Source organism: Trachemys scripta, chromosome 8 (genome assembly GCF_013100865.1).
Source record: "Trachemys scripta elegans isolate TJP31775 chromosome 8, CAS_Tse_1.0, whole genome shotgun sequence".
Classification (NCBI taxonomy): domain Eukaryota; kingdom Metazoa; phylum Chordata; order Testudines; family Emydidae; genus Trachemys; species Trachemys scripta.
In genome coordinates, this window is record NC_048305.1 from 12,388,269 (window position 1) to 12,460,357 (window position 72,089).

The following is a 72,089-nucleotide window of genomic DNA, read 5'->3' on the forward strand; positions in this document are numbered from 1 at the left end:
CTGAAGTTGATGTCTGTGAGCAAACTAGCTTGTTGATTTGCATGACATGTCACACTTGGAGCTGCACAAGACTTCGCCACTATGGACAAGATCTTGTGGTGGTTGTTTAGAGACCTTAAAGGGGTTTAGATTTGTTTTCACGCTTTGCTGTTCTCCTCAAGCTGTTAAGGTTACACTCTCAGGTCACTGTTTGGATAGTTGGGAATGGTATTTTTGCTTTCTGTTGTTTGTTGTATCCTCGATGAAGCCTGAAATATTTTATCCTCTCTCACAATTTGCACTCTGTCACCGAGTTTGTTTTTCTCATTTGTATAACATTGACTGATTGACCTTCCTATGTTTGGAATCGAACAAAAATTAACATGGGTGATTTTACTTAACAGTCCATTTTATGTGACATTATATTGGGCTGAAAGGACCTGAGAATTCCAAGGTGGTAAATTTGTTGCTTTTTCAAATGAAAAGAGACAAAAGCCATAAGGAAAGAAAAACTGCTTTGTAGGGATCAGCTGCTGGATCTTAAACTCCAGGTCGGTTATCCTTCACTTTCAGGAGGCTGGAGGGATTCTTTGTGACCCAAACCTATATTTTTATCTCATGACTGGCCCCCCTCTGAATCCAATCATTTCTGAGCTTTGGAGGATACAAAATCTTAGTCTGGGTCCAAACTTTGCAGGTCTGCTATTTTAAAGTTTGAGGAGTGAGCACAGAAAACAGAGAATGCAAAACAGTAATTTGTGTACAGATAGTAATTGAGTGTCTCCGTAGATCAAAACAGGCTCTATAGTTGTTCTATACCCATAACTGCATATTTCTTATTTGAGGTGGTACATAGTGTTACCCATCGGCCCCTGATCAGGACCTAGGCTCCTTCACTTTTAATCTGAAAACTCCATGCCTGATTTTCAGAGGTTCTGATCACCTGCAGCTTGTGTTAACTTGAAGTGAGAGCTGAATTGTAATGCACTCTTCTTGGCATTTTGTTTGCCACCTACATCATGAACGGTTGCAAGAAGTGCACTGCCCTTCAGTTTTCTGTTAAACTGAAACTAAGCACCAAAGCGGATTGCTGTAATATCCACAGGTTATCTAGTTCGTTTTCAAGCTTTGTGAAATGTACTAAATATTTCCAGCTCGTTTGTTAGTCATTTCCTATTCTTCCATATAAACGGTCAAAGAAAAGTGAAAAAAGCTGCTAAGCAAACCTCATCACTGCCCTCGCCAAATTTACCCAGCATTTAAGAGCAGCACAAAGTTAGGTGCATTTTGTATAGAAATATATATTATTATTATTATTATATTTTGCTCTTTCCACCTACAGGTATCAAAAGCCATTTTTATGTTGTATATGTATATTACAGTACAAAGGGAGATAAATATAATTAGCTCCCTTTTCCAGATAAGAAAACTGAGGCACATAGCGGGAAGGGCTAGATGCACAAACCTTGGTTGTTAGAAGAAGAACAGGAGTACTTGTGGCTCTTTAGAGACTAACAAATTTATTAGAGCATAAGCTTTCGTGGACTACAGCCCACTTCTGCATATATATGCATTCGAAGAAGTGGGCTGTAGTCCACGAAAGCTTATGCTCTAATAAATTTGTTAGTCTCTAAGGTGCCACAAGTACTCCTGTTCTTCTTTTTGCGGATACAAACTAACACGGCTGCTACTCTGAAACCTTGGTTGTTAGGGCACTCACCTGGGAGTGGGGACAGTGAGGTACCAGTCCCTGCTCCAATGAATATTTAATTGTATCTCTATCTATAGATGCACACATACAATGGGAGAGATTGAGAGAGATCTGTCTTAGAATAACCCAGTGCTCTAGGCTCTAAAGAGGAGGCGGCATACCTGATTCAAGGCCCTGCTCTAAATTAGGCAGAGCAGAGAGACTTGAGCCTGGGTCTCCCATGTGGCAGGTGAGTGCCCTGACCACTTGGTTATTGGGTATAACAGAGGCAGCACCTCCTCAGCTGTGTTTTGTGATTGAGCTCTGCGGATGAGAATACGTCTAGTTTGAAAGTCCCACTGGGGCTGAGGTATGAGCTAGGCAGCATCAGGACAGATGGCTTTGCACATTTTGGCCATGGAGAACTTTACAGGTGGAAACTTAGGTACCGGCTGAGCAGGAGGTTTTGAGGATCTCAGTGGCATTGAAATGTTGGATTTAAACACCTACATCCCTTAGTGGATCCAGCCCTCAGTGACTTGCTTAGGGTTAGACAGCAGTAGCTCTGTGAATAGAACTCAGGTCTCCTGTCTAGTGGCCTGTCCACTGAGCCATGTCAGTTCACATAAGAAGTAAGCCTTTTCTCTGGGATCATGATCTTCTGGGATTTTATAACTGTTCTTGAATTATAAATGATTTCTACCTACAGTTCCCCTGCATAAAATGCCAGTACTTTTCAGCCTAGTGGTGAAATAGCAGTTATGTACAATGTTGTCAGGTGAAAACAAACAAGTTTTTTTCTCAATTCCATCAAACACTAAGTCCGGGATAAACTGAATATTATTGTTATAAGGAATCCCCATCAATGAGTCCTTATCTGTTTCCTCTCCCTAGGCCCCACCACTGCATCTGCAATAGAGCATGGAGGAGGAATAGAAAGGTATTTGCTTTAGTTACTTAAGCTGTGGTTGCAGACCTTCATACTAGAGATGGAACCAAACCAAATGCCCAGTTACAAACACCTCTGCTGGACTTTGATGAATTTTGGATCCATACTAGGTATGTACCACCCCCTCCACACCATCTCTCCAATGGGCTGAACCAGAACTTGGGCTCTGAAAAACCCAGAGGTTTGGGGAATTTCTGATCTGAATCCAAACTGTGTGGTTTGGATCCATTTCCACTACTTCAAACTACATCTGTGCTGTGATATCTTGAAAGGTATGGTTTTCATTCCTACTTATCTGTTTCTAATATGAAATGGAGTCTGTAGCTGATAGTAAGTAGTAGCTCATGCTGAAAAATCAAAGAAAAATGGTAATAATAATATTCTACAGTGATCTACTCCTTTCACCTACAGATCTCAAAGCACTTGACAAAAATAAATAATTGTCACTGTCCCCATATAGAATGGGTTGTCCAAGATTATACAGCAAGTCAGTGGTGGAACCAGGAATAGCATCCACATCTCTTGGACCTAGCCCCTTTGACCTAAATATTGGACAATGCTGCCTCTTTCCATGTTGCCATTTTTGAAAAAGATATAGTTTCAAATTACATTCTATTGTGACAATAATGCTCAACAGTGCTAATATACCTTCCATCCAAGGGTCTCGATGTTCCTTAGAGAGATAAGTTAAATCCCATGCGCCGTCCTAAGGTATTAAAAGAAATGTGAATCTCCTAACAATGTAATTTTGAACCATGACTCATTAAAACAATGTTATTGCAAAATCAATAACATACGTTGCATATATGCAGGGCCCTACCAAATTCATGGTCCATTTTGGTCAATTTCATGGTCATAGGATTTTAAAAATCATAAATTTAATCATTTCTGCTATTTAAATCTGAAATTTCACAATGTTGTAATTGTTGGAGTCCTGACCCAAAAACGAGTTGCAGGGTGGGGAGTCACAAGGTGATTGTTGGGGGGTTGTGCTATTGCTACCCTTACTTCTGCGCTGCTGCTGGTGGCAGATATCACAGTCAGAGCTGGGCAGCTGGAGTGCGGCGGCTGCTGGCCAGAAGCCCAGTTCTGAAGGCAGAGCCGCCGCCAGCAGCAGCGCAGAAGTAAGGGTGGTATGGTATGGTATGGTATGGCCACCCTTACTTCTGCAATGCTGTTGGCGGGGCACTGCCTTCAGAACTGGGCACCTGACCAATAACCGCTACTCTCAGGCTCCCCAGCTCTGAAGGCAGTGCAGAAGTAAAAGTGGTTATATCGTGAGCCCCCTTAAAATAACCTTGTGACACCCCTCCCCCCTGCAACTCTGTTTTGGGTCAGGATCCCTAATTTGAGAAACGCTCCCCCCCCCCGCCATGAAATCTGTATTGTATAGGGTAAAAGCACACAAGACCAGATTTCACGGTCTTTTCATGGCCATGAATTTGGTAGGGCCCTACATATATGTATCCCTTTTCCAGGGATCTCAGAATAATTGATGAGCACTAACTAAATAAGCCTTTATTGGCCTGGCAGTCCAGGTGAAATAGCTGTTGCTATGCCCATTTAACATCTGGGCAAGCTGTAGCAAGGAGAGGTTACATAACTTGCCTAAAAGGGCATAATTCATTGTAGAGCCAGGATTAGAACCCAGGAGTTCTGCATCTTAATCCTGTGCTCTAACAGCTAGGTCTTACATCGCTTCTAGCAGTGACGGGGGGAAAAAAGAACAAAATGGAGAAAAAATAATTAAAGCAACCCAGACTTGCTACAAAGCCTGGCAGTTATTAGAAATTTACCAGTCTGTTAAATGCAGAAGGGTTATGTTTATTAGATGCTGAGTGCAAGAGGGTATTTTAACTGAAGGACAATTAAACCATGATAGAATACAAACCAATATAAATCAAATTAAAAAGAAAGATAAAACACTTCTCAAATTGACTTTTCTTGTCACACAGCAGTTATACAGGGTTTATAGTCTGTACATAACCATGTGACATGTCAGCTGTTTTAAAGATGTAATGGCCTCTGGCCAGAGGCACAGGGCTGTGCAGTAGAGAAGCAGGGACTTCTTGGGAACTGTTCGGCAGGTAGGACATTCCTTGTGTTGAAAATCACAGCTTCCAAAGTAAGGTGAAGATACTTTGCTTTTGCACCCCCTGGTGGTGGCTGGTTACAGAATGGGTCTGACCGTCTTTCTTCCGGCTGAGTAAGGACTTGATCTTCCAAACCCTTATCGCAGGAGTAGTTCTTACACAATTTTGGGTTGCTGCAGACCCTGGAGTGACTTAGCTAGATTGTAGGGTTGCCTAAATTATGGCAACCTGTCCCCAGCCGCCTATGGGTGGCAGCACCCCTTGGAATGCCTAGTCCTATATATTATGGCCCTGCCCTTTGCCATTGCTGATATATCCCTCCTGGCCCCACCAGTCTGTCGTGGACCTCGGAGGGCAGCATAAGCCTCTGCCAGGAGAAATCTCTCCTGGCTGGATCTGGGTCTCTGATGTCCCCTTTATGCTGCCACAGCGGCATAAAAAAACTGTAGTAGAGGGAAAAGGCCTTCCCTAAGGGTGAAACTCACCTCTATGCAGAGGGTTAAATCTCATGTGAAGTGGTGCATAATCCTTGTACTGGCCCTCTGCACAGGGTTGAATTTCACCCTCAAGTAGAGTCCTATTGAAGTGGGAAAGACAGGAGGTCAGATTAAAAGATCTGGTGATCCCTTTTGGCCTTTAACTCTGACTCTCTAACTACTCCATCTGAGTAGGGACTGTGCTGGTGAGCACGCGTTCACAGACGCGGTCCCAAAGGGTCTGCTCCTGCAAGGTGCTGTGAATCTCGAAAGGGGTGCTCAGTGCCTGGGCTGCCATCCCCATGCAGGATTGGGCCCTACGTGAGGCACACTGGTGTGATAGGAAAAAGAGAATGGAATTATACAAAGGAGGGGGAAAGAGCAGTGCAAAATGAAGCGTGGGGGCCACTACAACAGCACGTACAAAACAAAGATTTATAAGTTTCTTACCTGCAATTGTTGTCCTATTAGTAATATGGTAAGAATTCCAAGTGGTCCACCTTGCCAAAAGGAGGAGGCTAGGAACATGTAAAAACATAGCAGTTGTGGCATGGGGACTTACCTGGGTGTTCAGATCTTGGAAAAGTGAATTCCTGTATTAATATATGACTTTAGCAGCGATATGCAGCAGTGGAAATAGTATTACTTTGCTATGAGAGCTTTCTGCCTCATGGCAGATGATTTAATCAGGGGATTTTTTTTTCCTGAAAATGAGAAAGTAAAATAGAGACAAATAGGTAATTAAATATAGGCTCTCATATTTTTGGTTTTAGTGTAAATGTACTTTTAGTTGTAAACCTCCTGTCATTTGTAAAGAGATATGTATAAAAAGTCATATGCATGAAATTGTTCATAGTCTTGTGCCTTTGTGTGGGAGAAATGCACTGTCAAAGGGTGCCACAGTAGTCGACAGTAATAGTACAAACTACCACATCCAGTTTGGAGCAATTGCTGTGGTTATTTTTACATGGGCATATTTTCAACCCCATTTCCAGCATTTTATTTACCTGGAGATAAGGTGGCTAAAGCAGCACATTTTGAATTGAGAATATACCTTTTGGCCAGGGCCTAGTCAAAAGCACAGGCCAACAGAATGGCTTTGCATTGCTCTGTGGTCTAACACAAGCTTTGCAACCCACAGGCTGTGCCTAACTGACAACTCATGGCTTACGAACCTTATGCTGCTCTGGGCAACCTGAGCCTGAATTTGCTTCAGCTACTGCAAACCATAAGGCCACCTCTGCCCTTTGTTTGTTATCTTGACTTAAGCTACACAAAGTATATTTTTAGATCCTGCTTCCATTAAGTCAATGGGAGTTTTGCCATGTCCTTCAATGGGAGGATGATCAGGCTGCTTGTGATTTTATCTAAAGCATTTGGCCCCAGGCAGACAGACAGGATCTTTGAAAATGACAAATTGTAGGTTTTGGAGAGATCATTAACATATTTGTCATAGGGAGAGAAGATAAATAAGCAACTTTAAAAGAAAGATATTAATTATGCTTTAGACAACGTTGCTGTTTACTGATGACATACTGTAGCTCTGCAGACAACTATAATTTGCAAAGTGAACCCAAACAGCATACAAGCTGAGCAATTAGTTCTTTGTGAGTTGCAAGAGTGACATCATGTGTGCAAAACATGCCTCAGTCTTCAGCTTACAACACACACATTCATTTATTCTTCTTATGGAGTCCCTCTGTGCTGCTAAGGCAGAAAATCATACTTGTGATGGACTTTTTATCACTCAGAATTCTGTGACTAAGGAACCTAAAGTGCAGATATATACCTACCTATCTCATAGAACTGGAAGGGACCCTGAAAGGTCATCGAGTCCAGCTCCCTGCCTTCACTAGCAGGACCAACTACTGATTTTTGCCCCAGATCCCTAAGTGGCTCCCTCAAGGATTGAACTCATAACCCTGAGTTTAGCAGGCCAGTGCTCAAACTACTGAGAGCTTCATCCCAAAGCACTGGTTTAAAATTTTAACATAGACAGACAGAAACAAACCAATTCAAATTCAGATTTCTGATGGGTACCCAGAATCCTTATTTCTTTTAAAGAACTAAATGTGTTCTTATGAAAATCTTAAACTGGAAGGAGCCCCGCTGTTTGCACCAGCTGAGGAACTAGCCCTATAAAATCAAAATATTATTATTCCGATGCAATTGTTGGGCAAGCCTAGCTGTTGGTTTTACAAGACCTTATTTAGACATTAATAATACACATATAGGAAATATAATACAGCAGTGTGAAATAATCAAACAATGAGATCTATTAAAGATTTGAGAATGACCCACTGTAGACTAGATGGTAAGGAACCATCTGATACAGACAGAGGGATGAACTAAAGCCTGGATCCATCAAGACACTTAAGCTCACGCTTAATGTTAAGCAGGTATGTAGTCCCATTTAATTCAACTACTACTCATCTGCTTAAAGATAAGCATGTGCTTAAGTGATTTGCAGAATCAGGAGTTAATTGACTTCAATGGGATTTTTCAGCTCTTTTGTCTATGCTATTAAAGGCCCCATATAAAATTGTTTTATTACGGGTACTGACATTTTTATTGGGCTGTTGTTTTTTTTCCAAGTGGGGGAGCATTGGTAGGCTTGATTTCATAAGTGTGTTTTCAATATGTGAAAAAAATTTGTCTGTCCGTTCTTTCATACCACGCTTTTGTACAGGTGAAGTTAATTTGGAACCACTGCTGTTTGTATTTTTGATCCTATAGTGGCGCAGAACAAAATAGGAATGGGCATAATGAGTTTTGGGTTCAGAAGGAATGCAGGATTGGGACCTAACAAACTAGCACCATGGTAGTGAATTAGAGAGACCTGAATCACACCTAAGTAGGTATCTACTACTGCAACAAAATACCTTTTCTGTGTTGCATTATACGTTTCCATGGACAAGTGTAAATATATACCCAAATCTCCTTTCCTTTTTGTTCTCCTAATCCTGTGAGGTGCTCAGTGCTCCTAACTCTGTGTGTGTGTGTGTGTGTGTGTGTGTGTGTGTGTGTGTGTATCACACTCAGTATCTTGTAGGACTAGATGTTGTATTAGGATCCCACTGATGTCAGCGGAAGACTCATTAATTTCAGTGGGGGTTGGATCACACCCATAAAGATTTTCCTGTTGAAATTGTATCTACTTTTCATTTCAGTATGAATTTCTCCCTATAGCAGGATACTTTGACCCTATCATCTACATCACATGCTCTTTTCAAATGACTCAGTCATAACTCTGGTCCATATTTTTTCATCTGGAGGCCATATTTACATTGCCCCTGGGGGATTTAAAATCAGAACCTTCTGAAAAAGCATAAATTATTCTCTGACGCCAGCAGTGCAAAATAGCCAAATAAAGGCTCAAGTCCAATCTTGGGAAACAATGAGCAGATACCATCAGAACATAAGAACGGCCATACTGGGTCAGACCAATGGTCCATCTAGCACAGTATCCTGTCTTCCAACTGTAGCCAATGCCAGGCACTTCAGAGGGAATGAACAGAACAGGGTAATTATCAAGTCATCCATTCCCTGCTGTCCAAATCCCGCTTGTGGTAGTTGGAGCTTTAGGGCCACCTGGAGCATCGGGTTGCATCCCTGACATCTTGGTTAATAGCCATTGTTGGATCTATACTCTATGAACTTATTTAATTCTTTTTTGAACCCTGTAATAGTTTTGGCCTTCACAACATCCCCTGGCAACAAGTCCCACAGGTTGACTGTGTGTTGTGTGAAGAAGTACTTCTTTTTGTTTGTTTTAAACCTGCTGCCTATTACACCTCTACCCCAATATAATGCTGTCCTTGGGAGCCAAAAAATCTTACCGCATTATAGGTGAAACCACATATCAAACTTGCTTTGATCCACCGGAGTGCGCAGTCCCGCCCCCCTGGAGCGCTGCTTTACCGCATTATAGCCGAATTTGTGTTATATCGGACCGCGTTATATCGGGGTAGAAGTGTACTTTCATTGGGTGACCCCAGAATCCTCGTGTTATTTACTCCTTCACACACCATTTACTTATTCACTTTCTCCACACCATTCACTATTTTATAGACCTCTGTCAGATCCCCTTAGTCGTCTCTTTCCAAGCTAAAAAAGTCTTTTTAATCTTTCCTCATATGGAAGCTCTTCCATACCCTTAATCATTTTTGTTGCCCTTCTCTGTACCTTTTCCAGTTCTAATAGATCTTTTTTGAGATGGCGTGACCAGAACTGCTTGCAGTGTTCAAGGTGTGGGCATACCATGGATTTATATAGTGGCATTATATTTTCTGTCTTATCTATCCCTTTCTTAATGGTTCCTAACATTCTGTTAGCGTTTTTGACTGTTTGTGCACGTTGAGCAGATGTTGTCAGAAAACTAGCCACGATCAACTAATTTAGATCCCATCGTTTTGTATGTATTATTGGGTTTACGTTTTCCAATGTGCATTAGACATTTTGTTGTCCAGTCAACTAAAGTTGAACATCACCGGTCCCAGAACAGATCCGTGAGGAACACCACGATTTATGTCTCTCCATTCTGAAAACTGACCATTTAGTCCTACCCTTTATTTCCTGTCTTTTAACCATGAGAGGACCTTCCCTCTTATCCCATGACAGCTTACTTTGCTTAAGTGTCTTTGGTGAGGGACGTTGTCAAAGGCTTTCTGAAAGTCCAAGTACACTATATCCACTGGATCGCTCTTGTGCATAGTTTAGTAAAGTGGTTGCTGTAGCTCTGCTCTAGTTTTGCATGTTGTGACCTGTCTTGTGCCCTTAAAAAAAAATTGTGTGGCAACATAACACCACCTAAGAGGTGAAAGTCAACCCGGAAGAACTTTAAGAGGGCCAGGGTCAGAGTTTGACCCTAGTTTACTTGTCTGTTGCTGAGGATGTTTTATACTGGCTACTCATACATGAAACCATGTTGCCTTCTATTGGGTGAATATGTTAGAGAGGTGAATTTTCAGAACAGAAGTTCTTGAGGTTGATTTCTGCTCATGACCGAGTCCTTGTGGCCGTTAAAAAGTTATCCTACTATTGGTAGAGAGAAAATGACAAATGGCGTCTAGCGTTGTCTATAGTGCTCCTCCTGGCCGATCGCAGGACTGGAAGAGGGTAAGTCAGCCATACTGTAGCTCTAAAGGATCCATGCAAGGCCCAAAGCTTTGGTGCGAGAGGAAAAAAATGCTGTCCCACTTTAAAAGATGTTAGTCTTGTTCCCCATGCTCGAACGCAGGCAATTTCCTTTTAACTGAAAAACTGGGGGCTCTTCATATAAAGCTGGTAAGTCAATTCCCTTATCTGTAGCTGCCAGTATGGCCACGGATGTGATGTGGGAAACCATTGATTGTGGTGTTGTGGTCTAGGGGAAGAGAAGAGCGCATTTGCATGAGCTCTCCTCAGCTAACTGCGCTCTGTGGTGCTTACACAGCAAGGCTGAAGGAGTCAACCTCCCACAGAGCCAGAATGTGCTTGCTTCACAGACCATTGGGTTGAATTACTCCTCTGGCAATGTACCCCCTAAGTTAAAGCTTAACAATGTAAAGCAGGCGGAGGGCTGGCTGAACTTATATAAAGCATGGGTTTGATTAATTTCCTACCTTTTTAAGGGCAAGAATGTGTGAAACGTGGTCTTTGCTGGACCGTTCACCTCTGTCCGCATGCTCGCCACCCCTTTCCAGCATATGCCTCTTTCTGGCCTATGTGGCATGCTTCTCCATATTTTGGAAGAGAGAGTTTGGACACTGCATACTTGAAATCATGGCATCCGTCCTATTATTTATTCAAAATCACCCCCAAAAAGATGAGCTACGTGGACTTAAGTGTGAACACAAAAGAGCTTTTCATGTACCCGAGAATCATCAGGTAAGCTGAAAACAAAAGTGTCATTATCAACCCATCAGACAACACACACACGCTTCCTTGCTATACACTGACATACAGTATGTGAAGGACCTAAAAGAAGTTTGTCTCTTTCTCACACATGCATGCTCACGCATGCACACACCCCCAAACACCCCTCCACCCACCCACACACCCCTCCCACAAAGCATATAAGAAAGAATCCCCTTGGTGGTTTTTAATGAAAATGCTGTTTCATAGCTCTAATGGCCAACAGCTGGAAAAATGCATGCCTTCCTTCTTCATCATCTCTAGACTTATTTGAAGATTGGTGTTTTGTGGCTTTACTGGGTGACTTTCCTGATGATTTGATTTAAAAAGTCATTTAATTTCTTCTAAGACCACTGTGGTTACCATAGAAATATATTAGCTGCAAGACAAGGAATAATTAGCTTACCTTTGTTCCTTTGTTTCTCCTAATTTCTTCCATTCAGAATTTTATACATGTAATTAAAGAGATTACTCATCTTTGTGATTTCCCCCCCTCCTATAAATTCATTTAAAGACCAAACTCTGATGTCTGCAAAGCATAAATAATGATTATATTTGGTAATTAGTCCAACCTGTTTGTCCATAGAGCAGAAAATAGTGTGTTTTCTATTGAGACACAGGAATTTAAACTAGTGGGAACTCTTAGTTTTCACCAATTGCAGCTCTGTGAGTTATCACTTACTTTATTATTGTAACTAATTAGCCTCAGCTAGGCATCATTTGATAGCTACATATTATCAATGTGAAGTGAAAGGGTTAGGAATTGTTCTGAATATGTTGCGTGGTTATGACTGCAAAGCTAGCTAAATTGCTAATTGTGTCCAAGGTACCAATGCCAGAACTGTTTATCTATAGAGGGCAGGATTTCCAAAAGCATTAAGGGCCTGTTCCTATTCCCATTGAAGCCAGAGGTTTAACTTGAACCCTGTTGACTTTCAGACAGACTTGTGCTCCTACATCACTCAAGAACTTTTGAAAATCCCCCTTATTTTTTGTATGGAATGTATGTAAACAATAGGCCTACACAAGAAATATTACAGCTTATAGAATGTCTTTGCTACATTACATTGGTGGTTAGCACGGAAACATTTTATAAATAATATATTTTAGGGAAAAAAATCTATTTGCATGAATATCATCTCAACTGGACCTGAATATTAGGCAGAATTCAGCTCTAGTTACACAGGAAAAACTCCCAGTAAAATGGTGTATGTAACAGATGGGAGAATTTGGCCCAGCATTTTTTGAATTTGTTCCAAATTCAAATAAAGAAAAAGTTCAAGTGACAGGGTCCACTAATTTTTTTTATTGCTTTTCCTATTAAATTCTATGATTCCTTCCAAAAGTGATCTAGCGTATCATATAGTTAACTTACAGATCACCTACAAAGAAATTTCAACTGGCCAATATTTAGCTCATAATTTTGAGCAGAGAGTTTAACTTAAATACAGATATTAACAAGAATCCCTAATGGTTATAAGTAACGGTTCTAAACAGGAGAATAGTCTATAAAGATTATGGCTGGGGTTTTCAAAAGGGCTTTAGTTTGAAAAATCTTGTTGATGGGAGTTGGGCAGATTTGAAATTCCAGCTTGCAAGGCCACCCTTTAAACATGGGCACCTAAATTAAAGTTACCCAGGCTGTAATCTGTATGTCAGTGTTTAGGGATAAGGCCCCAGATTTTTAAAGTTATGTAGGCATTGCTGTGCTCAATGTTGCAATGCCTGACTGATTTAGGGGCCTCATTAATTTTCAAACGGGATTGAGGCATTTAGGAGCCTAAATCCCATTGACTGACTAAATGTCATTGCCTTAACTGTAGGCAGCCAGTTTTGAAAATGTTGGCCATAGGTGCCTAAAATGCATACTTGCCTAGTTCCCAATTTGAACATCAACACAGTGGGGAATAGAAATGAGCCTCCATGAACTTGGTACCCTAGTATTATAGTTGGTCATTCAGTCAGATTTTCCACCCTCTACTTTCCAGTTAACTGCTTTTTCAGTTCTTGTACATAGATCTGTGGTAGCTTTAGATCATGAAGATTATGTTAATCCCATCTGTCAGATTCTAGATTAGAACCATCATCGCATCCATGACCTCACGCCAAATTCAGGCTATCAAATTAAAGATGTTTGACAAGTCTCCTATAAATCATCACTCCACACTATGGCAGGTAAAATTCAGGTCAGACTTTCCCTTTGAAGCTTTTAAAGGCCAGCCTAGTTTTGTGATGGTCACTCGCTGATGTTTAAAGACTCAGCTGTCCCTGAAGGTGCAGTGCATAGCTTTGTGTGTCTGACCAAGGCTCCCTCTAGTGGCTGACCTCTAGAATTATAAAATCCTGCTAATAATTGACAGCTAATGGACTTGCTTCTTGGGCTCAAGTGGTAGGGGCTGGGGCTTAATACATTGGATTTGCTCTGCTCTGATGATCGTGGTATTTAGATAGATGCGCTCATGGCTTGTTACAAGATAGCACCCTATATGGGACTCGAATTCCATTGAACCTCAGATGTTCTGGACGAGCTTGTCTAATGGCAGGAATATGTAGCACACTACCCAAGTGTGTGTGAATGTGACTTCCCCTACTGATGGTTCTAGCATCTGTAACAGCCTTCTTTTAACAGCTAGAAATAACCAATTTAGCTTAAGCAATAAGGGTGCGTTCTTCTGGTGTGGAAGATCCTGGGTTCAAATTCTGCTCATGACTATGGTGTTTGTATGTATGCAGCGGTGGTTCACTACATTATGGAACTCTCATTGACAGGAACAGGAGCTGTGAACAGAGATCATGAGCACTACATGGCTATACATTTTCAAAGCCTAAACCTCTAGTTCTTCCTGACTACAGCTTCATAGAGTACTGGCCTCATACAAATCTCATTTGCATAAAGATTTCCAGTCAGACATACTGGACCATATTTTCAAATTGTTCTATTGTTTACCGAGTGGTCACCTTTGCACATGCTCACTGACTTTTGCCCATGCACACAGGGAAATTGCACCCTTAATGACTCAGTTTATGCTTGCCCATTTGGGGCTTTTGCACACAGGAGGACATTAATAGAGGCTGTTCAAAAATATGTCTCCCTGTGTCTCTTTCTACCTCTTATAGGATGACAGGTAAAATAAAACAAATTTCTTTACATCAACATGATTTTTCTTATAGCTCATTTGCAACAGTGTGAAATATCACTTTCCAGGAAATTCTAAGATTGGGCATTGAGATCTACGCTAGAGCACACTGCTGAATGCTGTTCTGCACAGGTATGCATCATCTGCATTAAATACTACCAAGAGAAGTACTAAGAAAGTATAGAAAATCCATTGGGCTTGTCTACACTGGTACTTTACAGTGCTGAAACTTTCTCGCTCAGGGGTGTGAAAAAACACCACCCCAAGCACTGCTGCAAAGTGTCAGTGTAGACAGTGCACCAGCGCTAGGAGCTACTCCCCTCGTGGAGGTGGGGTTTTTTTTTTTAGAGCACTGGGAGAGCCCAACTGTCTGCAGTTGTTTTAGGGAAGTCCTGAGAACTCTGATCTTTATCATAGTGTAGGTCAAGTCAAGACCATTCTGTTTATCTCACAGAGGTAACACTATAGTTTAACCAAGGCTAATGCTATAGCACATCAATATAAAGGAAATGTACAAGTCTGAACTTCATCTGAACCCTTTAAACGGTACTTGGCAACAGACAAGCGGCCAGCAATGGTGTGTATTATTCAGGGATCTGGTTATTTTTTTCAGAGTATAGAATCTAGCAATTATCTCATAAATATGGTCTGTTCTTTTTGCTGTCTTTGATGTGGCAACTTTTGATTCTCTGAACGTTGCTGCCTACATTTACTTTGCTGCTGATGTCACTATGTACCCTGGGCAAATGTCATGAGGCCCTCTCTAGATCTGTATAGGTCAAGATAAGGAAAATAATGTTCAACATCCAAACCATTATCCTGTGGTAGAAGATGCACTTTGCCCATGGTCCTTAGTGATCCTTGCCAAAACTCCACTGGAGTTCAGGGGGTCTCAGCAGGGATCAGTTTTGCCATATTACACTGGAGTTCCAAAAAGAAGTCTCCCAAAAGCTTTAAATTGACAGTGTGACCCTATGTTGCATTGTGTCCCATGCTATAGTAAGATATAAATAGAATTAGAGATATTGGAACTGGAAAAGATTTAGTAGGTCACGTAGACCATCCGCCAGCACCACAAAGGGTTCTCCCTACCAAATATCAGTGCTTTATTCTATATTCTAATTTTCTGCTGTAATTCTCTTTTTCTCAGGTTCAGTTTAAATTTATCTTTATGGAATGTCATATAATTGCTCCTAGTTATCCACCCAATCCCACCCTGAACAGTTCCTTTCCCCCAGGAATGTTGATACCTTTCAGATATTCGTGGGCTGTTTCCTTTTGTCAAAGACAAATATATTCAGTTCTTCTAATCTTCCCTCTTCCATCGATTACCGCTAAGCCCTTCATTATCTAGATATCCCCGCTTGAACTGCGTCTCATTTATCAATAGCATTTTTAATAAGATCTCCCAAACAGCACGTTATTCTCTGGGCCTTACTCTGTCCTCAGTACACATGTATAAGTCCCATTATATTGGTAGGAGTCATGCACGTGGATCAAGTTGGTATGTTGCCCTATCTGTTGGTATATTTGTGGAAGAGCCAGAGATGAACTAAAAGAGAATATCGCCTCCTCTAACTTGTAATGACATTTTGTACCACAAATGGGTAGTAGAGTTTGTCCCATGGTTACTGGCCATAATTAAATGTTTGTCGGAGAGAAATACTAGAGGAAGGAATGCATGCATGATTGATATAGGAAAAGAGGCTGCGTTTGCCTACCATTTTAGAGATTTTATTTAAAGAAGCTTCTGATGCCAGTGAGATATCTGCACTATAGGAGCCGATAGCAGGAGTTAAAGCTGCCCATACACATCTTTTTAAAATCGTTATATATTTTGCCTTCAAGAATTGATATTGTTTGCTTATTCAAGGTTAGCTCCTCCCCTTTCAGAATGTCCACCTCACCTGGTTTGAGGCGTCTGCTTTTATGACCGGTGGGTTTCTATGTGTTTCTTAGGTCAAGTTGTGAATTTGATGTGCTCCTTTTGTGTGTGTGTGTGTGTGCGCGCACACCTTGCAGTGTTGTGTGGAAAAAGAAGTATTTAGGGAGATCCTGCAAGGAAAATACTTTTAGAGTAAGTAAATTTTGGCCCTAAAACTTTGCTCAGTGTCTGTTTAATATAACTTTACGGTTTCATGCTGTGATGGGCCAGGAAGATTGCAGAAATATATGTTTAGGAGTCTTTTTATAGCAAACAATTTATGCTAATACACAGAACAGAAAACAACTTGTAAAACCACTAAGTACTAGCAATAAAATATAGTGACCACTGACTATTTCATTTCTGAAAATAAACCACCATAGAATTACATTTCAAATGCTTTGCGGGCTGAACACACTTCTAAATGTTAGCAGACTTTGAAAGAAAAAAAAGAAAGAGTTGAACAATAAATCCTTATGAAAAATTATCTATAAGTAAACAACATGTAGTTAAGAGAGGAAAACTGATCACTCCTTATGCATGCAGCAAAATTTTAACAATAATAATAGGGGGTAAACTATGGCTGAAATGGATGGCCAGGTCCTTTGCTGGTGTAAATAGATATCGCTCATTGACTTCAATGTCAATTTACACCAGCTAAGGATTTGGCTCAGGGCATGTAATTTCCTACTCTTGCTCTTGGGTGCACTGCCTTGTAGGAAGCTGGTTTGGACTTTTTCCTTCTTGCAGATTAATTGTGAGAAGAATCAGATGGATATGTCCTAAGAGGAGGAACGATTGAAATGATTTTCCCTTAAAAAAGGAACTAATATTACAGAATTGCCCAAAGAGGATTTAATGCCTGGGTGCCAGAAATGGGGTAGAGGGCAAAGGGTCATTACCTTCCCCTTTCCCCCAGTTTTGCGAACCTGAACTCAGCAGGGTCCCACCCCCCCCATGGCCCCTGACTGGAACTGGGCAGCCTATTGGCAGAGCCCCTTCCCTGCTGGCCGGATGGAGGGGCAGCTGGACCAAATCCCAGAGAGAAGGAGGGGCAAAAATGTCATTGACTTCAATGGGATTTTTGCCTGAATAGAGATTGAATAAAAGGTGTGAGCCTAAATGTGCCATGGAAATCCATGTAAAGAGGAGACTCTTTGTCAATGGATCTTTTCCGCCTCCCACCCCCAGTTTCCATATTGCCAAGCCCTGTGAAAGGTGCTCTGTGACGATCCATACATCAGGGCTCAAATGCACCCCTCTTGCATGCTTTTCCCGCAAATCTACTTCTGCACAGTGGAGTTGCACCAGTTTCACTGCCAGAGGATCTTCCACAGCTTTGAGGGCAAGATTAGCTGCTAAATGAACTTAAATAAAGGGAGTTTACAAATATGCAGAAAATTGTACCATTAAAGCATTTCAAAATCCTGCAGTTGCCTTGGGTTTGGTTTAGTGCTCACCTTGACATGTTCAGAGACCCTGAACTATACCCAGTTGTACTAGGGGTGGCTGAATGTAGCACACCTAATTGTAAAGCTTCTCAAACTTTCGGAGGTTGAAAACTGGGCTATGGACTCCAGCCTCTCCAGGCTTGTGTTCTGCCTTGGCCTGATCAAATTGGAGGTTATTTTCTGGCTGATAAATGAATTGTGTTTACTCCCAGTTCAGAATGGGACTTACTGTAACCCCTGGGGCCAAAAGACACTTCCTCCTTCATGAACTGGAAATAACCTGAGAGCTGCTGTCTCATGCGATTTCCAGCCCATAGAGACTGGCTTCTGTGTGTGGGTGGGAGCCATTGTGGGGAAGGGATCTGGAGGTGAGAAGGGGCAGCAAACTTTTGAGTTGAGAGTGTGCTCAGAAGCCCTTGAAGGCAATGGAAAATCTTCCATTGTTTTGAATGTGCTGTGGCTCAGGCCCATGAAGATGAGCTCTGTTTAAAAACATCAGACGAGGAGGAAAATACATGATTTAAACAAAGGGGGTTGATAAAAGAGGAGAGGGCAGGAAAATGCTTTTCTGGCAAGGGCTGTGGGAAAATATCGGTTACAATAATGTGTGGGTCTGTTAGAGAACTCCTCCAATTAAAAACAACAAAAAAAAGGGACAGGGGCTATGAGAACACGGGCAAGAAGGGACAGCGCAGAAGAATTAAAGGGGAAAAAAAGCCTTTGGAAATCCAGTGCAGCATAGGGCCACCCTTTCCGCCACCATAAGGTTTTTGTTGAGTGAGTTTTCTTTCTTCTCTGAATAAGGGAGATATTCTCTGTGCCAGTGGTTGTGGCTGGCCAGCCATCTTGAATACTGCAGCAGCAATGGCTGTGAAAGTCCAATCAAAAAACTGAGATATAGGGCACCCACATGTGTTGGTGACTCTGAATGTCTTTGGAAAGTGTCATACAGTTTTAGTGTATGGGAGATCACAAACTAGCTATCCCACACTTGAGGTGTTCCTTCCTCAAGGCAAACAATATTCATGCTATGCCCCTTTTTTCTGTCCCGCTAATTGCTGCTCTTCAGTTGTCCATTTGCTCTTATTCGATAAAGGCACCCATTTGTGCCATTGCTGATTGTGATGGGGTAGGTACAGTTCCCTCTGTGTGTCCGACAGACAGACATGATGTGCCTCCTGTTGATCTGTCTTGAGAATTGCTGATCAGAGGCTATTCTTTTGTGGCACTGCTCTTTGTGTGTGTGTGTGTGTGTGTGTGTGTGTGTGTGTGTGTGTCTGTTCTAGATTTATGGGAACACATGCCCTGATTGTAAGCATTTTCTGCACATGTTTTCACATGGCACTATATCAGTAGTAAGATAGGTCATATGAGGACAGCACCTTCTGTGTCAGTGTCCTGGGTTGTTGTTTAGTATCTAATAGCTGTATGTTGATTGCTTGTTTCAATAGCGAGGAGTGTAAGTAACTTAGAACACCACAACACCTGCAGTTCCACTTTCCATTATTGGCATCAAAGGGTTTAGGAGAGTTTGTATTNCCCCCCCCCGGGGAGCCGTGCGGCAGCTCCCCACCCCAGCTCAGCTCTGCTCAGCCTCCTCCCCGAGCACGCCGTTCCCACTCTAATTCTCCTCCCCTCTCAGGCTTGTTGTGCCAAACAGCTGATTGGCACCGCAAGCCTGGGAGGTGGGAGAAGTGGAGCGGCCGCTGCGCTGGGAGAGGGAGTCTGAACCGGACGTGTCAGCGCGCCGCCGGCAGCCCAGCCCAGGAACGCTGTAAAAAAAAAAAAATTGGGGGCACCGCTTTTTGGCGCCCCCAAATCTTGACACCCTAGGCAACCGCCTAGTTTGCCTTAATGGTAGCACCGGCCCTGTGTACAACATTCCCTGGGAAAGTATGTATTGTAATACACCAACTAGTACACTGCCCTCTACTGGATGGATTTAGAACTGCTCAGTTGTGTGTTACAAGTGCTAAAGGCCAACAGAGATTCTCTGCGAGGGCAGGTGGCAAGTGCCTGTGCTTTACAGCAGGAAACTTATAGTCCTATTTCTGATGTCTCTGTGAAATTTCATGTGGCCACTGTGTGCAATCAGAATGACAACTGTGAAGTTCTTAGGTGACTGGAGATTTATAGACATGAGCTCAGTCATGCAGCAGGGTTTAGATAATTGCATTAAGTATATGTGGGACTCAGTAACAGAGACTTTTGCATGTGTTGGTTGAAAGGCATACCATAATTTTCATTGCCCAGAGGTATGGGTGTGCCAAAAATGCATGTGGAAAAGGCCAGTTAAATGACTGACCAGCCCCTTGTGTGCACATTACCCTGATTTGCACATATAATTACAACTGTATGCGAAAGTGTGAGTGCCTTTTTGTGCCTATGCTTTTTCTGTGAATAAGCCTTGTCTCTGTTTTAGAAAAGCTGATCATATACAACCATGAGGACCAAATACACCCGTGGCATCAGTGGGTAGTGTAGTTCAGTGGAGTTGTGCTTGATTACCTCAGCAATGAAATTTCGTATACCCACTGAATGCCAAGATGGTGCAACCTACATCACTTTCCAATATTTTTGAGGCAATTTAGATCGCATGTATCACATATACAACATACCCTACTAAATTTTGCCCTGACACTTCCAGGGGTTTGCACCCGTTTACTTCAGTCTGAATTTGCCTCGCACAGAAAGAATTGAAAGCATTCTGGCTATTTAGAAAGTGCTCAGTGAGGTCAGTAAATAGGTGCACTTAGACTAGAAACACATGCAGAGCTGTATCAATTCACACGTTGTGATGTAACCCTTCTGTTTAAATTTTCATTCATCTCTGCCTATATTTAATTGTCCATGAAGAAGATCAAAGTTTGGGAAAGTGGATGGTTAGCATGGGACAAAAATAGCATGTATTTAGAAACACTCAAATGGTTTTGATTGTTTTGCAGAACTTGATAACATTACTACTTTTGTGCGGGACTTTTAGCTACTAAAGTGTTAGTGTTAGAATGTGCATGTGAAATTCCATGGTGATTCGACACAGCATTCGTGATTTTTCTGACATTTAGCAGACATGTGATAGGTTGTATGAAAAAAAGATAATATCAACATTAAAATTAGTAAGAAATGTACTGCCATAGGGAGCCCTGAAATAGCATCAGTGAGAGGCCACATGCACTCAAGGGATATGAATAGCCTTTAGTGTGGATAAAAAGGAAATATTTGCACAACACAGACTTTAAAGATGAGCAATAAGAACAAATTCATGTCTGAAGTGAAAAGGGATGTTGCAGCCTAGGAGAAGGTTGTGGGCTGATTTCTTCTTGGGGTGAATTTCACACCCAATTAATTTACCACATTTTTGCAATAAACGAACCATAGTGTTATAAAATACAGTAAGTGCTTTATGCTCAAACAAAGGATCTGATTCAGTACTCCTTGCACTCCCAAATCTTCCATTGAGGCAGTAAGCATTTGAGGGCTGCCAAGAATATAGAATCTGGCCCTAAATCAGGAAGTTATCTTAACTGCTCAAGAAATACGACAGCTTCTAAGGGTATGTCTTCACTACTGGCTGGATTGGCGGGCAGCGATCGATCCAGCGGGGATCGATTTATCACGTCTAGTCTCGACGCGATAAATCGATCCCCAAGCGCTCTTCCGTCGACTCCTGTACTCCAGCTCAATGAGAGGCACAGGGAGAGTTGACGGGGTAGAGGCAGCAGTCGACTCACCGCGGTGAAGACACCATGGTAAATCGATCTAAGTATGTCGACTTCAGCTACGAAGTTGCGTAACTTAGATTGATTCCCCCACCCCCACCCCCAGTGTAGACCAGGCCTAAATAGACTTTCAAAACTGTCACAGAAATTTTGTTGCAAAGGCACAATATCCCCTCACCTCCCCCATGAAGATGATGATGGTAATAAGAAAAAAACAAATGCTGTTTTACTTCCATGTTCCATCCCCCCAAAAAACAACCCCCAAAGAAACCAAAAATCCTACTCTAGTGAGCAAACAGAATTTTTGCAAGACTTTTTTAAAAAAAAGAGCATAAATCCAAGTAAATTTGCAGTCCCAGAGCTGTTGAAATCTGTATTAAATTATAGGAGGGGTCCTGGTGTTAATGTATTGGAATCTGAATAAGTGGAATCCATTTAAAACATTCCACCACTTACCACCCACTAGGAGTTTGCATTGCACTTGGCATTAATAGCATTTGCCTCTTGCACCTTATGCTATTATATGATTGTTGTTTGGATGCTTCAATTGGAAGAGTTTGTGTGTTTGGGTACTTATCTTAATAAATACATTTTAATCCCATTTAATTTTTCTACAAAATTATAATTATAGGCTCTGGGATGTCTCACTTTCCTTTCTCTGCATTAGTATATTTAACAAGAGCTCAGATGAGGAAGTCAGAAGATAGGGTTTCAGGGCTCGGTGCATACGATACTCACTTGTGTCTGCTTTTGAAAAGGACAAACATCAATGAATGGCCATTAATTTTAATGGAATACACATGTAAAACAATAACAATACAAGTGTGTTTCATCGGAGGATCTTAAAGTACTTTACAGTATCATTCATTAGGCTTCACAACACCCTTGAGGGACTGTAGCGAAGCAGTATTACCACACTCTACTGATTGTGAAACTAAAACTCTCGGCAGAAGCAGGGTTGGATCTGGAGGTGCTAGGGAAGAGAAATCCACCATCCACCTCAGCCTGTATGGCTCAGAGCTGCTGCTCCACTCAATTTGCTGGAGTAGCCCCTCCATGCCAATCATATGGTGCTATGATGCTACAGGATACAGGCGACTCGTGGACTATCCTTATCACTACTCTCTGCACCAGCCAACAGATAGATTGCAATATTTGGGGCCCCATTTACTTTCAGGGTGCTTTTCAACCTCCCTGGAATCTCCTATTTTTCTTCCTCCTTTCTAACGGATCCAGTGTCATGCTGGCTCTTCTCCTGGTAGAGGAGGGCTGGATGTGACTGCTTGTGTCTGCCAGAGGGGTTTGCTAGAGAGTGGAGTTGTCTATTATCACTCAGCCCATTTGTATGTGTGGAGCAGTGGTGGAGGTTCCTAGTCAATGCCATGTTGACTTTCTGTTTATACAATCAGCTTTTATTGTCAGAGCTTTGCTTTATGAAATGACTTAACTCTTTGAGTACTGTAAATATAGTCAAAACAGAAACCACATTGACTGTGGGAAGTGGAAAAAGACTTTGAGCTGTCAGACCCCTTTAAAAAGGTGCTATCTTTGACATTAGTCATAGCCATTGTCTGGATTTCATTGGATTTATTTATTTTGCTTTATTAATTTTTGTAAGTTTAGTTGCAAAGAAAAGCATTTCCTCTTTGGCATTACATAACCACTGGAATAAATATTTAACACTTGTGATTCCCAGAAAGAGCCTGAGTTTTGAAACATCCAGTGTCGTAGCTATTACAAATTAATGAACATTCTCTTAAATATTTCTGTTTAATATCTTTGCTGCCTTAAAGTTCTGCTAGAGTAGGGAAAAGAAAGCTTAATAAAAAATAAACAAGTTGCTTTCAGTTTGTTGGAAAAAAAGGACTGATTTCTGGAGAAATTTGGATGGTTCTTTATTTTTAATAGTACAGAGGCCTGATATAAAGCCCATTGGAGTCAACGGAAGGTCTCTTATTGATTTCACTGGTCTTTGGATCAGGCCCTCAGATCTTCAACTTGTGTGAATTTTCACAGCTCAGTTGAAGTCAATGGAGGTGGGACAATTTATACTAGCTAAGGATCTGCCTCTCCAGGTTCTTAATAATTTTTCTGGCGCTAAGGCTTCCCACTATATTAACATGGAGTAGTGTGTAGTGGCAATTGGTAGAGCTCTTGACAAACTTAAGTATCCCGAGAATGATCTACAGCAGCAAGTTAACAAAAACAGAGGGAGACAACAACTAAATAAAAGGTTGTGTGTGGGTTTGTGTTTTGCGTGATCTATTAGGCATTGAATTTCTCTGATTTGAAAGAGGTTTGATTCTGCTTCCCTTTGTGTTGACCTAGATTAATTTGAAAAAGTTCCTGTTGATGATGATGAACAAACCTGTGCCCTGGACATAATTAATAAAAAAATAACAGAGAGGAGTGCTCAGGAGTATCCCATTTTGTGACTTCAGGTTTTAAATGCTTAATGTGAAAAAATGTAATGACAAATGATGAAAAAAATTAAAGGAATGACTACTTTAAAAAAAAAAAAAAAGAGAGACTTTAGAGTGACATTTTTTCAAGGCTTGCCACTTTTCAAAGTTTGCTACTTTTAACTATGCCTAAGATTTGCTTTTTATACTTTGTCACAATCTTCTCATTTGCTAATTCAGACATGATTCATCTGTTAAATAATCCAGCACTTGATGCCAAAGAAAAGTTTTAATTTAATATATTTATTTCATTTCCGTTTTTATAAATTCAGTTGTATTGCAATGAATCTAACAAAGCAAACCACTAAGAAATATAATCTGATATATCAAACAGTGAATTCACAGTAGCAATAATTAGATGCATTTCGTTAATAAATCTATATCTATATCTACTGCTGTGTGAGAATTTCTCACTCAAGAAATAAAGGTGCTACATATAGACTTGATGCACACCAAAGCTACAAATTTCAGAAGTTTCCATTGTCTACTTATCTAATTATGAATCTATCTCCATGCAAACACGTCTACTGCAGGTAAAAATATATCTAGATGTCTATCTTTGTTCCACTGTACGCTTGCCAGTAGATAGCTATACATAGAAACATAAAACAGCATGTATATCCTGCTATCTTTTGAAACTTACAGAAAATTACCAACAGTTTTTTTTTTCTGTAGTTTGCTTTCATGTTTGTGGACATACAGAATTAAAAAAAAAATTTTTTTTTTAATACTTTGAAAATCAGTTGCTTTGTTAAAAACATATTCAATTAAATAAGCAACCGCATTTTTATGATTCTCAGTCTGTGTTTGCAGTGTTATTTGATAATATATTGACCTTGAAATCAGCCAATATTGCTGTTAAAAATGAAATTTATGTAGAGTTCATTGGTAGGACTGGAGTCACGTACAGTGGCATTTGATTGCTAGAATTTAAGAGCAGGTGTGGTGGGTTTTCTAGAAGTAGATCTGCACCACATGTATATTACCAAGGAGAATATGGATATAATAACTTAAGATTTTCTTGGGAGAGCGCACACAGTTTTCTTGCCTTTTCTGAACTTTCTCCGTACCAGAGTGCAATTCAAGTTAAAATGAAAAGTCTTTGCAGCAATATTACTTTACATTTTTAAAATTTAAGTAAGAATGATAATATTTTCTAGCAGTACTTTAAAAATGCAGATAATAAAAAAATAATTAAACACATTTTTCTTCATTAATGGAAGCATGACTGTTTTATATTATGATTTGTGAATATAAGACAACACAAACAGTGCTTGATAACTGCATGCTGTTTAGTGATATGTTTAAAGTGGATGAGCCTCAGTGTTAATCAGACTTGTTCACATCTCCTGGTTGTTTGATCCTTAGTCTGATTGTCCATTAATATTCAAAATCTACAAAGAGAGAAAACACCTGGCCTTATTTTATGTTAACACATTCTGGCAAAGAGAACAAGATCAATATGGTTGTAATAGCAAAGCAGCGTATGGCACTTTGAATTTAATGGACAGTTACACATTAATAATTAAGGAATCAAAGGAGCAGTGAAAGTTAATGAGTTATTTTAAACTGTTTTGCTTGGGAAGGTATTGGTTTTTAAAAAACCACAAAGATTTATTTAAATAAACTGTTTTCCCAGGACCCAAAGGTTTTATGATGTTATAGAGCTGTATATAAACTGAGCAAAAGTTATTCCTCACCACAATATCATTTAAGTGTTCATTATTACTTCTACAAAAACAACAAGGAGTCCAATGGCACCTTAAAGACTAACAGATTTATTTGGGCATAAGCTTTCATGGGTAAAAAACCTCATTTCTTCAGATGCACCAACTAAAGCTTATGCCCAAATAAATCTGTTAGTCTTTAAGGTGCCACCAGACTCCTTTTTGTTTTTGTGGATACTACTAACATGGCTACCCCCTGATTTTTACTTCTAGTTATAATCCTATTGGGTTTTCTTGATCTTTGTATTGAGAAATTTCATTCTATACTATATTTCAGTTAAAAAAAAAAATTCTACTAATGTTGGTGTTAGTTCTTTTAGAAAATGTGTATCAGTCTGATGCTGATTCCATTGAAATGGTAAATAGCCTAATTACTTCAATGGGAGGATGATTAGACTCTCTCTGTTTTCTTTGTAATTTATGGCCCTGATCCAGGAAAGCACTTAAGCACATGCTTAACTTCAAGCATGTGCTTAAGTCCCAGTGACTCACAGGGACTTAAGGATCAGACCCTTGTCTTAAATTACTGCATTAAAATTACATTTCTATGTCAACTGTGCCAGAATATCTGATTAGAATCCAATTGTCAAAATCTATTCAATTGTTTAAAAGGTAATTAATAATTTTCTTCACTTAATTTACAAGAACAAATCATGAAAATCACTGAAAAAGGGTCACATCAGAACTAAACATATATTTTTCTCTTCCATTTCATAGCTTGAAAGGATATGATTTTTTTAATGTGCTTTGATTCCATCTACACTGTGTTATAATTAGAGGTGAGTGACTAATTCATAATACATAATTCATAATCCAATGAATTTCAACTTTTTTTTATGTTCACAAATTCTCAGATTGTGATTATTCTCAGATTTATTGGTTGCTTGAAATCACTTTAAAAAGGCTCAAATTTAATTTAATCTGTGGTTTGCTATTCCAAATCCAAAATTCAAACTGTGTTGTTTAGATATGACTGCTACTCAAACCACACGGTATTGTTTCTATCCTGTGGTTGGAGGGGGTCTAACTTTAACATATGCTTTCCATGTCTATTCCAGTATTAAAATCAGCTTTCTGTTATCATTCATGCTAGTATAGCTGTATCACACTAATGATCATGGAAAACAAATACAACAGGGGCATGGGAATAGATGAAGCAAAGCAGTTACAGATGTAAACAGACTATATATTTTATTTATATATTATTATTATTTTTTTGTTTTATTATTTTGCATTATTCTCTATAACTGCAATACAGCTGGGGTGGGCCTGTGTTTGAGCCTGCATCTTGAAACTCAGTAAATGTTTAGTGCAGAAGGGGTCGCAGTTCCAGAATAGCAAAGGTTTTTTAAAATATGTTAACCTCTGCCATCTCATCAGTCCAGTATGTTTCAGGTAAATACTGTGAATAGTCACCTACATAATCACATCCAGGTGCACTGGTGTCTGTCAGAGAGTTCATGTAGGACCAGACCCTGTGAGATGCTGAGCACTTTCAATTCCATTGAAATTGAGGGCACCTACATAATTATTAATTAACAGGTAGGATCCATAAAAGAGTAAGGAAATTTACAAAATACCCTGAGGTCTACTTTGCATAAATGTATTCACAGAAATTATTATTTATTAATCTAGTCTAAGGGAAAATTCTCCTTTGTGGATAAATGCTTATTCTGCATTGACACTCTGTGCAGAACGGCTATTGGCGTCAGTGAAATTTGTGTGTGGAATGAGCACAGGATATGACAGAATCCAGAGTGTGGTTAAGAGATCTGCAGACTGCAGTTCAGAGTTTTGCTTTAATTAATGCTACCTAAGAGTATTAAGAAAAAAGTTATGTACTAAAATATTCAGAGATTAAGTTGTAATATGAAAACATGAACTAAACATATCCCCCAGTATGACTTAGATTTAGCAGCGCTCTGGGAGGCCTTTTCCCTAGTAGAATATTTGAAAATATGGTTTGCATTAGAGGTGTAGAAAATTGAAACTTAGGGCTCTTGTATGTACAAAGATACTATAATGCTGCATTGGGGTGGTCAACTAGAATGAGAGTTCAAAATATGTAAAAGCAGAAGTAAATGATGGAAGTTAGGGGATCCTGCTGTGACAGGGAAAGGGGTCTAGGTGGCACCTTAGATAAATGTTTTTGCCTTTCACTTTTGGAGACCTTGGTTAAACAACACGGGACTGCACCAAAGACTCCCATTGACTTCAGTGGTCTTTATATCAGGTCCTAAGTGACAATGAGCTTCTAGGTGTCAGCCTACAGGTAAGTAGATGAACAAATCAGCACTTGGCAGGATTGGCACCCTCTACTCCTGGGAAGCCAGGACTTGGATGGAAGGAGGTGTTGTGGGCTTGATTAATTGGCATTGGCAGTGCTGTCTGGGGAAGCCTATATATTCCTGGATTTGCAGTCTGCCAGGCTTTATGTCCAACCCATCATTTTCAGAAGCTCTGGAATGCTCCACTTTCAGTTCAGACAACACCGAGTATTTATATTAAATCTTCTCCAGGGTTCAGTTTACTTCACAAATGACCTGCTGAGTAGCTCTATAAAGCTCTAAGATATAAAGTTTTGATTCAAACTATTACAAAAATGAACTGGCCTGGAAAAATACAAAGGTCCTTTTGCTGCCATGCAGCATGAAATGGAAATAAAGGTAGCCAGTGTGTGTACTTGACAACACTGTGACATGTGATGTTTTCAGAGGTATCTCGGGAGCATCTACCACATTTTACAGCATGAGAGGCATGTCATCTGGAGCCGTTTTGATCTCTTCGAGCCTGTTCACGAATGCACATATTTCATAACAAGCCCTACATCTTGATAAGAATCTCTGAGTTTCTTCTATGAGGTACCTGCAAACAATTCAAAGCTCTTCTACACAACAAATGTGAGAACCCCCTGACCACAGGCTGCCTTTAGAGCAGACCAAGATTTGACGTTACTCATATCTTCCAGTACCTGTCAAAGTTCAAACAGGAAACCTGGTTTTTCCTCTAATGTCAACAACTTTTTTTTTTTTTTTTTTAAAAGCAAGTCTTCAGAGGCAGGCTCAGAATCTCGAGCAGTGGAAGTCCTGTATTTCTTCAGGACAAAATACACTTTCTCTGATACGTCATTTATTTGTGACATTAACAAGAGCTGAATACATGGTTTTAAGTGAACCTCTGGGTGCTTCAGGAGAAACGGACACATTGGCTTTGAACCACCACACACCAGAAAGACCCATTCATTCATACAGGAAATAGATAATATAGAGCAGAGGGCTCACTTTAAATAGTACTTGGCTTGGGAAAGGTCAGGAAAATACCTGTTGTCTATCCTTTCATGCTGCTACACTAAATGCACCCAAATTTGTATGTATGACACCAGTTCCCAACTCCAGTTTATCTATATAGTTTGTATGATAGACTGGAAATTTAAATACAATAAATAATTGTAATTACTAATTATAAAATACCTTTCTTTGGATGATCTCAACCATTAATTAATTCTCATGGCATCTCAGGAAGCTAGGGAAATATTCCGACACACACTTTGCAATAGGGTTAAGAGATTTGCCCAGTGTCACACTATGAGTCATTGTCACAGCGGGGACAGAATGTAGGAATCCTAGCTAACAGCCACCTGCTCTAACTACTATACAAAATTCCCAGTCTTTAATAATAACGATTAATAATATAATAAATGTTGCAGCTCTAAGCGCTTTACATGCCAGGATTCAATGTGATTTAAAGATATTAAATGAATTAAGCCTCTCAGCACCTGTAGGAATGGGGAAAATGTATAAGCCCGTCATTCTTGACATCCACCAATGTTCATGATGGAAAACCTTCACTGTATTAGGAAACCTACTATATTGGGGGATCACTTTTTTCTTATGGCAGATGAGAAAAATATCACAAATACAGCTGCATTGTGAAAAGAACACACAGGCATTTCCATTACTTTCATCTTGCTTTGTATTTATGTCATTATAAAATATGCTTTTGTGGCATGCATAATTAAGGGGCAGAACATATGGTAAAGACTTCTTACAGTAAAATGTCCATAAAGTTAAATTCTGTAGCTGGATTTTAAAAACAGCTGGATAATACGATTAGTAATAATAATTACACTGAGTGATACATTCTAAAATAGTGGTAATGAACTGACGTGGTCCAGGGCATAAGCAGCTGATCCTTGCAGGGGTCAGGAAAAAATTTGTTTCTCTGTGAACAGAATTGCATGAAAGACTGAATGTGTCAGGATTTTTTTTAAACCGTTCTATGACTCATCAAGTATACTGAACCTAATGGACCAATAGGCACATTCCGTCTTACAAATTTGACGTTCCAGTCTGGTAACATACTGTCTGCTGCTCTTTACTTCCAACCTTGCTACAGGGTCACTGCACTTGTGGAAGAAATTTAATTATTTCAATTTTACCCAGGATTCAAACATTTCTGATTATTTAAAACACAACATTCAAATCAACATGTAAAAACTATGGTACAATTTATTTATCAGTCTAGTCCATGTGAGATGTGAAACTAACTCACCATGCTCTAAGCACCCCAACTACAAATGTATAGGAATCTTCAATTCTTAATCCGTCAAAGCGCTTCTATCCTAAATGCCCTTAAATAAGAAGATGGTAAGAAGAAAGTGATCAGTTACTGTATCAAACAATTATAACCACTTCTACTATGCTTTGCAATTTAGTAAAGGGAACACTTTCATTTCTAAGATGCATTTTATTTCTAACTCCTAATAGCCAATGAAATATCAATGGCAAATAATTCCAGCTATCAGCAAGTTTTTTTATCGCCCCCTGAGTCAACAAAGCACTTATGCAACATGCTTAGATCACATGCTTAAAATGAGTATGTGCTTAAGTGCTTTGCTAAATCAGGTCCTTGATGGTGGGCCACTTTTAAGTTCTGCTTTGATAGCAACTCAGATTAGCAATAAATATTAAAGTACTTACAAGCTGCATCTGCCCATGTGGCTGAGTTTGCTATCTGCATCATGCCTTACATATCCATGTGTGTTCACTGACTCGAAATGCACTTTATCACTGGAAGTTCAGTCTGCAGAGTGCAGTACATACAGGAAAAATTCTGGAGCAAGCCAATATGAATTTCTCATGCTCAAGCACTGATCCTGCAAATCTGGCTGTGTGGCCAGAGACATAGCATTGACCTCTGTGGAATGGGAAGCAAGTGATCTGTTGTAGTATGGTCATGTATACTCTTATACCAAGAGGCATCCAGCAGGATGGTGGATACTCCTGTTTTGAGAGGTGTCTCCATATAAGTACTACAGCATCACTGCCACTGCAGTGAAATGCTAAGATCATTATGGGCATTTCTGTAAGTCTATATAACTACATTCAATTACTACTTAAAGGCATACGGATAATAAACTGTCCTTTCATAGTAAATGTATGTACTGTGGCTATAGGCACCCTAATAGTAATTGTATGTACTGTAGTTGCATCGTGTATTTTTATGGTTACATATAGACTCACCAGGTCCTAGATGATAGATTATTGTGGTTGTTCCTTATTTCAGCCATGGAATAGAAAAACTATGTTTTTCATGGCCTTTTAGTGCTGTAAATAGCAGTTGTGATTCCTCCATACCATTGGGAAAATTCATCTCCTGAGGTAAATGGGTTCACATTGATGCAAATTAGGTACATTCACTGAGGGCTGTGTGGATCCAGTACCTAGATGTTCTATAACATTTCTGATGAGCATGTGCATTTAGATTTATGGAGGGCTTTTTTTTTATTCCTTGCACCGTGCCAAGGCAAATGTGAAATCCCACTCAAAGCTTGGAGCAGTTTGCCAGCCTTCAGGAGACCACAACAGGGATATAATTATTAGACTCTGAGCATATAACAAAATGTGTTCCCTGCCACTGTGAGCAAAGCTTTAAAACCTCACTACTTTTAAAAGTTGATTCCAAAACCTCTTGGTTCCTGGTTTTACCTGGGTCATTCTGAGTTTAAATTGTCAGGGCTCAATCCCGTATGTCCTTTGCATGCAGACCTGTCATTTAAGCAGTGGGAGCTCTGTATGTGTGGTAAGATCTACTGCACCTACACCATATTGCAGAGCAGGTACAGCAGTGCAATCTTCCCCTCCTGTGTTTCCTTAACAGTGCATCTCAATTCTGGCCACTGTGGTGAGAAGGAATGTTAGAGCCCCATAGCCCACTTGGTCTTTGGCTTCTCTGTTGTGACTGCCAAGAAGGAACCGAACTGAGGCTCCCAAACTCATTTCACATCAGCCAGCAAACAACCTTCGGATGGTAAGAACCTTTGGTCATCACTGACCTGGGTTGGATTTTATACAGCCACTTAAAACTGAAAGCTTCTGTTTCTCAGTCGCACTCCCCTTAGCCCCCTACAGTATTGTGTTATAATGTAGTAAGGGAAAGAGAACCACCGGCAGTGTTAACTCAGGTGTTTTCAAGACTCTGCCCTAGAATTGCTATGGATCTTTTAAGGAGCTTTTGTTTGATTTTTCAAAATTAACATGATCATGAAAGACACTTAATTTGTAAGGGCTTGCTGACTTTCGGAATTACACATGTACAACGATGGAATTCACCAACAAGAAACCAGCTGGTACATTTATAGATCACCAGGTCCCTTTGGAAAAGAGCATCCTCTGTCTTTTCATATATAATGACACTAGCTTCTTTATCTCACATACTCTGGTTTTGTATTATGGCTATAACAGTGTATGATGCATCTCCCTGGATTAGATTGTAGCTTTGCCACAAACCCTGCCTGTGGGGCTGCATGTAGCTGCACCTACTCGGGAACAATGCCTGGAGGGATTGATTCCTCTGAGATGCATAGTTACCTCTTTGCTTTGTCCTCTAACATGTAGAGAGGGGGAGAATTAATGTGCTGCTGGTATAGGACAGCTGCAAAGACATCCCCTGTATTGGCTCTGATGTGCTGAAAACTGCATTTGGGAGGGTTACAGAGCTGCTCCAGAGTGCACCTGCTCCAGTGATGAGGGGAGTAGTTGGTACACCCAGCTGTTTGTTCCTACACACCTGGAGCCACCATGTGGGTATCCCATGCAAGGCAGTCTTTGCTTCCTTTTATATGCTCCTCATACAGCTATGCAGCTTCAGTCACAAACTAACTCATAATGTCTGTGCAGAATGGTCAAAGACTTCACTTGGACAAAATGAGCATCTTTTGCTTCTGGGTCTAATACTATTTCACATAATATCAAATGCAGCAGTCATGTGCCACCCCATCATTATTCATGCCAGTGTATAAAGCACAGAAATCCTTAATAGCCAAAATTGGAAGAGAAACCAGTGTTTTATTCCTATATAGAATAAAGTCACTTTTTGTCTAGAATAGAGTGTCCACATGGGCAGTTATACCAGTCAGTTTCCCTGTGCAGACGAGCCTTAGGTGTCGTAAGCAGCAGCATATAGTCAGATCAGGCTGGAATGGATGTGGTGGAGAGACACCAGCTTTCTGTGTGCAGATGGTTGGTGTATTCGGCACAAAATGAACTAGAATCACAAACTGTGTTTTTATTTTTCAGCAGTAGGTAAAGCATGGGACTGCGACTTAGGAGATCTGAGTTCTATTCCTGACTCTCCTGTTGACTGAATGTGTGCTGTGGTTAGTCATTTAATCTCTCTGCCTCAGTTTCTCACTCAGTAAAACAGATGATGATACTCATCCTTTGGTAAGTGCTTTACAATCTATGGAGAAAAGGCTTTATATAGGTACTCAGTGTTGTCATTATATTGTTTTGTTATTAGGACTTCAGATCTCTCTAAGGGTCAAGGAATTAGATCTCTCTAATTTCAAACAACTTTAATGTTTTGGATTCAAAATTCAGAGCCAAATGTTTGAGTTCATATTCCAGTACAGAGAATACAGTATCTTTACACTTTTTTTGATATATGACTTACCACAAAATTCTATATAATAACTGCCGTTTCACTGTAGTGACAAGGTACAATTCATGTAACAGCACGTACACGGTCGTGTTAGTGGAATACATAAGGGTTTAAAAGTAGCTTCTTTCTCTCACATATTTTAGTTTCGTATGACGTTGGTAGCAGCATGTGTTTCAACCCAAACACACACTTTTTTTTAGGTGCTTATCTGGCCCTCATCATCATAGTATCTGAGCACATCACAATCTTTAATGTATTTATACCTCACAGCACCCGATTAGGTAGGAAAGTACTATTGTCCTCATTTAGCAGCTGGGGAAGTGAGGCATAGAGAGGTTAAGGCCCAGACCCAGAAAGGTATTTAGGTGCCTAACTTCTTTTGTCACACTTGAAGTCTATGGCTGAGCAAGGAATTGAATTTAGGTCTCTTGGGGTATGTATACATGGGGACAAAAAAACCCATGGCTGGTCTGGGTCAGCTGACTTGGGCTTGTGGGGCTTGGGCTCCAGGGCTGAAAAATTGTTGTGTGGCTGTTCAGGCTCAGGCTGGAATGTGACTTCTGGCATCCTGTGAGGATGGAGGGTCCCAGAGATTGGTCTCCAGCCCAAGCCTGAACATCTACACCAGTGGTTTGCACTGAGCCTCCTCTTCGAATTACAATTTTCGGTTGCGCCCCAACCCAGACAAAACTAGCCACATGCAAAAGTATGCTTGATCGCCCACTCATAAACCTAACCTAGACCTTCACACAACTCTAGTTAAATTACCTACACCTGTGAGTTTCAAAGAGCAGATACTTATCAATGGCACAGTCAAGGCTTCCTCAGCAACAGGCTCATGGGCAGCAGGTATAATGGGCCAGGGAGGCTAAGCCTCACCTGTCGCAGCCACCACTGACCTGTCGCCGGAGGCCTGGGCTGTGGTGGCCCTGCCTGTGCTCTGCTTCTTCCCCTCCCTGCTCTGCCCTTTCCCCGAGACTCCCCCACCACTGCCTGGTGAGTCCCTCCTCTCCTCCATCTCCCTCCCCCATGAAGCCCGCACCACCCTGCATCCCTCCTCTCCTCCATCCCTTTCCCCTGCGAGACCCCCCCCAGTTCACTGCATCCCTCCTCTCTTTCTCCCACCCCCACGAGTCCCTCCCACCGCTCCCTGTGTCCCTCCTCTCCTCCATCCCCCTCCCTGCAAGACCCCCTACCCACCACTCACCACATCACTCCTCTCCCCCACACCGGGGAGGGGTTGGAGGAGAGGAGGGACAAGGAGAGCGTGAGCAGCAGGGGCCTCGGGAGGGAGGGGGGTGGAGGAGAGGAGGGACAGAGGGAGCAGTGGGCGGGTGGGTTCGTGGGGGTGGGGGGAGGAGAGGGGGATCAAGCAAGTGAGGGGGCGGGGCCTGGGGCAGAGCGGCTGTGGAGTGTGGGCTGGGCCGTGGGAGGAAGAGGTGGGAAAGGGAGCTAGCCTCTCCCAGGGGAGCCTTAATCCGCCGCCCATGAATGGACACATGCGATGGTCTCTGGGGTGGAGCCAACGCTGGGCGCAGAGGTTGCTGGGAGCAGAAATCGGCCGGCCATGGCTGATGTTGACATTGATCCACAGGCTGGGTGGCTTGCTGAGGCGAGTCAGGGGTGGAGGTGGCACTCCCTCTCTGGCCCTTATGGGGGCTGTCTCAGGCCCTGCTGGTGTCGCTGCTTGCCCCCCTCAACGTTCCTCCATGCTCTGCTAGGAGGGCCTGACTTACAGTTTGAAAACCTCTGATCTACACAGCAATTTTTAACCTTGCAGCCAGAGCCCCGTGAGCCTGAGTCAGCTGACCCAGGCCAGTTGTTGCCAGGCTGCCAGGCTTTTATCCCGGATAGACATGCTCTCAAGTCCTAGGCTAGCGTCCTAACTACTGGACCATCCTGCCTCATGCGTAGACGCTAGAGAACCTGGAAATGAACTTGACTAGAAACTGACTGTAAACAAATATGAACTTGACTATACTGTGAGAAATGCAAAAATAAACAAAAAGCATAAACAATGAAATATAAATTTAATTTTAAAAATTTGTCAGTTTTAATAATCTAAGCTGCTATTAGAACACACAGGCAAAGAAATGCCTTTTTAAAATATTATTTCAACCAGATAAAATCCTTTTAATTAGTCTGAAATGTCTGCATATGTTTTACAATAACGTATTCCCGTGCCAGAAAGCTGGGAAAACATGGAAATCAGTTACAGTTTATAGCAGTCACTGACAGGATTCAGTGGATTATTTTAATGAAACTAAGATAAATGCTGTACTTGTAGAAACATTTGTTTGGTGGTCCCTTGTCTCTGCTTTGTCATCTCACATTGCACATCTGCTTTGGAGTGGAATAAAGGCAGTCAGGTTTCAGAACCAAGCTGTTTCCATGATGCAATATTTAAATGATTTTATGTTTCCATAAATGAAAGCTATATGCCCAGAAAAGAATTATTGTCTATGTAGAGCAGATTACAATAATAAAGTGCTCAGGTTATTCCAAACCAACATAGGTAATTGTGGATAGTAGTGCTCTGAGATTACAAAGACACTTTGCACTTGAACTCTTTGGGTAGAGACTACATCTTCCTAAGAGTTTGTGCAGCGTCTGGCATACTTGGGGTCTGATTCTGAGGAGAATCTTCAGGCCCTCTGCAATGATGATACCAAACTGGCAGGGATTGCAACTGCTTTGGAGGACAGGGTCATAATTCAAAATGATCTGGACAAATTGGAGACATGGTCTGAGGTAAACAGGATGAAGTTTAACAAAGACAAATGCAAAGAGCTCCACTTAGGAAGGAACAATCAGTTTCACACACACACAATGGGAAGCGTCTGTCTAGGAAGGAGTACGGCAGAAAGAGATCTAGGGGTTATAGTGGACCACAAGCTAAATATGAGTCAACAATGTGATGCTGTTGCAAAAAAAGCAAATGTGATTCTGGGATGCATTAACATGTGTGTTGTGAGCAAGACACGAGAAGTCATTCTTCCGCTCTACTCTGCACTGGTTAGGCCTCAACTGGAGTATTGTGTCCAGTTCTGGGCATCGCATTTCAAGAAAGATGTGGAGAAATTGGAGAAGGTCCAGAGAAGAGCAACAAGAATGATTAAAGGTCTTGAGAACATGACCTATGAAGGAAGGCTGAAAGAATTTGGTTTGTTTAATTTGGAAAAGAGAAGACTGAGAGGGGACATGATAGTGGTTTTCAGGTATCTAAAAGGGTGTCATAAGGAGGAGGGAGAAAACTTGTTCACCTTAGCCTCTAAGAATGGGCTTAAACTGCAGCAAGGGAGGTTTAGGTTGGACATTAGGAAAAAGTTCCTAACTGTCAGGGTGGTTAAACACTGGAATAAATTGCCTAGGGAGGTTGTGGAATCTCCATCTCTGGAGATATTTAAGAGTAGGTTAGATAAATGTCTATCAGGGATGGTCTAGACAGTATTTGGTCCTGCCATGAGGGCAGGGGACTGGACTCGATGACCTCTCAAGGTCCCTTCCAGTCCTAGAATCTATGAATCTATGAATGCCAATAATAAATACGAAGCACAGACTGTTAATTCACACTCATGACTGGGAGACCTCTTGTGAATGACTGAAGGTTGTGCATTGCAAGAGGCCTTGATCCTGCAAGGTGCTCAGTGCTTTCATGGCCCATTGAAATGAATGGGAATTAGGTGCCTAAATACCTTTGTAGACCTGGGCCTCAGTACCTTGCTTACCGTGAGCAGGTTCTATGTGAGGAAACTATTGATCAAGAGTGAGTATCCCAAATTACACTTTGTTCATTTATCTGACCATTGCAATTTGGTTTTGATTATTTCTGATAATACTTCGTAGTGCGGAGTGGTGTATGTAGCTTTATACCAGTTATAACAGTGTTTCCATGCACTGCATCTGACACGTCTAAAGATCTGTGGTTCACAGGAGACTGGCAGCCATTTTTTGTTTTGTTTGGTGCAAACTGTTACAAGAAGGTGCTTACGCGATGTGTGAGCTGTCCTGGAGACAATACTCTTATTCTTTTTCTGATGTTGTGATTTTAATGTTAAAAATAAATCATTTTGACTGCAAGTATATAGTTGCTCTTTGCTAATGAAGACTGTAGAACTACACCAGGAATGAATTTGCCCCATTAGGTGGTGGTAAGAGGAGACCTTTGTTATTGCATTTTTGCCGAGAGTTGGGCAGAGACTCCATATTTTTGGGGGGAAGTACAGGTTGTGTGCATGTAACCACCCTCCATCAGTAGGGATTGAAACAAGGAGCCTCAGCATTGAAAATAAGAGCCTTTAAAGCTTGAGCTGAAGCAAGGGTCTCAAACACACGGCCCACAGGGGCCCACCATAGGCACTGACTCCACCAGCAGCCAAGCTCCCCTCCTCCCTTGCCCCCCCGAGCGCGCAGCCTCCCCGCTCCTCTGCCTACCTCTCAGCGCTTCCCGCCACCAAACAGCTGTTTGGCGGTGCTTAGGACTTTCCAGGAGGGGGAGGGGGAGGGGGAAGGAGTGGGGACATGGCACGCTCAGGGGAGGAGGCAGAGAAAAGGTGGGGCTGGGGTAGGGATTTGGGGAAGGGGTTTGAATAGGGGCAGGGAAGGGGGGGAGTTCAGGCAGGGACTTTGGGGAAAGGGTTGGAATGGGGGCAGGGTATGGGCAGGGCCTCATGGAAGGGGTGGAGTGGGGGCGGGACCAGGGGGGGGTTAACTGAAGTAATTTTAAAAGTAAATGCGTTTTTTCATTTGAGTGAGGTACATTACTGAGTGTTTATATTTTATTAAAACCCCTCTTCGTGTTACAGTTTTTAAAATGTTAATACATTGACTTTTAATAGCATACTATATTACTCTTCATTTTTTTCATTTTTGACTACACTTTTATATTGTTGTATGAAAAGGTTTCAGTGATGCAGCCCTCGGGCCAATGTACTAGTCCTCATGTGGCCCTCTTGGTGATGTGAGTTTTAGATCCCTGAGCTAAAGGAACAACTCTTCTAGCCACTGGCAGAAATAGACTCTTATCCTCTTTTGTGAACTGGCCTCTAGTGGAAGATAGAGACCCACACTAATGTGGGTTATGGGTAAATTAGCAAAGTACAAGGTAGCAATATTTTACTGTAATATTTTTTGTTATTATAGTAGTTTAAAAGTGTTTTATTTCAGACAAAGAATTGGCGCCCAGAGAGCCAATAGTTAGTGATCTCCGCACTAGAGTAGGGAGCTGGGAGGCAGGGCTTCTCTACCTGACACTGATGTTTGATGTGACCTGAGGTAAGTCACTTGAGTGCTGCTTGTATTTACACTGGTGTAAAATCAGTTACTCCATTCACTTCAGTGGAGTTCCTCTGGATTTATAGCTGTGTGTGAAAACAGAATTTGGCCTTCTGTGCCTAAGTTTACCCATCTGTAAATGGGTATAATATTTTTCTCAAGGGTGTTAGGAGGATGAATTAACTAATTTTTAAAAACTGTTTTGAGATCCTCAGATGAAAGATTATACAGAAGTGCAGAGTATTCCGTAGTCAGGTATTTCTCTTAGCAATCAGTTCAACCGTTTGATGTCTCTGAACTGCTGAAAAACTGCTACATGAGCAGGGGAAGGAATTCTGAGAAGTCTTATGTTGCCAAGAAACCCACTTCTTTGGAGTCCATATGTCTTACATTGCTGCTTAGTTCTCAGACTTTAACAACCTTGTGGTATAGCTTTAGTTTTTTTTTTTTTAAAGGAGAACACAACAGAAATACTCTAACAAAAAAAGAAAACAGCTTTAAAATACAAAGCGATGTAGGCTGATTTTCAGTAGAATTTCCTTGCTGTATTCATTTTTGTTAAGACTGTGTGTGGGTGGCTGCATATGACAACGGGCATATTTGGGCTCCAGTTAATGGTGTGGGAAAAAAATGCTAGTGCAGTTAAGAGAGAGCCACAAAATCAATTCAGATTAGATGTTTCTGATGTGGACTTCCTTTGCTACTAGCATGGTTTCATCTCCATAAATGTGTTTTTCTTTTGGTCTCTTTCTTTCCCCTCTAGAGGGAGCTTCTAAGAGTAAGTGGAATTGTTCTGTCCCCCCATTTATGGATACAATCCATTTCAAAACACTCTGTCCACTGTCTAAAGGTAGACTTGCTTCCAAAAGCTCAGATGTCTTTGGTCTGAAAACCAGGCTGCAGATCTTAGAAGATCAGCTGTCTTGCAAGTTTTCAAGCACCTCCTCTGTTTTGGCCATACTCGAAATACTCAGGATTAAAAACAATTTAACAGGAATGTTGGCACTTCTCTTTCTGTCCTAAATTTTTAACAGCTTTTCATTTTTATTGGTGTGTGTGTGTGTGTGTGTGTGTGGGGGGGGGGGGGATATAATGGCAGGAGAGAGGAAACTTCTAATTCTGTGTTAGAGTTCTGATTGGTTTGGGTAAAATTAGAGCTGTGCAAATAAATAAATTAAAAAAGTGAAATTGAAACCCCTCAAAATTAGCAACATTTTACATCTCATTTTGAAATTGAAAACTGTCCTTTCTTTGGCCAAATTCACTGATTTTTTTCACAGATGGGGTATTTTCAAATTTAAAAGATGAGATTTAGCCTGAAATTGAGTAAAATTTGGCCAATTTTTAAGCAAAGGAGATATGCAATGCAAATATCCAAATTTTCAGATTTTTGTATGGCTTGATGTAAAAACTCCATTTTAGCAAACAGGTTAGCAAACAGGCAAAAAAACCAAACCCATAATATAATTTTGTGGTTGCAAAATCATCTGAAATTTAAAATAATGGATGTTTGGCAGATTCTCCCTCCTGCCCCAGATTTCACACAGCTGTAGATGAGATCTGTTTGACTTCTGGAGGTCTTGGATCATATGATTTCTATTTGCATCATTTGCCATTTCTTTTACACTCTAATCATCTTACTGGAATGCACCTTTATTCTACTCCATGTGAATATTTGCCATAATTCTGGTGATGCTAAACTGGTGTGATTTTTTGCAATTTTATTAATGGCGCTATCTTGCCCTATTGGAGTTTAATGAGAGTTTTGCCAGTGACTTCAAAAGAAGTGGGATAAAAGGCCCCAACTTTGCGCATATCATCAGAATTTCCAAAGATCTGCTGCATTTTCACTGATGTGTAGTGTTGCCGAATCATGACTCCGAATGCATTGAAGTCAGTGGGAGTCTTTTCATTGACGGAAGTGGGTGTTGACTTGAGACCTAATTGCAGATATTTATTCCACATTAATTCTTAGGCTTGTTTATCAGTACTGCTGTAACTTTTTCACCTTTCTCTCCTGGGGAAAGTACATCTTACACCCATTTTTGTCCATCTTTTAACTGATTCTGTAGGTGTTTGACAGCCCCCTTCCTTCCCTCAATGCGACAGCTTTGTTCAGAAGAACAGAAATCACCAGAAACGTGGATTTGTTGTCTGCTGTATAGTAATTATGATTCATCACTTCAGTGATGCTCAGTGTTTCACCATGGCAAGCTGAGAGCTAGCACAACTGTAATCTACAGCTTCAAAAGGGTATAAACAGCAGGTCACATCATGCATATGGATTATTTAGGAATCTGGGTATTGTAGTTTTCTTTCAAGCTAAGCTCTTTCTCATGTTTAGCTGGTGTTTAGATAAGAGAACTAGGGTAACAAGACAGCCAGCCAAATGTAAATCAGCTTTTATTTTTATCCATCATTATTTGATCTGTCATGACAAAGACTACTAGATGCCAATGGAAAATCCCGTCTCTGCTGCCAATTTGTTGAAAACTTGAATTTTTTTGTAGTGCAGCATTTAGATTTGTCTTTTGTTCTATAATAAGATCTGTTGTCTTTTGATTCACAACATTTCCCGATGCCAGCAAGGAAATATATCATTAGAATTCAGTTCTAACACAACTCTTTGAGTTCAGGAAAGCTGATAGATAGCCTGACTTGTCTTTCTCAAACGGCTCTAATAAAATAATTATGGGAAAACATATATTAGAAACCTTTGTGCAGCAAACAAATCAACGTAACCATTTGTGTGCCCAATCTCTGAGTTAGTAGCATAGATGCTAATACAATTCTGTTGATTTTTAAGTAAATATCCTTTCACAAGAGAACTTAACTGTAATTCAGCATTAGTTACTGGACAGTTAAAGTGATGCCGAAACCTTCACGTGAAGAGTGGTACTTCCAAGCTTGAAACATCGCTATTACAAGATGAGCTTTAAAGGGTTGTAAATTGTGAAAACAGTCCAGGGAAAGTATTTAAATTCATACAGCTCCACAGTAATGGCTTTTATGCACACACCTCTGGTGTGCTGTTGGAATAATTACCTGTTACATAAGGCACTCTGGTTTATAAAATCATCTGTCCTGGCACAAGGAAACAAATGTAGTTTAATTTGAAATTATGGTTTTGATGAAGAAATTACTGGATGAAATTCTATGGCCTGTGTTCACACAATAGGTCAGATTAGAGGAACATATGAGTCTGTTATAGCTTTAAAATCTATTAATCTAACACTCCTGCCTTATATAACAAACAAGAAATGTAAAACATTTTCTGAACAACATTTTAGCTTTGTGATGGTACTTCTATTCTAGGTCTGCTTCTCTTTTGGGCCTACAAGGAGTGGTGGGTAGATGCCCTCATGTAGTGGCATCTTACTATTGGTCTTCAGGGTTAGCTGCTGAATTATCTTCCTATTGCGTTTCCCCAGTGATCACTCTGTTTCCTCACCTATCAGTGCTGGACAGTTACTGAGTTTTACTACAGATGGCTTGCATCTGAAGAAGTGAGGTTCTTACCCACGAAAGCTTATGCTCCCAGTACTTCTGTTAGTCTCAAAGGTGCCACAGGACCCTCTGTTGAGTTTTACTTGTTACAAGTGCTGAAAATTTGTTTGCACCTGGAGCTCTATCCAATAGGATTTCCCTTTGCTGCAGTTAGGAAGCAGCAATGCAAAGGTGGCATAGACTGATCTTTTGTCAAAAGACATCAGCCCTAAATTATATTTTTTGGAAAGATGAAAGTGAGTTAACCCCAGGTATCTAGGTTATCCCAGCCTGGGGATTAGATCACTCCGCCATTCCCTCTGGTAGGGAACATTCCATCTTCCTGCCCAATGAGCAGCTTTTTCTGTTTAATATTAAAAAACCCCAAACAAGCTGCGTTTATACTGGATCCAACCCCTGTGCCTCTCCCAGGCCTTCAACATCCTTTAGCTGTTTGTAAGGTGATTTCCCACTGGGGCGGTTGATCTGTTCTCACACGCGCCCCACGCAAGAAATGGAGGCAACATGTGGAGATGTCTCACCTTTAAAGGGTTTGTTTCCCAGACAGGAAAATGACTAATAGATCCATTATTCAAAGCAATAATGTTCTCACTCCAAGGCCATGAAGGGATAATGAGCAGTCCAAGGTTTGTGGCAATGTATCTGAGTTTTGTGAACTTCCCAGAAATGATTTTCAGCAATACAGGTCCCACCCACTTAACATAATATTGCAACTTTTAGACATTTTCTTCCTAGTTATAGCTTTAGTTTGAGTTTTCTTTGGTTGCCCATCACTAGTAGCTCGTAGCCTGAGCATCTCCAGAACCAGCATGAACAGCCATTATGTTGCAAATGCAAACTTTCATCTCTTCGATTTGGCTGTCCCTCAGTCACACACAAATCAGCAAATAAGCTGTTTTCAAGGTGCTCTGGTGCTACTGTAATGGGGAGCCATTAGCACTAAGACAGAGAGGTAATGCTGGAGTCTCTGAGGAATGGTTAATTGTGCTTGACACAGTATCAATTCCTGAGCAGCTCTCTGCAATCTCCAAAGGATCATGCCAGAGGAGGGCTCCACAGCCTTCTGCCCTGGCATGCCTTCTACTGACACATGGAGCCTTCTGCTAGTGGAAGATAATCTTCTGCAGGTGCTGTGCAGTGGAGTTACTGCTCCCCATATTCTGTTTTCACTCCCCACTACTCCTCTGACCTGCACAACTGCCATGCGTGTCTTTGTATGTGCACTGGCTTGTGTGCGTGTGAGTTCTCAATGCAGAAGGGCCTGTACAGAAAATATAATGCAGCTTCTGGCCTCTTGGCTTTATTCTGTTAAAATACTTATATGGCTCCCATCCCCAAAGTATCTGAGCATCTTAATGGCAGGGGCAGGTAATCAGTCTGTCAAGGAGGCGCTCAGCATCTTGCAGGAAAAAGCAGATTTTCACTTTGCCGTGCTGACTCCGTCAAGAATAGCAGTGCAGGGTCTGCTCCTACAAAGCCTCCTGGTGCACAACTCTCCCTTGCCTACAATGAGGGACGTGCCTGCCAGTCATTGCAGGATTGGGGCTCCTGATACCTCACCCAGAGTGAAATTTACCCCCCTGCAGAGGGCCAGCTTGAGGCCTAGATGTCACTTAAATCCCACCTGAGCCATATGTTGAGAGCTGTGGTAATAAGAATGCAAGGGCCACTTTCTCTAGTTTCCCAGGTTTCTATTTTTATCATAAATATACTGTACTATATCAATCTACCCCCCCAGTAACCTAGTGCTCTGTAAACAGGAGAGAGAAAGCAAACAAGGGACCATTCTCAGAAAAGCAAAGGTAACCACATCTGAAAAGCTAGAGTGTAACTTTCACAAAGAAGGGAAAAAGAAAACCGCTTTCGGACCAATTGAGCTAACTGATTTTTTTTTAGTAGCCCTGGCTGGAGCTCAGAAGTAATGAAGCATAGCGAAATGGAAAACAAATTGCCTCTTTGAGACAGTTTTTCTGCATTGCAGTGTGTGAAAGATCACCAGAGAAATAGGACTGGAACAAAGAGGGCACTGACTGTTTTTATTTTCAGTGGACTGGTTGGGGGTTTATCTAATGAGAAATCAGTCACAACGCATCTCCTATGTTTCCTCCAGAGCGCTTTGCTACCACTGACTAATTAGTGCCGTGGCTGACTTAATTCCATTTGAAACTTATTTTAGAAAAGAGAAATTATTCTAGATGTTCATATACATCCTCCCTGTCCACCCACCAGTCCTATTGTTCTCTCTGTGTATATATGTACGTACACACACACATACACCCCACGCAAATACTCTATAGTCATATCCTCAAGACTTGCTCATCCAAAAACTTTAACATTCCCATTTAACATTTAACTTTTTTTCTGGTGGTGGGGGGGATATTTGTTTGTTGCTACACCTCGTTTTTTGATTTATTTTATTTCTATTTCTAATTGGGGAAGCTCCTATATTCCCCTGGTGTGGAACTTGCACTCTGTACAGCTTGGCCTCCAGAGCTCTAATTAGTTAACCTTCAGGGCGCAGTGAAAAATCCATCTATTTACCTGAGCGACTGAGGATGAGGTGAAGGTGAAAGTTGGGGCAGAGGGAATTGGTAGATATTTAGCGCTAGATTTCCAAAAGGGTTCAGGACCAGCTCCAGGTTTAGGCCAGTGATTTGGGTGCCTTTGTGGGCACTGAGCTCCATTGAAAATTTGACCTCAGCTGTGGGTGGTGTTCCCTGATGAAAAGTCTTACCCGTGGCCAATCCTTTATACTACGTTATGTGTTTCGATTTGTGGGATGGGGCCCATGGCAGAGGAAGAGCACCTGTTGCTATTTTTTAATAAATTTGAATAAATAAGTACTAATAAATGCATGAGCATACATAATACGCTGATAGTCATGTTCACTTAAATGTGCACATTTCAAAACTTCATGTGCATATGGCAGAGACCCTTGCTTTTCGTGATGTTAACATTCTGAAAAACTTTATAAGATTCCACTGGAGAAAAATAAAGAATTCTAAGATTCTGAAAAAAAAAAACCAAACACACCCTTGATATGAGAGTTTTGCAATTGATTTCCATGGAGCCAAGACTTGGCTCAGTAAAATATAAGCTGGTCCTAAGAACTTTTCAAAACACTTAATGCCAAAATCTTTCCTCAGATACATGCATGGGGTTCCCATTAACTTCAATGGCAGGTGTGCGTGAGAGTATCTAAGTGAACATTTTAGCCCTAATCAACCTTTCATCATTCTGGAACAGCATAGGTTTTGAAGTATGTGGTTGAAATCTTGGCTCACTGAAGTCAATGGCAAACCTTCCATTGACTTTAACAGGGTCAGGACTTCACCCTATATGTCTACTTATCTCATAGTAGAGGAAGGACAGAATAGGCCATATCATGCTGGGAAAATATGTAATGTGCAGTCAATCAGCTGGAGACAGAGCGAGAACAAGCACATAGTCCTTGTGAAATAAGGAGGGCATTTTCACTATGTTGCCATGGTGTTTGAGAGGAATGTGTTTCTTAACAACATTGATGGCACAGAAATCTCAGCTTCAAAGGTAGAATTTACCTTTCATTTTCCTTTTATTGACGTGCTTTTTTTAAAAAAAAAAAAAAAAGAAAGTGACTCTATTTAACAGACCTACTTTCTGTGTATTGGGGATTAAAATATATAACATGTTCTGATTATTAAGAAGTAGAATCTTAGCTACATAGTGAGGGCTCTTAATGCTGAAAGGGTTGAAGGAAAAAGCACATATACACAGAGCACTAGAAAAGTATTAATCTGCACTAAGAGCTTTGTTCTTTGAGGCCAAATTGTAGTCTGAGGTTGCCTGGGTGAAAGCCAGGGTTGAGTTTGGAGCACGGTGTTTATATTAAATAACTTGAAATATATTAAGCAGCTCCTCATTACTTGTATATAGAACTTTTCACCACAGAGAAGCCCAAAGAGCTCACATATGTATCCAGCTGAAATGCACACTATATACACAAGTAACTTCAGTCACCACTGAAGTGCAGGATGAAGTAAGGCAACTATTTAACAGTGCACAGCATGGGTATGTAGCATTTTAGAACCGGAAGTGAAGATTACTTCTGTTGACACTGCACAGAGAATGTAAAGCCAGAATGTAATTACCCCATTGGCCAGGATACTGTGGTTAAGTCTTCTGAAAAGGGTCTTGAGGACTTTACTGACCACAAGGACCTTGGTTTTACATCTCCTCCCACACAGCACCTCCAGCAGCCAATTTTTCCTAACCAACAGCTCGATGTCCCCTAGCAATATGTGCAGGCTTTGGGCAGTCTTTTGCAATGGACAAGCTTTTAGGCATAACATCATAAGCATTATGTATTGCATGGGAAAAAAGCCACTTACCAGGACTGTTGACATGTCTGAAAGATTAATTGGAGATCTACTCTGACATCTGCCTCCAAGTTTCCGATTCTTCTGACTGAAGTAAGAACCAGTGTGCTGTATCCATCTGTGGAATTTAAATTATTTAATCCCCCCCATGACAAAATAAATGCATGAAAATGTTCCAAAGAAGTATAATATTTTACACAGGTGCTCTCTAGAATCTGTTTTTATATCATTTATGAAAGGAAGTTCAGGGGGTTTGGCTTGGTTTCAATTGACATATTATTACCACAGAATCATGGCACACTTCTCCGAAAGCTAGAAATGCACAAATTGCACAGTGAGAACTCCTATATAAAATTAATAGATTCATATGCATCTGTCTTTTAGTAGCCTTTTTTATTCACCTATTTTTGTTCATTGTCGTCTGTGTAAAATAAAAATTCTGGGGAAAATTTTACAGTGTGCAAACAAAAAGAAATCTGCAGTTACTGAAAGAACAGATTTGACAGCTGAGAGCCATAAGGACAAACATTTTATATTCACCATAGTTTATTTTGTTTTAAAAAACCTTTGTGTCCAAAGCAATATGTTGTACTGGGAAGACTCAGTTTAATGCTAACGTGATATTCCTGCTATCCTGATCGTATGGCAAAAGGTGTATTATGAACAAGCAATAAACATGCGGATGAGTGGGTGCTGAAGTTGAAAGCCAAGAACCTTCAGACACCTGGGCAATGAGGACATCTAGTCTAGTATGACTTTACTTTTGGAAGCGCATTAAGCATGATTTACTTGTATACAATGATTGTTTTGGTAACTGAGACCTAACTTGCAGCATGCAGTTATGTTGGTTCCTCATACAGTTGGAACTTTCATCAGCCAATCAGGCTCTTTCTTCACGCCTAATGCCTAGCTTAACATTATTAAGCTATGTTGGGCCAAGGGCTAAACTACAACTGCTAAACCATTGTTAATATCAGAAACACAGTGGGATAGTAAATTACAAAACATCAAGAAATATGTTTGATGAGAAAACATTTTACCACCTTTTGACATCACTGCGTTAGCCACAGAGGCAAATAGTTTCTTCCAAAAGAAGAAATGCTCCTTTTTTTCCTCCCCAAAGAAGTACTTGATTCAAATCTTCATGCCTACAAGATTTTCTCATGCACCTCTACCTCAATATAACGCTGTCCTCAGGAGCCAAAAAATCTTACCATGTTATAGGTGAAAACGCGTTATATTGAACTTTCTTTGATCTGCCGGAGTGCGCAGCCCTGCCCCCCCCGAGCGCTGCTTTACCACCTGATATCCAAATTCATGTTATATCGGGTCGCGTTATATCAGGGTAGAGGTGTATTTTGTTTGTAAAATTTAACACAGGCAATAAATCTGTTACACAATCAAAATCATCTGAGGAATATGGGGAAAAGTATATATAGTCTCGGAAAGGCAACAATTTAGAGAGAAGATATAAATCCACGATAGATTGTTTTTGCCTGAGGGTTTTATAACTATACAATGATTTCTAATATAAGGCCAGGTTCTTCCTTACTTCCATCCTTCCATCCTTACTCACGCTGAGGGATGCCGTTGCCTTGATTTCCATGGGACAGCTTGTGGAGTTAAGGTACTAACTCATGTGAGCAAAGGTGGCAGAATTTAACCCATCACTCCTGTGCCATATAAAAATTTTGTGCATAAGGGTTTCTTATAGAACTAATTAGGATGGAGAATGAAAAAACAAATCAGAACTTCTTCTAATAGAGTGTTTTTTCAAAGGTGCATATAAAAAAAATCAGTCAAAAGTTCTTCCTTATCCTGTTTTGAGAGAGCTTCTCCTAAAGAATGGTGAGCATCTTGAAGGGAAAATAAACCAAAAACAGGCTGCTTGACATTAAAAAGTGTTGGTCATCTGGGTTTTTATTTTTGGTCATCTTTCCTCTGAAGAATCCCGCAGACTAATGTATGTCTGTTGATGTGACAAAATGGTGTGAATCTCTATCTTGAAATATCCCTGTGATATTCTATTCCCCACAGCATTTCGTAGAATGATTTGCTGAACGAATGAATATATTCTATATCTCCCCTTATTTTTTTCCTATCAGATTTAAGGCAATCTCGATTGAGTCAGTGTTGGTCAAGGCTTTGATTAGACCTGGGCTGACAATTTGCAACGAATACTTTATGCACTGAATTTTCACCCTTTTTGCTGTTTCCAGTTTTTCTAGTCAGAGGAAGCAGTCATGGCTTTGCCATGAACCATTGCTGTGTTGCCCCAGGAGCAGCCCAAGAGGAAGACTTGAACTCGGGGCGTCAGTCTTCCTGTTGGTCCTGCTGCTCCAGAGAAGGTGCATGCTATGCTGTTCAGGATCTATAGCTGGTTCCAGGGATGCTCGTTGGTATGGCGGCGACATAGCTGTGGAGCGTTTTTGTGTGTGTGTGTGTGAGGGGGGAGACCCAAAGTTTCAGCGCCTGTGTCCCCTCTCACTGTTGATGTGAGTAGCTGTTGTAGGAGCATAACAGATGCCTTGCATGCCCCTATGCCCAGTGCCGATGTGTAGCCAGGGCCACAGTTCAGCCCCTCCTGATTTTCTTGAACATGTTAATTATTCAGAACTATTCAGTAAATCTTTTCTGTGGCTAATTCCTAGTTGTTAGCTCATCTGTGAGCAGTTCATTGCAAAAGTCTGAGATCGAAAATTTGACCTGTTTCCATTGAACACCGTAGGTCACATGGTATATTTCTCTTTCCTGATTGGATGACCCAAACTCTCAGGAACAAGATTCCAATGTTAATATTCAGGATGATGAGACCAAAATTTGCTTGTCACTAATATTCTGAAATATTTCCTGTTTCAGCCAATATTCCTACTAGCGAATTTGTTCATTAAGACAGGTAATTTCAAAGGGGCCTAATGCAATTAGGAACCCAATTTCTATGGAGAGTTTAATGGGATTTGGGTGCCTAACCAACTCCCTTAGATTCATTTGAAAACTTCAGCCCAGAATATTTGTGGAAAGCAAATATGAATGGCTGCGATTCCCAGCGAAAGCAAATTTGTTTAAAGATGCAAATGAATAGTCTTGGATTTTTTGCAGTAGTCGCCCAGGTCTTTTACTGATCTATGACATCAGTTGAATGTTTCACTTTAGCAATTGGTGTTACTTTGTCAGGGTGAAATTCTTCCCTGTGCAGAAGCCCGGAGCACAACCCTTATTTTGAGGGTTTAAGTGAGACTTAAGTGATGCTCAAGCCTTGTGCTGACTCTCTGCATATTGGTGAATATAACTCAAAGTGAGCAGGGAGAATTGTTATTGAGCCTTTAAGATTAAATGAAGAAAAGCATCCAGGGCCTTGGCCAAGTGCTGATATACGGTTCAAAGGTCCAGACTGTGTCTCTGACATCCCAGCATGGGAGGAATTGTAGAATTTAATAGAAAATTATAACATCCATAAGTTTTTGAACCGTGACAGAATTGAATAGAGAATTATTTCCCTGATACAGAATTTCTGTAGGGCAGTTCAGAACAGGATATCATTAAATCCTTTAGGGATTTAGAGTAATTTCTATAAAACCGTATTACACTTCTATAGCACTCCATTGGTTTAATCCGTTACATAGGACTTTGCCACAAGCTGTGTCCTGGCCATCAGGAAACTCAGATTCTATGTCTCTGTGTCAGTAGACGCATGGCTGCTGCATTTGCCTACACAGTCACTACACTATTCGTATTTTCTTTCTTCTGTGAGTCTGCACTGCTGCTCTGAGCTATTGCGCCCTCTCTTTCCAACTAGCAGCTGTGATTGCTGAAGCAGCTGCTTTGACGCTGAGCAACAAGTTCAGACCTGGCATAAGTGGATACAATTGCATGGAATATGGTCTGAATCCAGTCTCAAGTTGGACATGTGTAGGAAGAATAGCTTTGAATATGGCTTTGGCAGAGTCCTGATCTTATTCCTAAGCGGATATGTCCATTTGTTTTTCTCCTGTGAGGAAACATACAGTGTTATGGGCAGAACATGACACACAAGGAGAATTGTAATACAACTCCTAAAAGAAAGAACTGTATCCTCTTTGTAAAGGAATCCAGCTGGAAATCCTGGAAATCACATGGAAAATGGTTCAAGCAAGTGGAATTTTGTTTTTTGCAATTAAAATTAAATAGGCAATATGGAAATATACCCTTTTAACAATGTTATGTCCATGTCTTACGTTCTTACAAAATCAGTTTTGGCATAAGACTCTATACAATCTAGCTGGTCCTTTTACTGCTGCCTTTAGTCTTGACGTATTGGGCAGGAAACTGGCCATGAGTAGGACAGTGGAACGGTTCCCATGACACTTTCCTCAAAGAACACAAAGATCCTGAACCACCAGACCTTGGAAAGGTAATTGTGAGGAGATGGGATCTTCAGACACTAATTAGAAGAAACACCTGTTAGTTCCTGAAATTAAATAGAACTATTGCATTTGCTCACTAGGGGCTGGGTCCAAAACCCACTGAAGTCCATTGACTTCAGTGGATTTTGGATTAGATCCCAGATATATTAGTTGATGTTTAATGAATGTCTCAAATCATGCAACAAGCACACATTGCAACACGTTACTTCTTGAAACAAACCAGTTAACACTGAATATGATCCAATGAAACATTGCCCTATTGAGAACTAAGATACCTTATTAAGAAGGAATTGTATGATTGGAAATATATTATTGTACATGTCAACTCATTTTAAACTTATTTGATATGCATTTTAATATAATATTGGTGTGGGAATTCTTTGTAATTTTAGCAAGAAGTCATACTTTATAACAAATGGAGTTTTCCATAATTCGTTTCTAATATTTTTCTTTTCATCCTCTTGTAAGTAACAATATTTATTAGTATACATAGCAGCAACTTACTTGATTGTTAGCCAAAGTATGGTACCACCAGAACATCCTGGTAGTTACAAAATAAGCAGCAATGACATCCAGCAGCAAAGTTGTGTGGGTGAACATAACTGATGACACACAAGAACCAGCACAGTAAATGACAGACCCAAAACTTTCCAGGGGAATCTGAAACAAGAAGTAAATCTCCGGGGTTTGCTATAATACAGGAATCAGTATAAAATATGATCTGTCTACGGTGTCTGTCTACTGTCTTCTAGTTTATCATTTACATTGACGTGTGTGCTACAAGGATTTTGTCCATGATTTTGGAACCATCACATTGCCCATGAGTGGTCGAGTCACTAGAGGGCTATGCTGGTTATCCAGACAAGTGGAAGTAACATTTTAATAGCACCGCACATCGTTACATAAAGTAGAAAATTAATCATCAATATTCTAGGTGTAGCTGTGTTCTGTTCTGGGAATTATCAGAAAAATATTGACTGATTAGTGGGCATAAAATATTCAGAAGTACTAACTGAGGAGGAAAGTTTAAAACAGCTAAATAGGGCTAGCTTGACTAAGTAACAATTAAGGTAGGACATAGGGCACGTCTTCACTACCCACTGGATCGGCGGGTAGTGATCGATCTATCGGGGATCGATTTATTGCGTCTAGTGTAGACGCGATAAAATCGATCCCCGATCACTCTGCCATCGACTCTGGAACTCCACCGCAGGAAGAGGCAGAAGCAGAGTCGGTAGGGGAGCGGCAGCGGTCGACTCGCCGCTGTCCTCCCAGCCAGGTAAGTCGACCTAAAATACGCAACTTCAGCTACGCTATTTGTGTAGCTGAAGTTGCGTATCTTAGGTCGACCCCCCCACCCCCGTAGTGTAGACCTAGCCATAGTCTAACAATGCTTGAAGAAGTTTAGCATCAGGAATGTAAACACATTATTTAGTGGGATACAGTTAGGAGCAATTTAGTGGGATGTAATTATGAGTAATGGGATGAAATTAAGAAATGGAAAACTTTGGTGGAATATCAGGAAATCTTGACAGTGAGATGTGTTAGCCCATGGAATAGTGATCTGAGAGAACTAGACTTTGGACCATCACTTGGATCTTTTAAAAACTAGATTGGACAAAGTACTAGAAAATGTGTGATGGAGCAATTCTGCATTGGCAGAGGGAGATGGATGAGAGGAACCAATAAGCCTTTTACACTTATAACTGTTGTGATTTTTTTGATCCCCGGGCATCAGAGGGCTTACTTCAGGTATGAGTTTGGCCCAGTCTGACTTGAAATATATACTGGGTTTTGTGAAATAAAAGCATTTATGTGATAACCACAAAGGAATTTGTATATATATATATATATATAAAGGTTCCTTTTACACACACGCATCACAGTAAGCAGCAATAATAGGAAAGCAATCAAAGAAGGGATCTCAACGAGTTTAATGGGAGGGGGGGTCTTAGTAAAAACAAAACAAAACAAAAAACTGCCTAAGTGCATTGGCACGCCTGATATTTTTAGTCAGGCATGGAATTGTACATTTACAAGCAAAATTGTGTCCTCCATGCAGTGTGACTTTGCACATACAGTGCATGCGAGGCCACGCTGTACGGGGGACACCATTTTGTTTGCACATTCGGGGACCAGACTAAATTGTCCTTCAGGTACAGCTAGTCCTGGGGCATGCGATGCATTCCTTGCATACACTGATGGCATGCCACTGCCTAAGTGTCATTGTTTTAAGGATGCCTGTGAAAAGTGCTCATTTGGTTAAGTGGTTTAGAGCGACAAGAAAAATCCACTCATGTTTTATCCACGAATCAGCTGTACTTACATGCTTTAATGAACATATAGGTAAGAATCAGACTAGCTGGATGCCACTATGCACATCATCACCAAAGAACCTTGGGGATCTCTGAAAGACTCTACCAGTAGATACTAATTTTAGTGTCTGTTTTAGCAGAAGTTTCCAGTCTCCGTCAAGCTAATAGGGAAAACAAAACAGAAAACAGCGGCTCTGTGATTTGTTGACTATCACGTTCTAGATTCCTTGACAAATTCGGAGCATTGATCAGTTGATTTAAAAATAATCTGCTTGAATCTATATTTCAGTAATATACCCTTTTAATATCTTAACAAACAAAATCTTTCCTTTTACAGTGTTTTCATTGTGTCCTTTTCAGCCAGGCAGCAGGAGAGGAAGGTGTGACTGTATGTGGAGTTTATATAGGTCTATGGCATGTAGGAAAGAACATGCCTTAGTGGAAAGAACATTCGATGAGGAACCAGGAAAGCCTAAATTCTAAACCCAGCTCTAGCACAGATCTTCTGTATGACCTTGGCCAATTCACTTATTCATTCTGAGTAAAATTTTCAAAAGTGCATCAGTCCCACTGGCTTCAAAAGTCACTGACAGTCACTGACTTAACTCCTGAGCAACTTAAGTGCTTTTGAAATTTCCATCCTGCATGCCTTTGCTTCTCCAGGTTATAAAATAGGGATAACTATTAGTTATTATTCATATGATCATAGTGCCTAGGCATCCCAGTCATGCACCAGGACCCCACTGTGCTAGGTGCTGCACAAACAGACAACAAAAAGATGGTCCCTGCCCCAATAGTACTCTCCTAGTACCCTGAGGGTGTTAGTATTATGGGCATGTTCCTGCCCCCACTGAAGTTATTGGTAAAATGTGGCTAATTAAAGGCATTTTATATACAGTAATGGTTTGAAATCGGTGACAGTATGAGAATGCTGAGATATGTGCGTACGCTCATTCATTCTGTGTTTGCATGTCTGGAGGATCACACAGAATTTAGTAAGGAACAACATGTTTTAAAACATATTTTCAAAATTGAAAGTGATGTGATGGGCCTGGTACGGCCTCTCTGAGGACACCATAGCCATATGTGTGCCAGCACCGTGCACTCCTTAGCCTCTATTTTGAGCTAAATTAAAATGGCCAATTTCGAATAGAAATGCTGACTCATCTTTTTTTAAGCCTGGCACATATGCTGCAAGGCTAAATCTGGAATCCTGTTTTTACATGCTATACAACTACATGTTATATTGCTCAGCTACTTCCCCCCAGCTCAGCATGCCCATCAGGACAGGAGTATGATGACAGCAACTTAGGTTGGTAATAAAGTGTGTTATGTGCTTCCCTCATCATCCATTTTCCTGTCACACAAAGATGCACGTTAATCAAGAATGAAGAACCCAACATCTTGTCATGCTGTGCTGCTTATCCGGTTACTGCTCTGCCTTTTACAATCTGTGCCACTAAAGCATTACCTTTTCTTCACAGGTAATGTCAGATGATGGGACAGTCAGAACTGGGACATATATGGTCAAAGTCCGGTATAAATGCAGGGTACCAATAATGAACAGGAAACGGCGCCCAATGATTGACCTGGAAGATATGGCAGGGGCTAAGGAAAATTATGCTGCATACTATGTGTTCTCATGAAATTAGTCCTTTCATTATTTAATGATGACACTTTATGGTTTGTGTACTGGCTATGTCATTTCCATGACATCCTTGTTTGGGTTGCTCAGTGACAGATTCTGGAGGCAGCTGGAGGGAAAATGATGAAATGAGCCAATTTCCAGTGCTACAACCCCACTCGTCTAGAAGCAGCTAAATGGTGAGTGTGGGATTCTTACAGAAGTTGGTTGCAAACAAAATTTTCAGGCGGTGTTTAGCAAATCTGCTACAATCAAAACAGGTTTTCTTGGACACCACAAGCTTGATTTGCTGCCTGCTGAAGTAAGGGAGTATAGTTTGCTGCCCTGTAGCAGTGAGGGAAGCTGTATATGACAGGAAAGGCAGATAAGATTGGCACCAGAGCCCTCCCTGAGAGTTTTCCCATAAGCGGGTAGCTTTAAATTGTAGTTGTGTCTCCATAGGTGCCTTGCTGCTGGAGGCTGTGGAGGGCAATGTTGAATTAGTGCATTTCTCAGCTGCCCTAGCCACACCTTTTCTCTGGCTAGCTCCCAAAGGAGCTAATCCTGGCTTTGCCACTGATACACCGTCTGGCCTTGCACAAGTCACTTAATCTCTCCATCGCCATATGTAAAACACGGATTGATGCTTCCTTACATACATGGCAGGGGGATTGGGAGGTTTAACTGATTAACTAAGGTGGCACTTTGATAATGTTAAATAGCTATTTAAGGGCTCAGCTACTATTGATGTCAATTAAATGCCTACTCGTATTGGGGTAAAAACCACTGGATGGACCACAGTATTAACAGCATGAGGCTGCTGACTTCCAGAGGCTTTAAAAGCCCAGTTAGCATGTCCAATATATGTGGAAATTAGATCTGGGAATGGTGAGATCACATATTTTGCTGAGGACCAGTTGTTGATAAAAACGATGACGGAAGATGATAATAACAAAGAGCATCCAGCATAGAGGAGCATAGCAAAAGTCTTGAGCCACTCAGTTGGGTATCTGATACCCACATGTATCACTCGTATTTGAACACTCTTGTGTCTTCTCTGAATATCTGATTCTGAACTCTTGGCATCAGGTGACAAGCAAGCAGAAATTGGAGGATCAGGAGATGGAGGAGATGGAGGAGACATGCTGCAGTCCATTCGGAGGTGGATGGTGGAATCTTGATTACAGTCTATGGGAAAGAATCTAATCAAATATAGCTTTTACCCTGGTCAGATGAACTCTGCAAAGATTAAAACACAATATGTATACTTATCAGAGTAGTGATTCTCTGTACTTCTAAAACTCCTCCGTCTGAGGAATTTTAAAAGCATTTCACCTTAATGCATTATGCCTCATAGCACTCTTGTGAGGTGCAGCCAATAACTATCTCAATTTTACAATTAGGATACCTGAATCACAGAGAGGCTGGGCGACTTACCAAAGATCATGCAGCATATCAGCAGCAGGGACAGGAATACCGCCCGGATCTCCTGACTTTTGGTCCTGAGCTTTCCCGACTGGAATGGTGATGAATCAGAGAAGGGCAATGGAACGACTCCTTTGGACACATGACTCAAATGCATATCACTCTTCATCCTTGAAGTGCTTCCTTATTACACAGATCTGCTGGTATGGGGAAAGGGACAAGGCATTTGGTTCAGGCGCCTCTTAGAATATATTAGAGAACTTTAGCACAAATGGCCAGCTCCTCAGCTGGTATAAATCAACAGAGCTCTGTTGGAGTCAAAGGGGGGGAGGGATAGCTCAGTGGCTTGAGCATTGGCCTGCTAAACCCAGGGTTGTGAGTTCAATTCTTGAGGAGGCCACTTAGGGATCTGGGGCAAAATCAGTATTTGGTCCTGCTAGTGAAGGCAGGGGGTTGGACTCAATGACCTCCCTTCCAGTTCTAGGAGATGGGATATCTCCATTAATTTATTATTATTTATTAATTTATAATGCAGCTAGACCAGTTCACTCCAGCTCAGGATGTGGCCCATAATCTTTTATGGACTAGTTTGTTCTTGTAATACGCTTTATGGAAAATCCATTATGCATTTTATTTCCTGGACATAATGAGGGAAACTCACCTCTCCAGAGAGAGCCAACGCCATGTAAGTGCCACCTAAGCCTCAGCACAGGGATGAATGACACCTCATTCCCTGTTTCCAGAAGTGTGATACAGATTTTGTCAATTGGGTATCAGTTGCGGGGGGTGGGAGGGAAGAAAGCTTGGGGTGGTGTGACATTTTCACAACCTTCTGAAGGAATCCTAAGTTTTCAAAACACTTACACTCCCCTCTCGTCCTCTGAGGTTTCTCTTTAGTGAAATTATTTAATAAAAGTTGTTTTCAGGTATTTCTAGTGAATCTATAGATTGTGGCTGTTCTTTCTCAAAGTTTGCCATAAAAGGAACTGGAAATCGTGCATTGCTTAGGTCATTGGACAGCTGGGAAAGGTTGTTTTGGAGGTGCAAGTAATTCAGGGGCAGCCCTTAAACCAGCAAGTGTTGTCGTTTCTACATTTTAAATGAGCAGCCTTGGGCCTCTGAATCACAAGGAGTTTTGGCTACACAAGTACCACAGAATCAGGCTCCTTAACACCACTTTATATGTGGAAAGAGGTCCATAAATGGCTTGGCTATTCCGCAGCCTGGAATTCCTGGGGAATTTGCTCCTTTTCCTAGAGTCATGGTGGGGACAAAGCTGTCAGAGATTTACTCAAAAAGAATGGGTGGCAAAAAACATCAATAAAATGAAATGGCTAGATCCTCAGCGGATGCAAATTGGGGGTAACTCAACTTCAATAGGCCTATACGGATTTACACCAGCTGAGGATCTGGCTCAAAGAGAGGAATTCAATTTGCTGCATAAATAAGGCATATGGTAGATTTTACAAACTGAAAATGGGCTCAGCCAGTGAGTTTTCCTCCCACCGCCTCGTTAGAGCCTCACCACTACAACTGAACACATTCAAACGGATTGCTCCCTTCAAAAGTTAGTTTGAATCTACAGAAGCTGAATCAAGAGTGGGAGGATGATATAGGTCAAGTGCTTCAGGAAGACGCCAAGCAGAATGTTTAAACAACCACAAGTGTGTTTCTGTTAACGTAAGAAATAACTTACTGCGTTTTAACTATTGTCATGGAATTTATTTTACACCCATCAGAGTAATCCTTAAAATAAACTTCTCTCCTGTGCTATGCATGTGTGCCACAGGAAGAACGCTTATAAAACACTGATGGCGAATATTAGCCTGTCTGCCCATAAAGCCTGAAATATTGGAATAATGTTACTAACGTATACTGTAGTGTAATTGCTCCAAAGAAAAGGATGGTTTGCATACTATGGGTCACGTACAACCCACGAACCATGGAGAAACTTCCATTGACACGTGAAGCACCTTACACAGGCCACCACTGAGCTCAAGATAATGGGAAAATATTGAAGATAGGTGTGTTTTTGCAAAACCGATGTGACTCATGGAATGAACTTTGTTGTTAGATTCAGTGTTTGTTGCAATTTTTTCCTCTCCTTCCAGGACACTGTCTTTCTTTCTCACCACTTGCAGAGGGTACTGGTCAATGGTATGACTTCCCACTGCTCCAAAGCCGTTTCTGTGGCCTGTTTTTTCCTGCTTCCCTCCTTTCCCACTTCACTGTTTGTTCAGCACAGCACAGTCTAATTAGCTGAGACTGAGAAAGATGAGAGGAAGAATCAGGGTGGCCTTAGGCATAGCCTGAGTAGGTAGATGTCTGGTAGACCATAGCTAAGGGGATCAGAAATTGTCCTAAAAGATATGGGCTTGGTCTTTCACAGTTCATGTCAGTGGGCGCTTTCCTGAATGGGAGCAGGATCAAGCCCATACTCTAGTTCAATCACAAGTTATTGGGCTCAATGCAGCAATCATTAGTTCAAATTCTCTAGCCTGTGTTATGCAGGAAGTCAGACTGGATGAACTTAATGGTTCCTTCTGGCCTTAAAACCTGAGTACTGGAACCACCCACCATAGTCACTCAGCAGTATGCCAGTTTTTGGCAGGGAAATCTGGCTGTCATGGCTTTTCAAATATTTTGTTTTAGCCCGTGCCTGTGTTTGTAATTTTAACCGCACATAACACATAACAACCATCGTACAGTACCTCACCACTGCCTAGCTGTCCTTCTAAAAGGCTGGAACATCTATTTTCAGATACCATGGCAACTAATCCAAGAAATAAGATTAACCCTGTAATCAAAAAGCAAGAGAAGAACCAACATAAATAAACGCTGGGTGAAATTCTGGCTCCAATGAGGTTGATAAGAGTTTTGCTATTGACTTCAGTGGAGCCAAGATTTCATCTATCATAATTTAACTGAGATAATCCATATGTTTATTATTACACACACAGGGCTGAATTCTGAAGATGTAAAGTCAGTATAGCATTTAGCCCTCACTGCTGCATACTAGCTGGTCTCTCTCTATAGGTGTCCCTAAAGGAGACTATAGTGTCCTATAGTGAGACCTGTAGATGCCTTCTGTGGCGTCTAGACAAAGCTACCTTACTAAAGGTTTTTAATGATGGTGAATTAAAACAAGTCATTTCTGTTAATCTGTCAAGTAGAAATGGACTTACACCAAGAGCCCGGATGCAGACAGCATTTAATCATCTCAGACTCCAATGCTCCAAAGACTTACAGACATACTTAACATTAAACATCTGAGTATTATTATTATTTGCATTATAATAATGATGAGAGACCCTGATTACAATCATGGCCTTCCTTTGCTAGACACAGTATATACAGTCGGTAAGAGACAGTCCCTGCTTCAAAGCGCTTACAATCTCAATAGATGAGGCAGACCAAGGGTGGAAGAAAGCAAGTTCTTTCTCTTGTTATTTATTTTATTTTATTTTATTTTTTATTTCAGAGGAGCAACATTTTTAATGCTCGTCCCACTGATCTCAATTGTGTAAAGTTAAGTATCTATGTAAGTCTTTGCAAGACTATGGCCTAATTTTGCAGAAATTTGGATCGGTATCTAAAATTTGCAGCTGATCCATTTCTCTCTTCAATAGGCTGAACAAAATCTTTGGACCCAAACACCCTTGAATTTTGGAGAAGATCCAAACAAGAGCCCACCTCGACCCCAAGGGAAGGTAGAAGCACAAGCAAATATTGTGATTGTGCCAATTCATTTTTTTTTAAAGGCATATTTTTTATCGAGGACTGTAAAATTGGACCCAACTTAATCACACATGAGCCATGATCCTACAATCAGATTCACATGGACTAGTTCCACCAACATCCGTGTGGGTCTGTATGGGCACAAAGGTCTGCCCACCTGGAGCTGAATTCAGGATTCAGTCAGTTGAAAACCTCACAAGCTCAATGTAGCTTAAAAATCATAAATAATGCAACAGCTATGGGCTGAAATAAGGTTGGCTTTCTAGTCAATTATTTTACACAGTTTCTGGAACTACCTGATATTGACAATGAAACTATAATGACATTTCCATAATTTTGTTATTTAAAATTTTCTTGATGACAAGCTTTGTTGAGCAACTGTCTTATAAAGTGACCTATTTTTCATTTTGTTTGAAAATTTTAAATTCCTTGCTGCAAAACTAGTAGCTTTCAGCCTTTTTATCTTATGACCATGCGCTCCCCAAACTTGGTAGTAAATCATCCATGTTGTTTGACATGAAAATTCCTGAGTAGCATGCTTGTCACATGACTCCTGTAACTGCTAATTAACTGTGTGTGCCTTCTCCACATAAAAAGCCCTTTTTTTCTAATGGGTGGGGGAAAACACTGTGTTCTCTTTCTTGTGACCTACTTGAGCTTTAAAGGCTTCATTTAACAGCAATGTCCTGCATATTTCCTCAGAAGTTACAGAAGTGATGTGATCTGTAAAGCGTCGGGGGCATTTCTGGTGCCCCAAGCGAGGCTGTCAGCCAATAAGTCTGAAAGGTCTGAGCCTGGGATGCACTGATTACATGGTGATTTTGGCCAGGCATCCAGACAGGTCAGAGAGCAACAGCAGTGAGAAGAAGAAGGGGAATGCTTAGCATATGCTTCTGCAGGCCAGGTGCTGGAGCTGTGTGCTAGGTGGGCTCAGAGATGAGGGGCAAAGAGTCATATGGGGGCCTGGGTAGAGAGGTTAGGTGGGGAGAGGTGCTTCAGAACCAGCCAAGGGGAGATGGCGTTGTGAAAGGAAATGACTGCAGCATGAGGGGAATGCCGCAATCTTTTGATCTATGTGCTGTTCCAAAGGTGCCAGTTTAGAGTTGGGACTAAAGGGGTAGGAGGAGCCCAGGACTGGAAGACCTAAATTGGTTGACTCTGTTCCTGCAAAGAAGGCTAATGCTAATGCCCCGTCTGGGGTCCAGTGAGGGGAAAGTTTGCCTCCTCTTCTGCCTTGGTGCTCATACAGTCACCTGTTTGTAGACCACGCACCTGGCTGAGTTATTGAGCTGCTGTTTCAGATGAGTTGTGGGAGCATGCTGGATCAGTTCAGCAGATGCCTTCCAGGAAGGGCTTCACAGGTTGGGGCATTGGAAACTTGAGGTTGGTGCCCACCAAAATCTAACTCAGAAGGGGAAACGGGTGCTTTTGTGCTTTGCAGTAACCTTAAAAAAAAGAGGGGATTTAGTTCAACGTTGTGTTAACCACTCCCTTCTCCACTGTTTCTACACAGATGCTGCAGATCGAAGCCATCAGGAGCCTGTACCTAACTTGGAAATGACATACTCAATAACCTCATTGAGCTTTTAAAATGGTGTATGTGAGCTTCAGTGATTTGGAAAATTATTGGCTTGATACTCCTGGAGCCTGAAGTCCTCTCTTTAGATACAAAGTAGATACAGTGTGGGAACTGGCAGTCAAATCTCAGCCATGACTTGGAAGGGCCACTGTGGAAACTGGCCTATCCAGTCACCCCAGGGGCCCACCCATCCAGAGTTTATTGCAGGTTCTGGGCCTTGTTTAATTAACCGGACACAGAAGCTAAATTTAACATTACAAACTTACAAGGCAGTTGAAATTCAGGAATGTCGAAGCACGAACTGTGCTCTGTATCCAGTGAATAACTCCTTAGCATGCCAGCTGCCAGCAGTATAAAGCGGCGTCTGACAGGCACAGTGAGTCAATGGAATTCTGATATTAAGTGACATCACAATGTTAGTGCAATAAAACAAATGTCCAGAAAACAGGAGAGCCAAAAGACTTCAAATACATGTAGAGAGATAACAGAAGAAGAAACATGCATAAAGGAGGAATATGGGTCAAATATTGTTATCTGTAATGTATCACGAGATTCCAACATTTGTTTTAAGTCCTTGAACTATCATTAGAGTCAAACTTCCAAATTCCTCCTTTATGGGTTTTTAAATGAAGAGAAAGTCCTAAGGGACTGATCCAAAGCCTACTGAAGTCAAGGCTCCCATGGACTTTGGGTTAGGCCCTAAATGATGCTATCCAGTGCACGTACTGTAGTGGAAGGGGGAATGGAGCATCTCTCAGAGTATTCCCTTACAGAAACCATAGAAATGTAGGGCTGGAAGAGACCTCTAGAGATCATATAGTCCAACCCCCTGTGCTAAGGTGGAAATAAGTTTAGCTAGCCCATCCCTGATAGATGCTTATCTATCTAACCTGTTCTTAAAAATCACCTGTGACATGGATTTCACAACCTTCCTAGGTAATCTGTTTTGGTGCTTCAGTATCCTTATAGTTAGAAAGTTTTTCTTAATATCTAACTTATTTCTCCCTTCCTGCAAACTAAGCTGATGGTTTCTTGTCCTATCCTTGGTGGACATGGAGAACAACTGATCACTGTCCTCTTCATAATAACCTTTTACATATTTGAAGACTTCCCATGTTTCCGCTCTGCCTTCTCTTCTCCAGCCTAAACACAACCAATTATTTTAACCTTTTCTCATGTCAGGTTTCCTAAACCTCTGCTTGTTGTTGCTCTCCTCTGAACTCCCTCCAATTTGCCAATATCTTTCTTAAAGTTTGGTGCCCAAAACTGGACACTGCACTACAGCTGAGGCCTCACCAGTGCCAAGTAGAACAATACCTCCTTATCTTACATATGATACTCCTATTAATACATCTCCAGAATGACATTTGTCTTTTTCACAAGAGCATCACACTGTTGACTCATATTCATTTGTGATCCACTATAATCCCCAGATCCTTTTCTGGAATACCGCTGCCTACCCAGTTATTCCCCATTTTATGCTTGTTCATTTGATCTTTCCTTCCTAAATATGATACTTAGCACTTGTCTTTATTGAATTTCTTCTTCTTGATTTCAGACAAATACTTGAATTTATCAAGATCTTTTTGAATTCTAATCCAGTCCTCCAAAGTGCTTGCTGTCCCCACCCCACTCCCAGCTTGGTGTCATCCTCAAATTTCATAAGTGTACTCTCTACTCCATCATCCAAGTCATCAATGAAAATATTGAATAGTACCAGACCCAGAGCAGACTTCTGTGGGTCTTGCATTCTCCAAGCTTGATAGCAAAACATTTATAAGTATGTTTTTTTTAGTATGTTTTTTTCAACCAATTGTGCACCCACTTTATAGGAATTTCTTCTAGACCATAGTTTCCTAGGTTGCTTATGAAAATGTCATGTGAGACGGCATCAAAATCCTTACTAAAGACATGATATATCATGTCTACTGCTCCACCCCCCATCCATTAGGCTGGTTACCCTGTCAAAGAAGGAAATTAGGTTGGTTTGGCATGATTTGTCCTTGACAAATCCATGTTGGCTGTTTATTTATCTCGCTCTTATCTTCTAGATGCTTACAGATTGACTGTTTAATAATTATGTTAACTAGAAAGGGGAGTGCTCTTGTACTTGGAGCCAGAAGCCTCTGAGTGTGAGAAGGTCTGAATCCAGTAAGAAATAACAGCACAAGGAGAAGACTATGGCAGGCAGAACAAGATTTTGGGGACCTGAATACAAATTAAGACATGCAAGATCCTACCTATTTCTATCCCACCTATGACCAGGTTTGCCCTACCACTGTGTACTCAGAACCCCTCCTTGCGGCTGTGTCCTGCTCTCTTTGTGACCGTCCATGGTCTGTCATGCCTCTTAATATGGACATCTGACTGAGGAAGAAGGCGGCAGCAGCAGAAAAGTAATTTCACGGGCATGAACCAAGAGATGAGTTGGGTGTGTTTATGTGGAGCTCCAAAGCATGAAAGGATTTATGATACTGTATAGGTAACATAGAACTAAGGCCACAAGAATGATGATGCCTTGAAAATCAGGGAATTGGGGCAAAAGACCACCCAGCAAGCCATAGTGACCTGGTAAGATTGTGCTGAAGCATGTGGAAGAGCAAATGCAGTAGGCTTTGGTTCATGAAACATCAACATTGCATCTTTATCCCACAGTCATCCCATGAGTCATTCTCTTTGTGGATGGGTTGCTCTCAAAACCCTCCGTGTGCTCAGGAATGCTTCTCACAGTCCACAGATACTACTTATTAAGCTTCCTGGAGCTTCAGTACATCCTGGGGTCCTTTCTTTTCATCCTGTCCCATAGTATTAGAACAAGGCATTCAGTGGAATGTATGTAAACTGAGAGAACAAAGAGAAGACTTCTTCCCAGGGTGTACAAAGTCGTTAATCTGTGGGATTTATGGCCACAGGAGAACACAGAGAAAAATACAGTGGCTGTTGTTTTAAAAGGCTTGGATAATTTTATGGCCAAATTTATAATGTATTTTTAGTTTTACAATCTAAGAAACAAATTCTCCTCCACTGAAATCAAGTGGAGTTTTGACATTGACTCATAGTTGCAAGGGTCTGGCAGGAATTCTCACCTCACCACCATGTACGCAAGTGCATCATGAGATTTTTGTTTCGCCCCCGTTGAAGCATCAGCTGTTGCTGGCAAATAAAGAGAAGCTACTCTGATCTCTGGTATAACAAATCTGATATCCCTGCAGTATGTTTGGGCCTTTGACTAGCGTGTGCTTTAACCACATAGTTTCCCATTTGTAACAGGGAAATGGGTCTTTTCTCTTGCATTAAAGAAAATCTGTGTCCGTAGCAAATATTTAACCAAACTCTCTGTTCTGAACTGATTTAACAAGGAATTATTATTTGATCAGCACATTTTCACATTCAAAGCAGTTGAAGAGTCTGTGTGTGTTTTGAGGGGGTAAATTTCCTCCCAAGAATGAAGGAATTCAGTGCCTACTGTATCTAGAATCTTTGGAAATTTATTCTGAATTGTAAATGGTGACCCATTCTTTTTCACTTGCCATGTGCTTTTTAATAAACAATTCATCATATCACAGGTCTACAGCCTCATGCACAAAAATATCCATTTTAATCTCAGTCACTTATAATTGCTGTATAGGATGATTAGTAGCTGAGGCTGAAAGTATCCTGCAGTAAGGAAAGGGTAAATTGAAGGATGAAACAGAGTAATTATGGATATGTAAACTTGCCTGGCCTGAAGGTTGACTGTGTAGACACTTAAAGAGATTGTGTCGCTTAGCTTTAATAATTTTTAAAGTTTAAAGGAGCACGTCACTGGGGTCTAGTCTCAATCACTTCAGCGTAATTGGCTTTCTTTGAAGATAACCTGCATAGCTAGCGCACAGTTTCATCACTTATAAGTAATGCAATGCAGCCACCCCAAATGTATTGGTATCTGATTAGATATGGACCTCAGACACTGTCAGTTCTGATTCTGAATTTCCCCAGCATTTGATGGTGATTTAATTCACTGCACAGGCTCTCTCCCCTCTCTCATCTATCCATCTCTGAGCCTGTCCCTTCCCCATTGCAGTTGATGGCAAAACTCCCATTGACTTTACTGGGGCAGGATCAGTCCCCCTCCGTTCTCTCTGATCATGTGTTCTGTTTGTTTTTAAACTGGTTGGGCTGGAACATGGCACTAACCCCATTAATTTTTTAATAAGCTCAAGAGGAAGCATCACTCTGCCAATGCCTAGCAACAGGTGCATTGCTTCTCCTCCCCACACCACTGCAACTTAAGACAGCAACAATTGTCTTGAGAACATCTGCAGTAAGAAATCGCAAAGACTCCAAATAATCTTTGTATCAGAGTCTCTCTGCTTAATAGAACCCACCCCCACTGCATTGTCCAGATGGGAACTTCCACATGTCTGGTTATGCATACTAATTGCAAACACTATGCTAATAATGTTGGCACAGCCATTTCCATTTTCCATGAATGAACCTTAATACATCCTCCTTCAAATCATGTTCAGGGATTGCCTTTAGTCTGTGCCCTCAGACCCAACTTCTAGTAATTAAAATGGTAATTAGAATGTCTGCCATTAGTTTTCATTCTTTCTAGTGCTGTAACTTCACCCTTCTGAGTCCTATACAGCCTCAAGCCTTTGATCTGTGTTCATGCTCAGCCCCTGGATAATGGCCCCAGAATAAAATTGATTCACTTATTTTTAAAATGTTCATTCTCGCAATTTTAAGAAGTTGTGTCATCCATACTTTGTTTTCTGGCATTAGGGACTGGTCTGACTGGGATTTTTTTGAGGTATATCCCCACCCCGCTTCTCCGTCCCATACATGTGTACACACACACACAAAACACCTAGAACCCACAGGTCCTAGAGAAACACTTTATTCTATGCATTTAGCCTTCTATTCTGTTTAAAGTAGTCCCTAAGGGGACTGTGACTTCACTGAATAGATTTGTTGTCTGATATTTTTTGGCTAGTATCATTTATGCCCTCTACAGAATGGTCACATCAATTCCAAATTCAAACTGTGTGGCTTGGTGGGTCAGATAAATCATGTTGTGCCTGTCAGATGGTGCTGGTTCTTTAAGGGAAGCTCCATACCTGGCATGGCCCAGTCTTGGTTCAGTGCAGCTCAAGGCTATTCTGGGGGATGTCGTTGGGGCAGGTGATAGGAGTTGTAGTCTTGGGAGCAGTGCATGTTGGGAAAGGAGAAGGGATGTAAAACAGCTGTCTTTTTGGCTATACTACAAGGGAGATGGGGGTCTGCTGAAAGCAATGGGTTTTTAATTCAGAGGCCTTGAAGCAAGAGGCTGGAATAGAGAGCCCAAGAGTTGGGAGGAAGCTTGTGAAGGATCAAGGAGAAAGAAGCTTGGGGAGGGCCAATGGTTCTGAATAGTAAAAGGCTCCTTGTGAGCTCCGCATTGAGCAATGACGATTTAGACCTGTGCTAAAAGCAGGAAAGGAAATGGTGTGGGATTATTGCTGTGTGAATAAGAGGTGCCTTGTTTTGGATTTGGTTTGCTAGCAATTCTGAAAAATGGAAAAAAAAATGTTTGGGGTTGAATTGAAAATGAATTTTTGTTAAATCTTTGGTGCATTGAAAAGTCCAAAAATTGTTTTGCTTAGATGAAATGTTTTGACTTTGACCGTATATAATGTTTTGGTTTTTTTTTTTAAATAAAATTAAAGGAAACTTTCAAATGACACATTGTTTTGACAATGTCAAAATGAAATGTTTTGGGGGTGGGTTTTTTTGTGTGTGTGGTTTGTTTGGGTTTTTTTTTACAGAAAATTTTGGCCAAAAAATGGCTCCCAGCTCTATTTGGGATAAGAAGAGTGGTGTAGCCTTGAAGCTTGGTGTCTGCATCTGTTTCTATTGAGGAATCCTAGGCTGATGCTCCCGTAGAAGAAAGGAGGAAATCTCTTCTTTTTCCCTGCATTGAGTAGGGAACACAAGGCCGGAGGACCCTGGGCAAGAGACTGTTCGGCTTGGGAGGATGAAGGACAACTGAGACACGAAACCCTGCAGGTGAAGAGTGGTGGTAGGATTTATTTATTTATTTATTTTTGTTTAGGATTGTTTTGAACTCTTTGTTCCATTGGAAGGGATGGGCTCTTATGTTTGCCTGGAGGGCTAAATTATGGGACTCTTCCAGGAGAGTGGGGAACTGCGTTGTTTACCTGCTAAGGGGAGACAGTCATCAGGAGGGAAACTGAGGCTCAGAAGAGGGTAACCAAGGCGTGGCTGTGATTGGGAGAGGTAAGCTGACCCTGTTACAGTGCTCTAATTGGATGAGCTTGAAAGTACTTTCCTTCTGGAGTGAATACTAACGTCCACCTCAAAACTTGTTTTTGTGTGAACATTTTTGTTAGTAAACTGGGTGGCTGAAGAGAATTCATTAAAAATTCAAATATTATGGAACACTTAAACTTTCACCCACTTCTAAAAACAACCTGTTTCACAAGTTGAAAATCATCTGCCTTCCCATTTGCAATTGTGCAGATCACCTCTCTTCCAATTCCACGTCATTTAATGTCTCTGTGGCACCTACAACAAGAGTTTGCCTGGAAAATTAATATTGGGGGGAGGAGAGGGTTTAATGTGATGCAGCAGCTGGAGATGAGGGGGAGACACACCCTGTGGTCCACAGACAGCTCTGTGATCACCAGTATGTCACCATTGGTCTACAGATCAGTTTGGGAATCTCTGTCCTGGAACTGCTGAGAACAAAGACTGATTAAGCATGTAGGATGTATAGTGCAGGATGGAGCAACTGGATTCCCTGTTCTACAACATTTCAGAATCTTTTTTGAAAACAAGTGCAGCTCATTCATTTACGGACAGGAACAATTATTTCAGCAGAAGCTTGCCACTACAATATGAGGAATTTTTAATTTCCTTTTTGAACAATAACAATACTTAAGGTGGTAAAAAATGGGACAAAAAATGAGGGAGCGGGAAGGGAACAGCATATCCCTCTCCTGCACCGCTTCCCGCTTTGGCCCGGGACGGCCGAACCTGCCGCATCAGCAGGTAAATAAACTGTCCCGGCCCGCCAGGGTGCTTACCCTGGCGAGCCGTGTGCCAAACGTTACCGACCCCTGGTTTAGCTTGTTCAGCAGGCCAGACCAAAGACAGCCCTCTCTCTTCCTCCTGAAAGTCATGCAGGGGACATTCTCCAACCCCAAGTAAATCCCATGGGGGTTGCAGCATTGGCTGGAGGGGATTACTTAAATTGCAGATAGACTGGAGTGAACTGGGAATAGCCAAGTGCAGAATGCAGGGAGCTTGACTGAATGAGCTTTCTCTCATAGTTCTGCAGCACCACCCCAAGCCAAAGGCATCTATTTTTTGCTATCACAAACAGCTCCGACTATTTCTGGACCCACTGTATGAAGATACAAAAGGCATTAAATATTACTGCCACTAGATGGCAGACCGGGGCTATTACATGAATATTAGCACAGTAACTTACACACTTTGTAATAGCCACATAGCTGCTTCTGTCTGGTGCATTTCTATTGCATAGAACTATATGTTTAACTTCGCCATCTGACAGAATGTTAAATACAGCTTGTCCCTGTCTACATTTCAACATCCTCCTGTTCAACATCATGTTAGTAACACGTTCCCTCAAGGTTGAGTTCTAACACAAACTAACTTTCTAGTTAAAACAAGCTCTTTCAGAACAGAGTAGAAAAGCTGGCCCTGCTGATTCAGTATCTATTCCAAGGAAAAAATGGACATCAATGGCTATTCATCTGGCATGTTTCACAAGAAATGGACAGTTCCTTCAAATATGAAACCATCCTTACGATGATGATAAGATTTTTGAAAATATTGTCCTTAGTCTATTGAGCGACTTCTGCCTTTTCAGAATTACAGCCTTTCTAGGATGCTGGTGATCAAATTTGCCCATTGGTAACAATTTTCTTGCTGTCAAGTATCAGGGGGAAGCCGTGTTAGTCTGTATCCTCCAAAACAACAAGGAGTCCGGTGGCACCTTAAAGACTAACAGATTTATTTGGGCATAAAAAACCTCATTTCTTACACTTCATGAATCTGAAGAAGTGAGGTTTTTTACCCACGAAAGCTTATGCCCAAATAAATCTGTTAGTCTTTAAGGTGCCACCGGCCTCCTTGTAATTTTCTTGCTATGTATTTGCTTTACCTTCTCCTCAATATCCAGCAGTTTTGAAAGGCAGAGAAAGGATTTATGATCATCCAGTATCTTCTGTCTTTTAAACAGCTTTCTAAATATGCTACATTTAATTTCAGCTGTGTAGCTAAAGAATCACTTGCACTGATTTCTCTTAAACAACTTTGTTACAAGAGAGCTTTTGAAATAGCAAATAATCATAAAACTGGAACGGACCTCAAGAGTTCATCTAGTCCAGTCTCCTTCACACAAGGCAGAACTAAATATTACCTAGATCATCCCCGACAGGTATTTGTCCAACCTTAAAAAATCCCCAATGATGGAGATTCCACCACCTCCTTAGGCAATTTATTCCAGTGCTTAACCACTCTGACAGTTAGGAAGTTTTCCTAATGTCCAACCTACACCTCCCTTGCTGCAATTTAAGCCCAATTGCGTCTTGTCCTATCCTCAGAGGTTAAGAAGAATAATTTTTCTCCCTGGTTTTAGTAACAACCTTTTATGTACTTGAAACTGTGATCATGTCCCCTCTCAGTCTTCTCTTCTCCAGACTAAACAAACCCAACTATTTCAATCTTCCCACATGGGTCATGTTTTCTAGACCAGGGGTGGGCAAACTACGGCCCTCAGGGCTTTGGATCCGGCCCATGGGATTGCACCCCGTGGTGCCGCGGGCCCCGCGCTGCTCTCAGAAGTGGCTGGCACCACTTCCCTGCTGCCCCCAGGTGGGGGGGACAGAGGGCTCTGTGTGTTGCCCTTGCCTCCAGGCACCACCCCCTGCAGCTCCCATTGGCTGGGAATGGGGAATCCGCGGCCAATGGGAGTTTTGGGGAGGTACCTGGAAGTGCGGCAAGGGCAGCGCACGCAGAGCTCTCTGCCCCCCCCCGGGGCCGCAGCACTTCCTGGAGTGGCGCAGCGTGGGGCCAGGGCAGGCATGCAGGGAGCCTGCCCTAGCCCCGATGCGTGCCGCTGCCACCCCGGAGCCACTTTAGGTAAGCGGCACCGGGCTGGAGCCTGAACCCCGCCTGCACCCCAGCCCCCTGCCCTGAGCCCCCTCGTGTACCCCACACCCCTTGTGCACCCCAAACCCCTGCCCTGAGCCCCCTCCCGCAGTCCACACCCCTTCCCCGAGCCCCCTCATATACCCCGCACCCCTCCTCTGCCCCAATCCCTTGCCCTGAGCCCCTTCCTGCACACCGCATCCCCTCCCACACCCTGCACTCCGTCACGCACCCCAACCCCCTGCCCCAGCCCTGCATACAATTTCCCCACCCAGATGTGGCCCTCGGCCCAAAAAGTTTACCCACCCCTGTTCTAGACCTTTAATAATTTTTGTTGCTCTTCTCTGGACTTTCTCCAATTTGTCCACATCTTTCCTGAAAGAACTGGACACAATACTCCAGTTGAGGCCTAATCAGTGTGGAGTAGAGCGGAAGAATTACTTCTTGTGTCTTGCTTACAATACTCCTGCTAATACATCCCAGAATGATGTTAGCTTTTTTCTGCAACAGCGTTACATTGTTGACTCGTATATAGCTTGTGATCCACTATGCTCCCAGATTCCTTTCCTCAGTACTCCTTCCTAGGCCATCATTTCCCATTTTGTATGTGTGCAACTGATTGTTCCTTCCTAAGGGGACTACTTTGCATTTGTCCTTATTGAATTTCATCCTATTTAATTCAGACCATTTCTCCAGTTTGTCCAGATCATTTTGAATTTTAATCCTATCCTCCAAAGCACAGTGGAGTCGCATAATAGGCGAATTTAACGTACGTGATTTTAACAATACGTGCTCTGCAAAACAAAACAAAAAAGAGAAAAATAACAATTTAAATACTGTACCTGTAGTGAGGGCGATTCTGCCCGCCATACCACTCAATAAGTGTTTGACTATACGCGATTTTCGCCTTAAGTGCTGACTTCAGAACCTAACCCCCACGTAAGATGCGATTCCTCTGCACTTGCAACCCCTCCCAGCTTGGTATTGTCTGCAAACTTTATAAGTGTACTTTCTCTGCCATTATCTCATAGACTCATAGACTTTAAGGTCAGAAGGGACCATTATGATCATCTGGTCTGACCCCCTGCATACTGCAGGCCATAAAACCGTCCCTACCCCTTCCCTGGACTCTGCTGTTGAAGTCCCCAATCCTGTTTTAGGTGACTTCAATCGGCAGAAACCCTCCTGCTAGAGATCCCTGCCCCATGCTGCGGAGGAAGGCGAAAAACCTCCAGAGGCTCAGCCAATCTGCCCTGGAGGA

General features: G+C 41.3%; 1 long non-coding RNA gene across 1 annotated transcript; it reads right to left on the reverse strand.

Annotated features, from left to right (window-relative positions):
• Positions 1-24,138: 24,138 nt before the first annotated feature.
• LOC117882175 lies at positions 24,139-46,753 on the reverse strand. The gene is made up of 3 exons (XR_004646944.1): positions 46,595-46,753; positions 30,054-30,132; positions 24,139-25,169 (listed from the first exon to the last, which is right to left on the reverse strand). It is a non-coding gene; the product is annotated as an uncharacterized LOC117882175 (long non-coding RNA).
• Between the last annotated feature and the right edge of the window lie 25,336 nt (positions 46,754-72,089).